Raw genomic sequence first — 72,089 nt, 5'->3', positions numbered from 1 at the left:
GATACAGGCGTGATTATATAAGTATGTATGTATGGTATGTTATATAACATTTATGACAGCTAGTGTGGGAACACCATAAATGTAGGAAAACGATATGGTGATATTGGTGCGCAAAATGGGGGCAGAAGGTGATAACTTCAATGAGTGAAACAATCCATACAGAATAATATTTATCAATGCGTGTGAAAAAAAATGTAATGTTCTTCAAAAAATTAATGTAATGAATTCACATTTTATTAAATACACAAATTGATGAAATTGTAAATTTTAATTTTAGTATTAGTATTAATTAATGTTTTGCTCGCTTATGGCTTACTTGTAATTTATGTAATTACTTAAATGTTGTTTATTTCTCGCTTAAGTGATTTGTAATCTTAGAGAAATAAATATATTTGATCTGAACTGAACATTTCTCAGGGGGGAGGCCAAGTACAGCACTGGGACACCTTACAGGCTATATTAGAAAAAAACTCATAAAGGGCTTAATCAGTTAAAAGTGCAGTGATCTTTTCTACCTATACATCAAAGGAAATGATTCTCGTTCAGTGAACAACAAGTGCATCTATCAGAGACCTTACTTCGTACTAAGAGTTACGAAGCAATTCGATCCAAAAAATGTATTAAAATTCAAAATTACAAGTTAGGTGGATAGGTACTGGTACCTATATCTCATAATTTATATTTATTACCTAACGTTTAGGAAATAATAAAGTATAGGAAACTACTTTATAATTTCATATTCTTTATTTTTAGTAAGTAATGCTTTAAGGTATAATTATTTATTTTTATTGGTATTCAGGATAACAACAGCCGTAAATATAACTAAGACATACTACTGCTTACGTATAAGAAGGCCAATAACAGTCATCCATTAAATTACATTTTGTAAAAATTAAATTGACTAAATGTTATATAAATAATCAAAATGTGCAATATACACAAATGCTCCAACGGCTAAAGTACAATGGTACTACGTATAGTCAACCAATTGGAACCCTAGGCCACTCTACATTCTCTACAACCATGTCAAAATGACAAGCAGTAAGAGATTTCTTACAATATGATTTATAACGTCACTATGACATAGTTCTACAGTGGCCTAGGGTTCCAATTGGTTGACTGTACGCAAAATTACACGTAATACTATATAATTATGCTTACAATTCTTATTTATTTATACTCTTTAAGCGTCAATCATATTAATAAAAACTAACAATTACACATAATTCCACCAACTAAATAAATTAAAAATTACAAATAATACTAGGAATAACCTAACCTACTTACTAACTAAATCCACTCCGAGTCCCTCCCGACGCAAAGGAGCCCAACACGCTCGCCGCGTTGCCACGTTGAACCGCGATGGACAACCTTTGCAACAGGAACGACCCGGAGCGAGGGTCGTGACCACGCTCGCACAGCCTCCCGCCCAATTCCCCAATAAAAGCTTTGGCCTCTGCGCACCAGCAGCCAGTGGTCTCCACGGCAAGAGGAACAAACACATAGTTTGAGAGGACCGCGTACTTTTCCCGCTTTCGAGCCGCCGCCGCTTCAGCCGCCGCCCCCGCCGAACGTACGGTGCGGCTAATGTGGGAAGCAGCAAAAGTGCTGACGCACGTAGCGTCCCACAACAGGCACCTGCCCCTCTCCCACGGGACCAAAGTCAACCCGTCGGGCCTTTTCCCGTCCGATCGGCTAAGACCCGGTGGCTCCAGGTATATTCGCCGAGACCAGCGCCCTACGCACGATATCGTTAAGCGCGTGGTGACGAGGGTGTCTCCCTGCACACCGACAGCAACTCAACGCGTGATGGCCGTCTCTCTCCACCCTAGAACCGCAGATGCATACATGGGGTTCACACACATCGCAGCCCAGGCGGAGAGCCACGGCCACCCGCATCGAATTATTGTCAAGCAGGGTACCCACGTAAGGAGATGGGAGAGCCTGAAGCCACGCACCGGATTCAGGTTTTGAAATCGCGCTGAGCCTTGCCCTGTCCACCCCAACAGCATTCTCCAGCAAACCGTCAAACACGCGCCTCACCCCTACATCGTCCCAAGAGCGCTGGCGTTGACGAACCAGCAACTCCGGCATCGGCGCACCCGGGTTGAGAGCCGACCACGCCGCCAAAGCGTCCGCAGCATAAGGTATGGCTACCTCGTCACCATTCGAGGATAATATTTGAGTGACGAGGCCGCCAACTCCCGCTGCCGACGCCAAGAAGGCCGGCAGGCTCACATCCCGCGCGCGCCGGACACCTAGACCCCCGGACCGAATGGGGAGCGAGGCCAAACCCCACTGACACTGATCAAGGGAAACGTTCAATAGAAGCTCCAATGACTCCTTCAACACCATATCAAAGGAATCCAGCTCTTCGGGGAAAAGCCAAGTAGGTACGGTGCGCAAAAAGTAGGTCAACTTGGGAACCGCAAAACACACCCGCAACAACACAAGAGATACGTGTGCAGAAAGTTGCTTAAGCCTATATAATTATTGTATGTTATTCATTTGAAATCAACAATATCCATATATTAGCCGAGCCGTAAGCTTGTTTCCCGCCGTGCAAATCTACATTTCAGTTGACTGAACGAACAGAACCGGTATTTTTATCAGCAAATTAATTACCGGTCGCACATCGGTTACCGGTTACGGTATCTATATCATTAGCTCACATTGGTGTCGCCTTTTCATTCCGCTGGCCTTTATCTTATCTAAAGAGGACGTGCGGGCTGTGTATAGGGTGCTTTATTGTTTGCAACTGTAACGTAAATGCTACAAGGTATATTCGACTTTATTAGTAAGCTGTTAAAATTTATTCAGACAAATGACGAGCGATAACTTTTTTAACTGTTTTCTTTTGTTTCACATTCGATTTTCAAACGTAAAGTGGAAACGTTAAGGTGGTTTTAGGCGGTTATGTGCAGGTTTTTCCGGTAGTTTTTCTACTTGAACGGTGTGAAACGACAATGGGACACTTGTTCGTTGATAGGTATGTAAATAAGTAGATGGATGACTGGTCACCGAACGTTTTGTTAGCGAAGATAATGAAAATGTGGCGTTTTTACTTTTTAGCCGCCGCTACTACTCCGTCAATTACTTTAGTTTGACATTGTTGATATTAGGGATTTATTTACCTTTTTTTTCACTCAAGAAATATTTTTATAGATGTTATTTTACATCGGCGAGTATCAAGAGTTTTTTAATTATTTAAAGCATATTGCGATGTGTATCTTTTAAATTTTGTTTACGATATTATCATTGAAACTTATTGTTTGGCCACAGAATATATAATAGTACAAGTACAGAAAGCCCACTACTTTGATGTTCACGAAATGCCGCCTTTTTAAATGCCTACAAAATTCTTACAAAGAAACGAGCCGCACGTGCGCAGCGTCGGACGCTAGGGTTGCCTATGGATTAAAAATAATTAATACTCAGACAAAATGTTATGCTATTATATTCAAGTCTTGGGTACTTTCTAGGTATATACAGTATTTATATATTTTTGTTTAAGTCACAAGCCTTATTGAACTTTTCCGTGGGACATAAATAACAGAATTAATAGTTAGATCGATAAGATTGTTCTATTTTATTCATGATGTTTATTTAACTAAGCATTATTAGCCATTCCACACGCGGATATCGCATATGAACCTATGAAAACTAGCGACGCATAGTAACAATAGAAAGTGCTAACGTGCGTTTTGTGAGAATGCGCGCCACCCCTGATGAGGCCGCGAACTCGCGGCCGCCAGTATGTACTTGTAGCGCGGCGATGGAATCGCAGAGTGAGCCGCCCCTGGTTTGGCTTAAACTATATTTATTAATCATGTTGACCGAAATTTAACCGAACTGAAAACAGACCAAGTAAATAAAATAATTTGGAAAATTCAGGTCAATCCAAAGTGTCAAAATGAATTGAGTGATTGCATTAAGAGTTAACCAAATCCAAAATAAATTGATTCACGGCCGAAGTCAAAAACTTCGAAGTGTGATGGACAGTCCTTGTTTAACCCCCAAAATTTCAGTTTTTGTTGTCACTATGGACGTATATTATAATTATTTACGTTTCAAATATAAGCTTATATTCCATCATTATAAAACGCATTTTCTGTAAACGGCAGATTTTGACATTAGATCTTTTACCTCTGAAGCGAAGAATTATGCGTATTCTGATTCAATTGAATAAGTTTATTTGTTGAAGGGAATCGACTTTCCAATATTTCTTAGGGATTGCGTTAGTAGTAATTATGTTATACCTAATGTTACTCATATAGAAAACAGCTCTCTTCTGAGGTCTAAAAAAAGTAACTTCTGCATCAAACAAACGTTTTTAGAATTAACTTATTTTGACACAAGTCGTAGCGTAAGTGGGGATAAATCACTCTAGTTTTGCAGTCATAACTACAGAAAAAAAAACTAGGTCTTAGGAGGTTACATTTTGTGTGATTGAAGAACTAGTTTAATAGTACTAATATATTGCCAGCTATGTTTAGTGCAATTAAAATAACTGACTTTTATATTAATCTTACAGTTTATACAATTGTTCCAAGTGTTCTAACTTTCAACAAGAATTACCAAAATAAAACGCCGATCGTATCGCCGCTCCGTCCGTCGCTAAGCGATGTTGCCGATCACAAATAAACAGCCAGGGTGTTTTTTTTTTTTGACAGAAGCGCATTGAGTGAGTCTGTTCGGATTTTTTCTAGGTTATCCCAATAAATAAAACTTCCCGTTTGTAAGTGTTTGGTACTGGTTTATTTATCAATTTTAACACAGAGTACATAAATAATTACACCGACTGATAGGCGGTAGGGTATTCGTGATGGGGGACGAGGCGGATAAGCCGCCCGACCCGGGTGGTGGCACTGGCAATGGTGGCAATTCCACAGCCTTGGCGAACGTTACAGAAATGATGGATATAGACATTCAGTCCCGGAAAAGAGACGCTGCCAAGGCTTTGGAAAAGTCACGACAAATTCTCGAACCCAGAGAGAAGCGTCAGATGCAAGGTGAAGTCAACAACGCCTCTGTTTCAACCGTGTATAAACACCCAGACCTCGACAACAATACATCCCGGAAATATGACGTCGCTGACAGTGGTCCGTTTGTGGTACACGTATCTCGAGAAGCAGCACCCAATGCAGGAACCTCTTTACAACCTATCAGAGTAGGCCAATTGTTTGCTAGAGACAGTGTCCCTGGTATCAAAAGGGACGGTATTAAAGCCCTAGGACGTAATCGCGTTGCCGTCGAATGTAAATCACCAGCCGACGCCAATAACCTCATCTCAAACCAATGTTTGACTCGCAACAAACTAATAGGAGTAATCCCATCCTATCATGTCTCTCGTATGGGTCTGGTCCGCGGTGTTCCTGTGGATTGGTCGATGGACGAATTTGTATCCGCTACAGAATTGAAAGAGGGCACAGGAAAAATCCTGAAAGCCCGCCGCCTGCAACGTAAAGTTACCAAGGACGACGGCTCCCCATCTTGGATCCCTACTCAGTCCGTAGTCGTTACATTTGAAGGTCAAACCCTTCCATCAAAACTATACGCCTGCTACACGTCACTAAATGTAGAAGTGTATGTTCTCCCTACTATCCAGTGCAGAAAATGCCTGCGCTTTGGCCACATTCAGACACAATGCAGATCTGATGCTCGATGCTATAAATGGGGATACCCCCATTTGCCAGAATTTCATTTGCCATAATTTTATTTGCCATCCTATTCAACAATCATAATATTGTTTCTCATAACATCTTATGCCATAATCATTGTTTACTATATTAATCTAGTGCCAGAAACTTTGTTTCCCATAAAGTCAGTTTCCATAATGTCATTTGTCAGAATCATCGAAATCCGTAATTACCACATTCCATACCATCATTTGTCATACAAATTAGCGTCCAGAAAAGTCAATTTCCATAATGTGCTTTGGCAGAATCGAAAACTACTATAATAGGTATTAGAAGGACTAGAGAATGAAACTGCTATCAGAAAGTAGGTTAGGTTAGGTTAGAACTGTGACCCCTGGAAAATGAAACTGCTATCAGAAAGTAGGTTAGGTTAGGTTAGAACTGTGAACCTCTGGAAAAGGAAACTGCTTGAAAGGTAGGTTAGGTTAGGTTAGAACTGTGACCCCCGGAAAATGAAAATACTATCAGACAGTAGGTTAGGTTAGGTTAGAGCTGCGACCCCTGGAAAATGAAACTGCTATCAGAAAGTAGGTTAGGTTAGGTTAGAACTGTGACCCCCTGGAGAATGAAACTGCTGGAAAAGTAGGTTAGGTTAGAACTGTGACCCCTGGAAAATGAAACTGCTATCAGAAAGTAGGTTAGGTTAGGTAATAATATGGGCAACAATTAATATGGCAATAATTGCTTATGGCGTTTGAATATTCTATGAAACCATATTATTGCACTTAATAATATGGCTAACAAATAGTATGGCATTGTATGATTATGGAAGGTAATATTCGGATAAACAACGAGTATGTCATATGATTTTTATGGTAAACAAATCATTCGGGCAAATGAAATTCAGGCAAGTTAGATTCGGGCAAATGAATATTATGTTAAATGACTGTCGGGCAAACAATAGACAACCGCTATAAATGTGCCCAAAAACACCCTGGAGAAACCTGCAACGTGGCACCGGAACATATTTGCTGCCTGTTCTGTACAGGCCGCCACTTGGCTACTGACAAAAATTGCCCAGAATTTGGTAGACAAAAGTCAATTAAGCTACTTATGTCAGAACACAACATCTCCTACCAGGAGGCTGCAGCTCGTACTCCTGCTGTGCGTAAGACTTTTGCCGAAATTGCTAACACAATGTTCAGTACCCCACCACCAGCGTCCCCACGCAGACCTTCCACTACTGAGCCTCCCTGTACATCAACGTCATACCGCAAGACAATATACCGTCCAGTTAGACCAAGGACCCCCCTTTCTCCCGGATACGACCGTCGAGCTCTCCAGAACATTACTTCTACTCCCCAATCTCAGATGCCAAACGGACACGCTCTTAACCACCATCCCTACAATGATGATGTTCCCCCTACTGACAACTTTATACAGTCCGGTGTTGCCTTCCTTGAGGGCATGATCACCAGGTTAAGAGACTTAGTACCGCCCAACGTTGCCCAAGACATGAACTCTCTAAAACAATCTCTATCAAGTTTAACCTTTGACAATGGCTACTATGGCCTCATTCCTTCAGTGGAATAGCCGTAGCATTAATTTAAGAAAGCCAGATCTAATTAATCTAATAAACTCGCACTCCGTAACTGTTGCGGCCATCTCGGAGACATGGTTACGACCGGGTTCCCGGTTCCGGGTCTCGGGATTCTCATGCCTCCGAGATGACCGTGATGACGGACATGCAGGTAGTGCCTTATTAATAAATAGAAATTTCCCTTTTTCCCAAATTCAACTTCCTCCTCACACCCATGAAATTAACGCAGTTGCAGCTAATGTCATAGGAATAAATATCATTTCAATATATATCCCCCACCCTAATTTAAATTTAATTCCAGATCTTTCCACTATTTTATTCTCTGTTCCACACCCCCTTTTAATACTGGGTGATTTCAACTGCCATAACACGGCCTGGGGCTCATCGCACAATGATACTTTCTCCTCTTTCCTCATTGATTTATTTGATGATATTAATGTCTCAGTAATCAATGATGGCACACCCACTCACCGGGTGTACCCTGGCCAGAACCCCAACTCTGTTTTAGACCTAACTGCATGTTCTCCTAGCCTTTCTTGTCTTCTCTCATATCAGGTTCTGAGCCAATCTTATGGAAGCGATCACTTTCCCATTGTTATGACAAAACCATCGTCAGTGTCCCCTGTATCTACTCATGAGCCTCTCCTTAAGCACAGAATCGATGGAGCCGACTGGCCCAACTATTCTTCACACGTCGAGGAAAAACTAAAAGAAATCAACAAAAACTTATTAAACCCTTGCGACAAATATAATCTCTTTAAATCTTTCGTTCTTGAAGCGGCCGATAAGTTCATCCCAAGGAAAAAAACACTTAATTCAAAAATCCCATCTCCCCCCTGGTGGAACGCAGACTGCACAAAAGCTGTCAAGGAGCGAGACATGGCAGAACGTAAATACAATAGATCAGGCCTAACTTCAGATTTCACCCTTTTCAAAAAAATATCTGCTCAAACTAAACGCTGCCTTAACAAATCAAAAAAAGCAGGATGGAAGGGCTTCTGCGAAAGTCTAAACCCTAAAACCCCTCCATCTTTGGTATGGAGAAACATTAAGAAATTCAGAGGCTCCTTCAAATCAGACCCTACATCATCATGTGACCCTTCAACCTGGCTAGGTGAATTTGCCAACAAACTAGCTCCTCCATTTGTGCCTGAGGAATGTTATACATATCAAGACACTCACCCAACATATCATCATTTTGACAGCCCTTTTACAACCTCAGAACTGGATATAGCTTTAAGAGGACTACGTAACAGCTCACCCGGGGAGGACGGCATCCCATACTGCTTTATCCAAAAACTAAGTCCCCCTTGCATTGAATTCCTCCTACAAATATACAACTCGTTCTTCATGTCGGGGGAGGTCCCAGAGGATTGGAAGTCACAGATTGTAATCCCAATCTTGAAGCCAGGCAAGGACCCGCAGCAATCCACTTCTTATCGCCCCATAGCTCTATCTGCCACTATGGGTAAAATCTTCGAACACCTGGTGAAGAACAGATTGGAATGGTTAGTGGAAAACAAAAAAATACTAGCAAACACCCAATTCGGTTTTCGAAAAGGAAGGAGTACTATGGATAGCTTAAGTATACTAACCTCTGATATCAGATTGGCACTCTCTAAAAAACAGCAACTAGTTGGATGCTTTCTTGACATCTCCGCTGCATACGATAATGTCCAACTACCTCTGCTCAGAGCAAAACTGCGTCAGCTGAGCATCCCATCGAGAATAGTCGACATTATTTTTAAGCTATTCATGGGCAGAACGATTAAAATTCGGTTTGGGAATGCTATGTACTCTCCACTTACTGTATGGCGAGGCCTTCCTCAAGGATCTGTCCTTAGTCCCATTCTTTATAACCTATATACCTATGATATAGAGCAATCTGTCTCCCCTTTCTGCAGCATCCTCCAGTATGCAGATGACTTGGTCATTTACTCCACAGCTCATCATACCGACGAAGCAGCTGACAGACTCAATGAGGCTCTAGCATATCTGAATGACTGGTTAGATGATCATGGTCTATCTCTTTCCCCTTCTAAAAGCTGTACAGTGACCTTCACACGTCGGCAAACTATTCCTGCCGTCAACCTTCAATATGAGGACCAAATTATTCCTAGCTGCAACTTTGTGAAGTTTCTTGGTGTATTTTTGGACTCCAAAATGTCTGGTATTCATCACCTTAACTATGTAGTTGGTAAATGCGAGAGAGGTATCAATGTTCTCCGCGCCCTTTCTGGAGTCTGGTGGGGTGCACACCCCTACTGCCAAAAGCTGCTATACAATGCACTGATTCGTAGCCAAATTGATTATGCCTCATTTATTCTCGAACCCTGCAACAAACAGGCACTCAGTAAATTGGACAGTATTCAAGCCAAATGTCTGCGAATCATTATTGGAGCCATGCGTTCCTCACCCAAGAATGCTTTACAGGTTGAGTGCGTGGATCCGCCCCTCTTCATTCGAAGGCAACTTTTGTCAGACCGATACGTATTTAAGGCCTGTTCCTTATCGGATCACCCGCTCACTTCAAGATTACAGGCCCTGTCTGATGAGGCATCTGTAAATGCATATTGGACACATAAAATACCACCCAGAATTATTATTAGTTACAGAAAACTTTTGAACCTTCCCTTCCCACTAAACAAAACAAATATCAACCCCCTATTTGAAACTGATTTTAATAGCTTAATACATTCCCCTAACATAATTCTACACTTCAATATTGACAAAAATGACCCTGCTGCAGATATCACTTTTAATAAAGAATTAAATAAATGGCAAGACTTCTTACCCATTTTTACTGACGCCTCAAAATTGGGACCTGGAAGCTATGTGGGAGCCGCGGTATGGATCCCTAGGTATCGTATCCTCCTACCATATAAATGTCCACCTCAGGCTTCTGTCTTCACTGGCGAATCCATTGCTCTTATGGAAGCCTTGGCATATGCTGAATCGCACAAAATCCCCAAGGCCATAATCTTCTCAGACGCTAAAAGCTGTCTGCAGGCAGTAGTAGGCAACCACCTGAAAATGAAATTAGTCTCCCCTTATATCCTAAAAATAAAACAATTGCTCTATAAATGTCACGAAATAGGTTTACAGATTGTCCTTGCCTGGATCCCGGGACACTGTGGCATTGCTGGCAATGAGGCAGCTGATATGTGGGCTAAACAGGCCACTCTTAACGGGTTGGAAACGCATAGTACAGTACAATCTGCTGACTTAATGATGAAAGCCCGCAGTGATGCGAGGAATGACTGGCAGGAATTATGGAACTCTTCTAGATTACAAAAGGGCAAACATTATGGTAACATCCAACCAATCATTCCCTATAAGCCGTGGTTTTCTCGCTTTAAGTCTACCCACAAATGGATCACGTCTACTATTTGCCGCCTACGTTTGGGACACGTATGCACCCCGGTGTTTCTTTGCAAAATTAGGGTACGGGATAACTCCCTGTGTGAGTGCGGGCTCGATGAAGGTACCACGGACCACATATTTTTTAACTGCGTCAGGCTCAATCACTCATTATACGACGTCCTACCAGACAGTATTCCACGACCTATCAATTTCCAATCTCTTCTATCTTTTATGGACCCTCCCTTCACTAGTATACTTATAAAACATATCAAAGAAAATAACATAAAACTATAATATCTCTAAAACTGACTCTACCTTTTTTACTTTGCCTCCATCTTGCATCTTACGTTTCGTTTCTACCGCGTACACTCTTGCTTTCTTGTTGTCTATGGTATAATTATATATTGCTCTATAGTTGCTTTAAAAATAAAATATTAATAAATTTTAAATCCTTTTCTATCTCCCTTTCATGTCAATAACTTTCGAATCTATCTTCTTCCAATGCCCTTCATAATTAAGTGTTGTTTTGTCTGTGACGTCTAAATAACAATTATTCTTCCATGTCCATGTCAGGTCCCCAATCCTTCCCAAAATCAAAATTCTCAGTTCACCGAACATTCTTTACGTGCGTTGTATGTTGAGAAACGTCGTCATTGGCAAAATACACCTCGGAAAAAAGACCGAGGAGTGAAAGCCAACTTAAAAAAAAAAAAAAAAAAAAAAAAAACAGCCAGGGTAGATACCGTGGGGCCCGGTGCCATGCGCTGACCGTCGTGTGCCCTAGCGACCTTTCACCCTGGGACGAGACCGTGGAGTCGACTTGCTTTTCTTGTGCCAATTTTATTTTATCAATTATCATACAACGGTACTTCTGTGATATCAAGCTTCTTCTTAAGTAATGCTGCGATTATTATGGACACATTCGTAAGCGTAGTAGCCGATCACAAATAAACAGTTAGGGTGGATGCCGTGGGGCCCGGTACCATGCGCTGACCGTCCTGTGCCCTAGCGACCTTTCACCCTGGGACAAGACCGTGGAGTCGAATGCTTCTGTTGTGCTAATTTTATTTAGTAGTACAAATTACAGTATATTTCAAAAACAAAAATAAAACACAATTTGTTTACCATTGTAAACTTAGTTTTTGAACAATTGAGAGAATTCATGTAGAAATAAAGAGGTAATATTTGAATTTAAAAAATTTAGGTAGGTACACCATTTAACGAAAGGTAACGTCAAAAACTCGCGTAGTAAAATGATGTTGTCAAATCTCAAATATTAAGTGGGTAATTTAAATGAAAAATAATAATGATCAGATACAGCTTTGAAAATACAGACAATCACATAGGTCATTACTAATAAAATACAATGTTGCTGATATTGGCATCACGGTAAAAAGGGAAATCAATTTCTTACATCAAAAGAACTCAAATTAAAAATCATTTGGCTGATAATAATCAAAAAGACGAAAAGATCCACTCCACAGCTTTCCTGACAACAATCGCCGTTCAATATGAACTGTCGCAGATTACCATTGATAGATGGTTCCAGGAGCAAAAAATCATGAATAATAATTACTCAGTTTTATGGCAAAATCACGGTTGACTGCTAATGGTGCAACTCGGTCTTTACACAGAAGGGCGTATGTACCTAGTGATACTTTAGTAAAAAGGGGCATTTCATGCAAAAAGAGCAGTAACTGACCGTGGGGGGTTTTATTGCATTTTTTCGATAGACGATTAACGTCCTGGCCTACGATTTCCGACAGACAAAGGGACACATAAATTATGTTTGATAAATACAATTTTTCCGCTGCCCGTGCCGAATTAATGTTTATATTGTTTTGGGAATGTTTTTCTGGTGTACGGGCCAATATCGAGCATGGCTAATCGTAGAGTAATGTGATACTATCGTAATAATATAATTCTTCTTACAAATCTAGTAGCAAAGAGCTTAAAATATACATCATCTTTAAGATATTGTTGTTAAACTCAATTTTCTGTTTTTTTTTTTAATATAAATAAATGTCTAGACATTACATTTATGTATTATATCAGTGCAAGAAAAATAATACTTCAGACATAGGTACCTATCTATACCTATGCGGTGTGCAAAATAATAACAGTCAATAAGAAAATGAAAACTAAGGCAAAACCACAATTTTAAAGCAATTAATTTGGAATTACCTTTATTGTTTGACTTAAGTACTTAACATTGATTCTAAATTAGATTCAAAATTTTATTTAATTAATATTGCATTTTTAAAACGATTCTAGATAGGGGGTAAAAATACAGCTTTTCACGACCTTTTTTTAGTTACAATAATCTTTAAGTAAAGTTTAAATCTAACTTATTGACGACCGGTCTGGCGCAGTCGGTAGTGACCCTGCCTGCTATGCCGCGGTCCCGGGTTTGAATCCCGGTAAGGGCATTTTATTAGTGTGATGTTCCTGAGTCATGGATGTTTTCTATGTATATATAAGTATTTATATATTATGTATATCGTTGCCTGAGTACCCACAACACAAGCCTTCTTGAGCTTACCGTGGGCCTCAGTCAATCTGTGTAAGAATGTCCTATAATATTTTTTATTTTTTATTTATTTTTTTAACTTTTAATCAATGTTAAGTACTTAAGTAAAACAATAAAATAAATTCCAAATTAATTGATTTTAAATTACTGTTTTCCCTGTTTTCAATTTCTTATTCACTGCTATTATTTTGCACAGAGCTGTAGATACCTACCTATTTCTAAAGTTACCAATGTATTGTCAGAGGTTTAATAGTTAGATCGATAAGATTGTCCTATTTTATTCATGATGTTTATTTAACTAAGCATTATTAGCCATTCCACACGCGGATATCGCATATGAACCTATGAAAACTAGCGACGCATAGTAACAATAGAAAGTGCTAACGTGCGTTTTGTGAGAATGCGCGCCACCCCTGATTAGGCCGCGAACTCGCGGCCGCCAGTATGTACTTGTAGCGCGGCGATGGAATCGCAGAGTGAGCCGCCCCTGGTTTGGCTTAAACTATAATATTTGGCTTAATCAATGTTAAGTACTTAAGTAAAACAATAAAATAAATTCCAAATTAATTGATTTTAAATTACTGTTTTCCCTGTTTTCAATTTCTTATTCACTGCTATTATTTTGCACACAGCTGTTGATACCTACCTATTTCTAAAGTTACCAATGTATTGTCAGAGGTACATAATTATAGGTGAAATTATAAATAAAGCTATAACTAAACTAAAACTACCTATAAAATAAAACCCTACAAATAAAAAATTGTTTCTAAATCTGAGCCGACCGGTAGGGCCCAGAAGGCTGGCAGCACTGCCGCGCTGAATGGCACCGCAGATGCACTGGGCAAGGTACAGGTTGTATGCCCCAGCCTTTCGGTCACTTCCATAGTTAAGTTTTTTTAATGCCCTGTTAATTTAGTTTATTTTCACTTATAATGATGTGTTTGTTTTGTTTATGCAATATTATTAAATAAATTATAAGTAAGTTTAATGTTGAACAAATCTCATTACATCATAATTTAACTTATTTTATGTGACGAATAGGTACACATTAGTAAACATAGTCACATTAAGATCATTTCAATGAGAAACGTTAAATCGTACACACATTGCGCAATCAAAGTTTATTACTACAAAAGACTTGACAATCTCAAAAATGTTATTCAAAAGAGACGTAAGTGCTTTTTTAAAATTATGATTTTTCACACATGAATGGGACTCATGATGTTTGTGTACATATAAAACGTTTTAGCATAGTTTTAAAATGATTGTCGCTTAGGATGTTGCGATTTTGTGTAGTGGAAATGAACGTAAAGGCAGTAAATGCTGTGATATGGTGACAAACACGAGGATGGCTCAAGATAAATACGTTATCTGTCCTGTAATCAGAACGGACACAGGTCTTCGGGCTTATACTGTATTTGAATAAACATAATTAATGTTAGTCGGTGAAAAGGTATAAGTTGGAATTTTCACTTTTGAGGAAAAAAATTTTTTTTTCATTATTGATAAACTTAATTTTGAAAACATTATACTTATTTTCATTGTCAAAAAGTTGTGATAGGGAAAATATATACGTACATACGTTAGAACGACAGGTATACCTACCACTCTATAGGTATATGATATAGGCATAGGGATGACATCCTACGGGAGACATTACATCTTCTTCGTCGAAACCTCATGACTGAGGGTCGTGACCACCATGTCGCTGTACGTTGCAGTGCTCTCAACTCAGGCCGATTTTTTGCCTTTCTAAAGGATCCCTGAAGCCCAACGCGTGAGACCTTCATGATTTTTCTGAACCAGACATTACATAGTAGACCTTAAAAATGCTAAAAAACTCAAGGCTATTTATTATAATATAGGGTGGGTACGTAGCCAAATGCACAAACGCTCACATTATACTCGTATCTGTTTCGCAACTATCTACCTCTATCCCTCTTGATTAGGTATTGGCGCGACAGAGCAAGACTGCAATTCTGTCGGCGTCTGGCGTCGACGATTGGCTTTCGACTACGCCGCGCCGGCAGCTACTGTCAAACTTTTTGCTCCAAGATATTTACATCAAAACTTCATAATTTGTCCTTATTACCTTTCCCCCGAAACTTTCTAATGCCCAAGCAAACTGTAACGTTTACCTGCCTGATAACAGTGACAATCGTCGACTGTCTCATCTCGCGAGATAACGAATAAGGCTCCATTAACATGGTCAAAGGAAGCGCCGGTGTTGACTGTCTGTGTTTGATTTATCCTGTTTCCTGTGTTTTATTTAATTATTTTTTTGCATGTTTATTAGGGGTTGGGGAGACTTAGCCGAAAATTGTGTCATTCACGAAGAACGCCTTGACTAGCAACGTTTCTCTCTCTCTCCCTTATCTCGCATGATGGATGAAACGAACAACGAGTATAAGTTGCTTTTATGATATTATGAGTACCTAGTTATCATTCCAAATCTAAAGCATAGTCGTACTGAGGATACACATTCACCCTAAAGAAAGCCACGAAAAATACTACATAGATTGCATTGGGGTAATTTTGAAGCACATAAATGCTTGGGTAATTTCGAAAGGGGAATCTTTATATGGTGAAAATAATGGTGATTTTTATGTGACTGTCGAAATTACCCCAATGCACACTAGGTACTAGATTCTACTCAGTATTTTGTGCCCCGTACCTTACTTAAATTTCCAGAGCTCAATGATGGAGCTGTGTGTTTAGGCTCAAAATATTTTTTGAACTAAAAAGAAACGTCTTTAACCGGACCTCACTGCGACATACATTATATGTGACCTTCAATGTCCACTATATATAACCCCTTAGCGTGTTTTCAGCGTATATTGGTATTGTAATTATTGTGAATTATTAAGAGTAATATTCAACGTGTAAAAATGTATAAACCATTTAAGACGTTCAAATCATCCTTTTGCGATCGGTTTGTTGTAAGGATTATGAACAATACAGGCTTGTTTCATGAGAAATTTTAACATAAAAAAAAAACCGGCCAAGAGCGTGTCGGGCCACGCTCAGTGTAGGGTTCCGTAGTTTTCCGTATTTTTCTCAAAAACTACTGAACCTATCAAGTTCAAAACAATTTTCCTAGAAAGTCTTTATAAAGTTCTACTTTTGTGATTTTTTTCATATTTTTTAAACGTATAGTTCAAAAGTTAGAGGGGGGGACACACTTTTTTTCCTTTAGGAGCGATTATTTCCGAAAATATTAATATTATCAAAAAACGATCTTAGTAAACCCTTATTCATTTTTAAATACCTATCCAACAATATATCACACGTTGGGGTTGGAATGAAAAAAAAAATCAGCCCCCACTTTACATGTATGGGGGGTAGCCTAAAAAATCATTTTTTTCCATTTTTTATTTTTGCACTTTGTTGGTGTGATTAATATACATATTGGTACCAAATTTCAGCTTTCTAGTGCTAACGGTTACTGAGATTATCCGCGGACGGACGGACGGACGGACGGACAGACAGACATGGCGAAACTATAAGGGTTCCTAGTTGACTACGGAACCCTAAAAAGAAATGTATTTTCCATCTCGCAAGATTGAAATAAAACTGAGATCTTTAACCTATTAACTACCGTAACAATAAGAAAATTACGCGGAAGTGTTGGACATAGTGCACCGTAAGCTTGTCATGTGCCACGGAGCAGCGGGGCATTGGTCTCGTAATTTGAGGGGCAGCAAAGCGTTAAGATCATTACACATGATGATTGTCATTTGGACGCGTGTCAACTTTATCGGTCATCTTGGGATAATGTTGCAGAACAAGGTGGAGACTTTTTACTCTTTATAGCAGCTCAAATAATCGTTGTTTCCTTTAATTAATTAGGTCATCTCCAGGTTTAGTTTCCATATAAACAGTTTGACCGAGCCGAGTCTGACCGCAGTCAATTTGAAAACGACCCAATTCACATTTTAACTTTTCAGATTTTCGTAGCACTTTCTAATCTGCTTTTGTGTCTTTCTAATCTGCTTTTGTGTCTTTCTAATCTGCTTTTGTGTCTTTCTAATCTGCTTTTGTGTCTTTTTAACCCCCAACGCAAAAACGACGGGGTGTTATAAGTTAGACGTGTCTGTCTGTCTGTGGCATCATAGCTCCCGAACGGATGAACCGATTTAGGTTTAGTTTTTTTTTGTTCGAAATCTGAGTTAGAGTTCTTAGCCATGTTTCATGAAAATCAGTCCACTATGACGGGGGCTTTTTCAAAATTTTGATTTTGTGGTTAGGTTATTGCTTATGTTTTCTTTTATAGTGTATGTACATTTTGGGGAGTGTGCGATGGACTTACATAATCTAATCCCCCCGTCTCCTTTTTGTCAACGCGGGACTAGGCGCGGACTTGCGTTTCACCCTTACGTCGTCTCTTTGCCAATGATTCGCACTAAACGATTTGCATCTAGCTTTATCATGCGAACGGCTAAGGAGTGGAACTCACTTCCTGCATGTCTATAATATTTCCAACCCACTATAATTTGGATCTTTTTAAATCAAGAGTGAATAGACATTTTTTGGGTAAACATGCTTCATCCTAGACTGCATCGGCACTTTCCATCAGGTGAGATTGTGGTCAAATGGTTTACCTGTTCCTCATTAAAAAAAAATGTGTTTGCGATAAATTATACTGGTTATACTATTTTATACTGGTACACCTGAGCTCGAATGTGTTTTGAGAACGCTATTTCTATGGTGTTGGTCGATGCAGATATCAACACGAAGAACAACGAGTCATCTGTGGTGGCCTGATGGGAAGGGATTGACGTGTAAATCACCTTCCGTCACATTTAGTGCAAATGTCAAAGAAAGTTTCTTTAAGTACATATCACTCACGAAAGAATAATCGTTTATTCACAATGATATAATTCTACGGCACTGCATAAACCGATGCAATATCTTGCAGTCACGACAGTTCGATGTCGTCACACATGTGAGCAGACATGTGACGAACACTCGTGATTCTCGTGATTAGCCTAGGAGTGGCCAGGAGGTCCGCCGTCGGATACTTAAATACCTTAGTACTTAAATTAGGGCACTATAGTTCATTCGCGTTAAGAAAATATAGTGACTCAGCGTTGTCACACCGTGGCCACACCTCTTGACCACATCTGGACCAATTAGATCGAAGTAAATTAGAAAGCCGTATGCACACTGACCAGATGAAGTAAGTCCTTCATACAATACGGACGTGTTCTTTGTTAACGTGAGTAAAGTTATAAACTACCATTTAATCCAAATGTTGTGGTCTGTTGTTTTTACCTAGTTTTATTTTCACTCACTATTTTTTGTAGTTTGACATGTAAAAAGTATTACTTATTGTTCAATTAAGAATATTTACTTAGGGTGCGTTTGGGTAGTTTTGAAAGTCACGTAAAACTAACATAATTTCCATCATTATCAAGATTCCTATTTCGTAATTACTAGAGCATTTCTGTGCTTCGAAATTACCCCAATGCTTACTTAACTCTAACGGAAGAACTCGTTTGATTTTTGCACGTGTTTCATTTCATTTCATAGATTTACCAAATATCATAAATCTTGGATTCTTAATGGTGGGTGATTATTATTATAGTCTATTTGTACTAAGTTACGTAGCTACCATATTATGTAACACCTCTGCAGTGTTCCCGGAGTTTATTATTTAAGTATAGGCAGTGTTTATGACAAAGTTAATTTTCTTAATAAGTTTAGTAGTCGGATGAACGGATTAAATCATTTTGTTATCCTTGCTCAACAAGGTCTTGTAATTCTATCATTTCTAACGGTCACCATGTACTATCCTACTTTATGACCGTACTCAGTGCACGGAACATGACGTAACAAATTGGTCTTGATCACATGAACCACGTACGGTACCGCAGATTATGAGCGAAAGGTAGTATTCAGCTGCCAGCCTGTCACCTTTGGCTCGTTATAACGTCAGTTTTGGTGGCCAAGTGGCCAAAAAGTTTAGTAGTGCGAAAACCTGTGACCTATTTTACAATAATGACAATTGTCGCCAAACAGTGACACTCCGCCGTTCATTGCTGGCTCAGCAAGGAAATATTGACGCTGAGTAGAATATGAACTCTTAAATAGGCACAGAATTTTCAGAGTCAAGTCACTGCGGTGAAATAGCTCACTGGTGGGACAGACACGTGATGGGTATGATGTATTAATTATGAAAAAAATGAAAATGAAATATTTATTTTTCAAGTAGGCATATTACAATGCGTATATGAACGTCAAATAAAGCTACGCCGGCTCTAACCCTACGCCTCAGCCTAGAGAAGATTTCAGTCCCCCCAGTGTATTTATACTTCTTCGTAATATTTGCATGCCGCCCTTGGCTAAATATGTGATACCGACTGCTGATTTATATTCTGTCCAACTTAATGTACCATATTTAAGCAAATAAATTCTATTCTATTCTATTCTATCCTATTCTATTCATTAGCTAAGTACATCCGAGAATAGAATAGAATCGTTTTATTTGTGTAAAAAAGGGTATACATTGATGTTACATTAATTTACCACAATACAATGCGTATAAATAACCTTAATTAACCTATTTATCTTATACCTAACATGACATTTATATCATCAACATGAAAAAATACGCTACAATTTACTCCAGGTTATGGAGTACTGTAGGAAGTGTATTTTCAAACTACGTGGGTTTGTATAAGGATATAACTAAGATAGATAAAAATAGTAATGTAATGACTAATCAGTTTTTTTATATAGATACGTCATACTTCTGGGCATAGCCCCCCTCTCTATGCGAGGAGAGTCATAGGTACGTAAAAACAATAAAAGTTAAAACTAAACAGTAGTGCGTATCGCGTGAGATTTTTGGAGATAAACATAGATACAACACAATAAATAAACGGCTCGGCCACCAGTGGGCCTTGTCGTTTTTTCTTTCGTGTATGATATCTATTTAAATTTATAAAAAAAAATTATTAATGAAGTACTATAATACATAAATAAAATCCACATTTGCACCACGCTTTCTCCTTTGTCAGATGGGCTTAATTTTCAACTTATAAAGGAACAAAAAAGGTTCGAAAAACACATCGTAAGCAGCACGTGGTTATTTTTTACCATTTACAAAGTAAAAGGGTTAAATAATAGATCGGAAGTACGGTTTACGAAAATCGGTCAATGATTGGTTACAATTTAAAATACGATGGAGTATTTTTTTGTGAAAATGTACAGTTGGTTACCAATGTTACCATTAATCTTGTGCTGTATTATAATATTACAATTCTTTTTATATGTGGTTGAGTAAAAGATAAGACAAATTTTAGATTAGAACTGGATACATATGTCTCCGATGGTCGCATATGCGCCCAACTATGGTTTATGGTTTAAGATATTTATTTCTCATAAGATTTTACAAAATCACTTACTGAGAAAAACATTATTTACTTAAATCTACTTAAAACTAGGTAAGAGAGGGTAGCATGCGGTGCCCGAACACAATATTGTCTTAAAAATTAGGGTAAGCGCATAAAAGTATGGTAAGCGGTAGCAACTAAAGAGACATTGAAATTAAAATGAATGCACAAACATGTAGGGCCAGTTAAACCAAATATTTATAACATCGCCTAACCGTCGGTTACGGGTTAGTAACTCAGTTTTACAAAATATGTCTAAAGCTTATATTACGTAAATTATTTAACTACTTTTTTATGTTCAAAGGGGAGCCATGAAAAATACTGTATTTTTTTTTTTTTTTTAGTCGAGTATGGAGAAACAAATTAAAGTTTCTATTCATTTTTAACACTTAAACATTTCTTTTTTAACAAATAATTAATATGTATTTCAGTATAATAAAGAGCACTATGGCCCAACATTGCCTTTGTCATCATGACACTGCAACTGCCACGATAAACGTTAATAGAAACTCTGATTACCCGTATTGCCGGTAATATATGAAGCAAAAATATTGCTCTTCTGGCTGCTTAAACAACGGCTAGATACTATTGCACTAATCATGTACTAGTCCTGCTGGGCTTAAAACTGTTATAACTACGTCTGTATAGATACTTACAGAGCTAGTAGTGGTGCTTATCTTAGTCTTTATGATCTCTAGCCATACGTACAGTACAGACATCAAAACTTGCCACGACAAATATCATTTTATTTATTTATTATTTATTTATTTTATTTATTTAGAACACATACAGTCATTTATACATATGAAAAGGGTGCATATAAATATACGCATGCAAACTTACTCTAAAAAAGACCTGGAGGTTCATAAAATTTAGAACAGTAAAAATACATAACACTTGCAAAGCTATGCTAAGGTAAGGTATCATTTTGATGAAAATTCAAATTAAAATGAAACAATATTCCTTTTTATAGGTCTCGGGCGTATAAAACTGTTGTACTTATGTCTGTGTATAGTGTATGTAAATACAGAGCTGGTAGTGGTGCTTATCATATACGAATTATAATATTTATATAATTATTTATTATATATTTTTTATTATTTTTATTTATTATTTATATTTTATTTTTCTTTGTAATCTTTAGCCATACAGGCATTTAAACGCCAGGACAAATGCAATTTTAATAAAGGGACAGTCTGTAGGCATCTGCGCGGCTAAAACTGCTATACCTACGTCTGTATAGGTACTTACAGAGCTAGTAGTGGTGCTCATCATATTTACCTTCACCTCTGGCGAAGGGCGGCCACAGGTCGCGCCGTCTCCGCCCTGCGCGGACCGGGGGGCGATGGGAAAAATGGAACTCGACCGCAAATGTAACACGGTAGGTACTGTTTTTAGGGTTCCGTCGTCGAAAATATTGACTGGTCAATGTATGCATCATGCATGAATGTGTTTGATAAATGGTCGGTATATAACATGTAATAGGTATTTTAAAAGGACGAGGATAAATAAATAAAATAAAAAAAATAAGCGACACATTTATGTACAGGCACGCATTTGTTACCAGGGTGAGTTATTAGGTTGTCTGGTAGAAATCGCTTTATAGCGATAAGACCGCCTGTTGTCTGTCTCTATTTATAATCTTTTATTCTGTCTCCACTGTATCTTTTGCTGAGGTGTGCCAATAAAGAGTATTCTATTTTATTCTATAAAAAAATGTATCGTTGAGGTTAATTTAGATGACTATGAAAATGTCCAGTTCTAATAATGCCAGTGAAGGTCAATTTTGGTTGTCGTTAACATTTCGTGGTAAATAAACCAAGAATGACTCAGTACTAGCCCTCATTAGCATCAAACGCTCTTCAAAAACCACAACAAAGGAGAAACTTAAAAGTCATAAGTCAGCATCGAACTGGTAGCCATCGGACTAGGGCGGGGCGGCGATGGCCGTACCAAGACGCGTGGCCCGTGGTCCCCTGCCCACGGTAAAAACCGTATAACTGAAAAGAGTGCAACGAATTAGAATAGGATTAGTAGAACATCAGAATAGCACAGTATAGAGTTGACTGTTGCCAGCCTAGGGTGGGGTAGCGTTAGCCACACCAAGACGCGTTTTATGTGTAACGTGTACAGTGGCCTTAAACACATTCTTGTGGACCAGATGCCAAATCAGTGATGCCATGCAGAAGATCAACCAGGACATGGCTAAATACTAGTACGTTACAATAAAAATTAAAAACGAGTACCTACAACTACATGGTGGTTTTTAGTGATTTGAGCGACGTTGCACTCAAAAAATATGAGTGGACATGTTTATTTATACAACCTGTTTTTATTGAATTCCGTTAACTTTAAGGGAAGGTTCTTTAAATCAAATACAATTAATTTCTTTAAGAAACTAGTGTCTTAACTCTTACGGTTATCGAGTTATTAAAAAAACCGGCCAAGAGCGTTTCGGGCCACGCTCAGTGTAGGGTTCCGTAGTTTTTCGTATTTTTCTCAAAAACTACTGAACCTATCAAGTTCAAAACAATTTTCCTAGAAAGTCTTTATAAAGTTCTACTTTTGTGATTTTTTTCATATTTTTTAAACATATGGTTCAAAAGTTAGATGGGGGGGGACGCACTTTTTTTTCCTTTAGGAGCGATTATTTCCGAAAATATTAATATTATCAAAAAACGATCTTAGTAAACCCTTATTCATTTTTAAATACCTATCCAACCATATATCACACGTTGGGGTTGGAATGAAAAAAAATATCAGCCCCCACTTTACATGTAGGGGGGGTACCCTAATAAAACATTTTTTTCCATTTTTTATTTTTGCACTTTGTTGGCGTGAATGATATACATATTGGTACCAAATTTCAGCTTTCTAGTGCTTACGGTTACTGAGATTATCCGCGGACGGACGGACGGACGGACGGACGGACGGACGGACAGACAGACATGGCGAAACTATAAGGGTTCCTAGTTGACTACGGAACCCTAAAAAAGAAAGATAATGACTGAACACGTATGTGACAACCTTTACCAATTCCTTATGTTATTTGTTTTGACATGTGCTGTCAATTACTTGACACTAACTTGAAGGTTATTCTTAAGGGTCTCTCACACTAATAAATTCATTTATAATGTATGAAACTGATGAAATCATTTTTTTTTGCGAATTTAATTAAAAGTGATATACAGAGTGGTTCCTGATAATGAACCTAGCTGCGTGTCGAATTTAACGGAAAACAAAAAACACGGTGTATTAAAAGATTTTGTTTACTGTCTGCAGAACAAAAAACAGTTAACAGTTGTTGCAGAACAAAAAAATCTATAACTTAGTGCTAATGCTCTTAGCTATCTGTTCAGGCCCCGTAGCCGAATGGCATTTCTACGACGCGAAACGAAAACGAAACGCCGCGAAAGGTAGTGTGGCTCTTTCGCGCCAATACGCAAGAGCGATAGAGATAGATATCTACGAGCGTTTTGTTTCGTGAGCGTTTGTGCATTCGGCTACGCACGCAGGGCTATTTCTCTCAAATTATACAACACATTGACAAAAAAACACGGAGAATCTCTATGTCCAACTTCTAAGTAGCAGGGCATCCTCCCACAGTGGAGCGCTCATATGTTTGTCGCACGTAGTTTAAAGACGATCGCGGCGTGTCGCACGGCACGTCCCGATAAATACAGCGGTGAAATGGCCCAGTCAGTCACGAAGGCCCGCCGCCCGGCATGCAACCGTAGCCTTTGCTACTTTTCCTTGGGCCTAATAGCTTAGTTGGCTAAAGTTTGGTGTGGGTAGATTAGCAATAGAGGCGATGAGATTTCGACCGCATTCTATTTTAATTTTGTTTTAATTCCGAAGCCAAAAATTAGGGATTATGGGAGTTAAATCACCAAAACCCGTTTATTTAACTTTTGTTGTTAGTCACTTTCACCTTGTAACCGGCTACTGATTTATAACTTTATTTTATTTTTATTAGCCCGTTATAGTGTCCCACTGCTGGGCAAAGGCCTTGATTTCCACAACTCCCTCTGGTGTGCTTTTTCCGGCCTGTCACTCATAAAGGTGTCCAAGTCGTCCCGCCATCTTCGCCTAGGCACGTCCCCGCTTCTTTGTCGGCATCCACTTGGTGGTTATATTAGCCCACCTGTCCTGCCGGCGTATTATGATTCCAATTTTATCACTTATCCACGTGGATAAAGCATCCGTCACGCTTTGGCAAGTATGTCAGTGTGAGAGTGACAGTTGTCTTATCCACGTGGAGAAGTGATAAAATTGGAAGCATGATACGCCGGCTGATGCATGCGGCAGACGTGGCCTGCCCAGTCCCACTTCAGCCTGGCGGTCTTTTCCCCTATATCCGCTATGCGAGTTTTTGAGCGAAGCGTAGTGTTTCTGATACGGTCCATCCTTGTGATTGTGACACATGCTGCGGTCCATTTGGTTTTTAACTTAAGAAATAAAAAAAGGATGGTGCTTAGGCATTTGTAACAAGATTAGCAATCTGATTGAAAACGTCTTGGACATCGCTATATATTATTGGTAATAAGTATGTATTAAAATATTTACTTTGCCTTTTTTTAGTACCTATCAGAAAAAAAGAATATTCTGAATGTAAGCATATACAATATGAAAAATGTACCATTTTTACATTTTTTATGGCTGGTTTTTTTTCTGTTAACGAAATACAGGGTAAATAAATACGGGGTAAAATAATCTTTTAACGAAATTTGATCACATTTCGTCAAATGCACCTTATACAATTTTGCAAAATTAAAACGGAAATTTGACTCCGTGTCAACACATTATAAAACTCAATATGCAACGCATAAAATTCCATTTTTGAATTTCATTGAACTGCATTCGTCTGCATTCCATTACTCAACCCCCGCACTGCATTCAACACCCATTGTGAATGCATTTAATAAAATAAACACAGAGATCCGCGTCGCGATAATTCATTCATTCATTCCGACATTTTTTTTTAATTCGCAAGGACTTCGATTGGCTCTATGTCGGCGCGCTTTTGAAAATCGAACGACAAATTCGAATAAACTTTTAAAATCTCCTATCTTCATTTATTCTTCTCTTGAAATGTCAGTTTTATTCTTTACACAAAATGGTCGTATTTGTAATAATTTTATTTCATAACATATACAATATGGTAAACTAATCAGATGAAATTCCGCACTCGATTGGGACAGATTGCATACTCTCTAAAGAAGTATGATGTATTATAAAAAACCAATATTTTGATGAAAAAATGCGTAAGTTTATCAAAAGGCAGGTGCATATAATTGCTTGACGTAATCAGAAATTGTTGAAAAAAAATCAATAATTGTCGAATTACGGTAGACAAAAAAGCTTTGTATACAAAACCGTTAAGAAGCAATCCGTTAGTCGGTTCAATCAAAAATTTCATCAGGCCTTTTGAGTCGACTAATACGCTAATTCGACATATTGTGGGGGTCTGCTTGGGGTTGAAAAAACCGGGGCCAGCACAAAGGCAAGAAAGGGTCAGGCGTCTGTGTTTTGTACAAAAAATCGTAACCAGATGGCCGTAGCGCTTAGAAAAAACGGGTGCGTGCCCAAGTTTTGTGCAAGTAGCGTTAGCAGGGTTAAATTGCGTATTTAGGGATATTACAAAACGAACGTAAATATCGTAAATATTAACGAAATGTGATCAAATTTTGTTAAAAGATTATTTTACCCCGTATTTATTTACCCTGTATTTCGTTAACAGAAATAAATAAAAAGCAGCAAAGCAGAAAAGATGTAAAAATGCTACACTTTTTCATATTGTATATACTTAAATACATTCAGATTTTTTTCCTGGTAGGTACTAAAAAAAGGTAAACTAAATATTTTAATACACACATATTACCAATAAGTACCTATATAGCGATATCCAAGTCGTTTTCAATCAAATTGCTAATTTTGTTACAAATGCCTAAGCACCATCTTTTTTCATTTCTTAAGTTAAAAATCACATTTATATCCTCATGTGTATACGTGTATTACAAAAAGAGTGTTTGGATCCTTACAATTCAATTACAATATTGGTCGCACTTAGGGAATGCAATTATCGGTCGTTTTTCAAAACCGACTTAGCGTCGCCAAAACCGGTAAACTGGTAATTTCCCGGTTTTTATTTTATTTCATGAAAAATCAATATTTTCCGTCAAAATCGATAATTAAGTAGTTTTTTTTAGTAGTGTTTGTAAAGTAAGCGTTTAAGCATGATAATTAAATAAAACTGCAATGGTTATTGTGCTTAATAGAAAGTGTAATGGCAGTCTGGCGTACGACCACAGATAATATAAATGTAGACGTTGTACAGATATAGTCTATACTTTACATCTCCCTTTCTTTATAGAATAACTAAAAACTATTAAGTATCTTATACTTTTAAACGAGCAATTCTTGTATATTTATTTATTTATTTATTTATTTATTTATATATATATTTATTTACACTGACGATCTCGGAAACCGCTCTAACGATTTTGCAGAAATTTGTTATGTGGGGGTTTTTGGGGTGAAAAATCGGTCTAACTTATCCTTAGGTCCCGGAAAACGCGAATTTTCGAGTTTTCATGCGTTTTTCTTCGCGCGCCATCTCGTGTGCAGTAGTTGTACTGTTAAGACAGAATTCTTTCGGTCGATGTAAGTACTATTTATCGCAAACACTAGATGGCGACACAGGTCAAGGCTAAAACGAATAGAAAATACACTATTAGAGTTTTTGTGGCGAAATGCGCGCCATCTCGTGTGGAGTAGTTGTGTTGTTAAGGCTGAGAATTCTTTCGCTCGATGTAGGTACTATTCATTTTTGAACTAGATGGCGACACATGTCAAGGATACGAAACAGAACCGAGCGAAGCTCGGTTGCCCAGATATTGAAATCATAATAACTTCACTACCTATTGGACTTTAAATTATATAAACTTGTTCAAATATATAATGTCGATTTCTCTAATCAATATCTGGAGTGACATTGTTATTACACTGCTACCTTAGTAATTTTAAAGATTAAGTCTATTTATTGGTTTAATAACCCTGCCGCTTCTTGATGTTCGCGGAGCTGCTGGGGACGTCACTGCTTCAATAGGTTTCAGGTTAGAATTGTCTGCCGATGGCGGGATTGATGGTGATGGTACTGTAGGCGATTTAGGGACCTCCGGTGACTGTTGCACTGTTGACTGCTCAAACTGTGGTGTGGTATTTAAGTATTTGGTTTCTGGAATTACCACTGTTTCGCTAGTTATGTCTGCTTGTGTCTTGTGCAAGTGGCTGTAATTTCTCCTGAACTTTTGGCCTTTGGTTGTTTGTATGATAACTGATCTTTTCAGCTCTTTTGGGGTCTCTATTATTTTTGCTTCCTCCCAGCGTCGATGGCCAACCTTGTGTCTGACTTTATCATTAATGTCAAGTTTGCCAGGACTTTTTGTGTGTCTATTGCTGTATTTGACTTGTTTTTGTCTCAATAGCTGCAGTTCAGCAGAGACTCCTTGCACTATTTTAGGTTTTAATAGACTGTCAGTCACAGGGATTTGGGTTCTCACAACTCTGCTGAAAAGACGTTGACTTGGAGAGCCCAAAGTGTTATTTCTTGGTGTATTTCTCCAGTTCAGTAAAGCCAGTTGAATATCAGATTTGTCGATACTACATTTTCTTAGTATGTTCTTAGATGTTTGAACTGCTTTTTCTGCGAGGCCGTTGCCCTGATGATGATGTGGACTAGATGTAACATGGTTAAATCTCCACTCCTTTTGAAAGTTCTTAAATTCTCTAGACATATATTGTGTTCCATTGTCAGTTTGTAGCTCTTCAGGAACTCCGTGTACAGAAAACCATCTTTTCAGGTATTTAATTACTTCACAAGAAGACTGGTCTTTTAGGCGTTGAAAATCTAAATATCCAGAGTAACTGTCGCAGATTACCAGGTATACTTTGCCTTTAAATTCAAATAAATCTGATGCGACTATCTGCCATGGGAGTGTAGGAATCTTGTTAACAAGAACGGTATCTTTGATGTTTTCTCGTTGCGTTTGTTCACAGACAGAGCAGCCTCTGACTAGTTTTAAAATATCATCATATTGTCCTTTCCAGTAAAGAAATTGTCTAGCTCTTCTTAGACAACTTTGTATGCCTAGATGTCCTTGATGAATGATCTTAAGCATTTTGGGAATTTGTGATTTTGGCACTACTATTTTTTCACCTTTGAAAATAATTCCTCTGGAATAACTTAATTCTTCTTTAAAATTGAAATAATGTTGTAGTTCTTTAGGAAGTTCATGAACATTTTCAGGAAATCCTTTCATTATTGTTTTGAGGAGCACCTGGAGATGTGGATCGTCTTTTGTGTCTGTAATTAATTGTTCTTTGGCATCAAATGACATTGGTAGTATAGATGCAATTTTCAGATTTTCCTCAGGTTCATATTTTAGATTGGAAGCATCACAGTCTCTACTAAGGAAATCAGCCAAGGGTATTTCTGTACCTTTCTTAAAAATTACTTTTGGTGAGTATGGTGCTAGATTAAACAATATGCGTTGCAACCTTGCTGGAGCGGATTGTATGTTTTTCTTGAATATTGTCTCTAATGGTTTATGGTCCGATTCCACTATTAGTTCTTTTCCATAAACATATTCATGAAACTTTTTACAGGCAAATTGTATGGCAAGTGCTTCTTTTTCTATTTGTGGGTAGTTCTGTTCGGATTTTGACAAAGCCCTGGCTGCATAGGCTACTGGTTGTCCTTCTTGAAGAAGTGCCGCTCCAAGGTTTTTCGAACTTGCATCTACTGATAGTGTCACTGATTTATTTACATCATAGAGTCTAAGTACTGGAGGACTTTGAAGTACTTGTTTTATTTTCTTGAGAGCTTCATCATGATGTATTTCCCAGGTGAAACTTGCATCTTTGTGTAACAAGTCCCTTAGTGCATTTGTTAGTTCTGACATGTTAGGTATAAATTTATTTAAGTATGTGATCATCCCTAGTAGTCTCTGTAGCTCTGTTTTGTTTGTTGGTGTTTTCATTGCTTGTATGGCTTCTACTTTGTCCGGGTCTGCTTCTAGTCCATTTGCTGAAACAATATGACCAAGGAATTTAATTCTCTCTGCTTCCAGAATGCACTTTTGTTTATTAAGTTTGAAGCCTGTTTTTTTCAGTACTTCAATGACGTCACTGACAGTTTTACGTAAATCTTCCCTGCTTTTTGCATGTATGAATATGTCATCAATGGATACCCTCACATTTTTGAGTTTACTCAACAAGTTTGTTAATATTTCTTGAAATATTTCAGGTGCTGATGAAACCCCAAACGGAAGCCTCTTAAAGGAATATCTTCCCCATGGTGTAGCAAAAGTTAGAATTTTTTGAGTTCTTTCTGAAAGTTTGATTTGCCAGAATCCTTTTGTACAATCTAATAGTGCAAAGTACTTAGAACCTTTGATGTCAGCGGAGATCTCTTCTATAGTGGTGAGTGGAAAATGACGTCTCAGAATATTTTTGTTAACATCAGAAGGATCTATACATATTCTTATTTTGCCCTTCTGTTTAACAATTACCATAGGACTTACCGCAGGAGTTGGCTCAGTTTCTGGTTTTATGACGTCTAACTTCACCATTCTGTCCAGTTCTTGCTTTACCTCTTCTCTTATAGCATGTGGTATTCTTCTAGACGGTTTTATCTCCAACTTTGGGTTCTCTATCAGGTCTATGTCATACTCGTAGCCTTTATAACACCCTAAACCTTCAAATATGTCTTCGCTTGTTTTCAGGGACTTGATTCTAGCGACGAGTCCTAGTTGTTTGCAGGATTTACGTCCCAGAATTGGCTGGTGTCTTTCTTCGATGACTTTGAACAAGATTTTTACCCACTCGTCTCTCAGCTTGCACATCAATTCTACTTCTCCTAGGACGGTTATCTCATTTTCAGAATAGCATGTCAAGTTTCTTGTGCGGCTCTGTTTTAAAGTTGCTTTTGTTTGGTCCAATATATATTTTGGTAGGACATTACATTCCGCTCCGGTATCTAATTTCACTTTAAATTTTACACCATCAACTTCTAATTCTTCTTTCCAGCTTTTTTCTCCGTCAGCACTAATTGAACCAATATAAAACTCTTCTTCAGAATCTGAACTTTCTTCTAATGCATGTACTTTATTTTTCTTTTTGGTATTTAGACTCTTCTTAGTTCTGCACATGTGAGCAAAATGACCATTTTTATTACACTTTGTGCATGGTTTGTTGAAAGCAGGGCATTCTTTGCGGCCATGATTTGTACCACACCTTCTACAGTCGAATTTCTCGTTTTGCGCTTCTTTGGAGTTTTTACTTTTCACTGTGAAGACTTTTTCTGTTTTATTTTTGCCCTCAAATTCGTCCAACTGCTTAGAAGCTTGTTCACTTGTTTTGCATATATTGATAGCTTTTGTCAAGGTGAGTTCATCTTCTGTTAGCAATTTTTCTCTTATTTGAGTCGATTTAATTCCAAATACGATCTTGTCTTTTAACATTTCGTCAAGTAAAGAGCCGAAGTCGCATTTAATTGCTTGTGTTTTTATTCGTGTCATGAAGTCATTAAATGGTTCATCTTCGTTTTGTTCTATTTTGTAGAATATATATCTCTCGAATGATATATTTGTTTTTGGCGCAAAGTATTCGGTGAACTTTTGTTTTATGATTTTGATGTTGACTTTGTCAGTTTCGTTGAGGTTAAACCCATCATATATTTCTATGGCGTCTGGGCCTATAACAGCCATGAATGTTGCTGCTTGGACCTCAGCTGGTTTTTTGTCCAATTGTATGGCTGTGGCAAACCATTCGAACTGTTGAGACCATTTTTTCCAGTTTGTAGATATCTCGGAGTTAATTTGGAGGTTAGCTGGCGGCTTGATTCCCGACACTGCGTCATTTGTAGGCGTAGTCATATTTTTATCAGTTTTATCACTACAGTCTTTTTGTTTACACTTTCACCACTTCTAACACCATGTAAAGTAAGCGTTTAAGCATGATAATTAAATAAAACTGCAATGGTTATTGTGCTTAATAGAAAGTGTAATGGCAGTCTGGCGTACGACCACAGATAATATAAATGTAGACGTTGTACAGATATAGTCTATACTTTACAGTGTTCATTAAACTACCACTTTCAAAAGACAAATATGATTAATGAAATCTTGAAAAAAGCAGGTTTTAGGACTTTTTACAAAAAATAAATACATTTTAGATACTAAATCTTACAATTAGCACTCATCTTCGATAAAATCAACTAAGACACTAGAAATCATCACAGATTATTCATATAAGTATATCACGTATTTGTAATTGCGTAAAGGACAACTACAGGACGCTGGTTCTTATATCCCACCAGAAAAGTGCTGTGTTACACAGCAGGTTATGTCACATCCTGGACTGGTAGATCCCGCAAAAACAGGCAAGTTTCGTCAAGGGCAAAGGTGCAAACAGATCCTAAATATACGTCCATTGATAGAGATGGCTTATGAATTCAGTACTTCGATGATCGTCTGCTTCATCGACTATAGCAAAGCCTTTGACTGCATCGTTTTGTCATCAAGCATTTGGTAGCTTTCATTGAATTGAAACTACGTTGAAAAAGGAAATGGTAGAGAAACTTCGAGCCCTTTTACTTTTGTAAAAGGTGTTGATAAGATTACCCGTCACCAGCCTACGGTGAATATGTCATCAGAAGAGCCTGCGGAAGCTGAGAGGGAAGAATCATCATTGGTGCACACCAAAATAACGAATCTTCGATAGGCAGATAACACCAATTTTCTGGCCGCCAATGAAGCGGAAATGGTTGACAGCACTGGTAAAATGGAACACATCAGTCTGGAAACACATCTCAAGATTAACCACAGTAAAAAACAAGCTCATGGTGGTGGATTGTGGTAGGTAGATACAACATACAGATGCTCTTAGGCCAGGTAACATTAGATGACTTCATATACTTCGGCGAAAACATCGACAATACCGGTTCTTCTGAAAAAAAAAATCAGAATACGCATAGGAATGGCCAAAAGAGTCCCAGCTACAAGGATTATCTCCATAATTCTTGGTTCCTGAGAACCGCATGTCTCTAGAAAAACCAAAACCGGATTGGTTTATGCTCTAGTCTTCTCCATTTTTATCTACAGAGCTGAGACTTGGAGTCTGAAAAAGGCTGCAACCGCATTGACGTTTTCGAGATGTGGTGCTAGATGAAGATTTTGCAAATACCCTGAATTGCCTTCCGTAGAAATGTGTCTATCTTACGCGAATTGAAAATCAACACCAGGTTATCAACCATCTGTTTACGTAGAATTTTGGAGTTTTTGGAAGGAAAAAGGCCACAACCTTGAGCAACTAATCATTACTGGCAAGGTTGATGGCTAATGATCCAGAGGTCGCAAGATGGACAGATGAGATCCCTTCCATCCTACACCCAACTTCAGAACCGGAACAGAAAGTCAGAATAAAACTGATTCTATTGGGACTTCACGACCCTCAGCAATGAAGATACCAATGCGAGGAGGAGGGGGTCTTATCTTAAAAGCTAATCAAATATTTATATAACAATGAGTGAATTAATGGTGTTATCCTTCATTCGGGGTCTAAATTTGGAGTTTATAAAACCAACTGTGGATAGTGATTGTCCACAGTCCACACTTGTTGGTTTTATAGAAATTAGATTTTTTTATCTTGGAACCGACAATGCAGGCAACAATGCACGGACTCTAGCCGCTGCAAGAACTCATGCCTGATGATGGGTCTCCATATGACATGAAACATGTCGGCAGACATACTTAGGTACGTTTATGAAACGACAACCATTCATCCCTCTCGCGCGTATTGACTGGCGACGTATTAGTGGGTAAGATATAACAGACATGTTTTCAATACCACAATATAGCATAGCAATTACACAAAAAATAAACGTTTTCGTGGAGAAAACGAATTCTTTCTAAATAAAGTGTTTACCAGAAGTATCTACAAGTGTTTATTTACGAAGAAATTGCGACAGAAGTGCTTTTTGTAGTACTTTTTAAGTAAATTTCGGTAAAAAACCGGTTTTTGAATATTGTTACCGGTAATTTACCGATCCCAAATTTGGCAAAATTACCGGGAAACCGGTAAACCGGTTTACCGGTTTGCAATCCCTAGTCGCACTTATTTCCACAATTCATTTTATGCAGAATTTATTAATAATATAGGTGTTAATATGTGGCGTCCCATACCGAAAACATCCTTATGCTTCTAGTACAATACGTATGTCATCTAAAATCCAACAAAAAATAGTCCTTATTACCCTACAGGCAAGGAACATCATATAATATAGTCTCGTAATGCTTGAAACTGGGTCTAAAACTCAAAATTTTTTTTTTTACCACGTCGGTGGCAAACAGGTATACGGTCCGCCTGGTGGAAAACGGTTACCGTACCCAATGGACGCCTGCAACTCAAGGGGTGTCACATGCGCGTTCCGGACCCATTAGAGTGAGTGAGTGTTGGATTTTGTACCCTTTTTTGCTAACCCTCCAACATCCACGACGATTTGTCCATACACGTCTATAAATTTCTCTTTAATTAATGGCCGCGATATTCTGATATAACAGGATAAGCAACAGGTGGCCGTTTTGCCGCATCACGGCCGCTTATGGGCACAATGTCCGTCAAACATTTGGCGTGTTTTGATACCAGATGAATCATTAGACGCTTTTAACCAAAAAATCTGAATTTCGGCAGATTTTTTTATGATTTTGCACCTTTTTTAGCTTCCTAATGGGTGATTTTATTTTGATCTTTTAGTTCATTTGTTCCGTATAATAACAAATTGTATGCTAGAGAAAAAACCTCGCGCTGGGCCTCACGGCGTAGAGGAGCGTCCCCCGGTTGGTGGATGGGGGAAAGGTCGGTAGTACAGCCTAGCTACGCTATCCGGCTAAGTCCGATGGACTCGCTGACCAAAGTAGGATGTGGTCCTCCAGCATTTTGGGGGTTGTGCGGTGGGTTAACACCCCGCCTACGGAAAAACCTTATCGTTACGAGACCGACACTAGAAAATAAACGATCCGATCCTAAAAACGACTCGCGGCGTGGAAATATGGACTTAAGATTTGCCTCATGGAATGTAAGAAGTTTATACAGACCCGGTGCCATATACCAACTGAATAACGAGTTGCGCCGCTACAAAATTGACATCGCAGCATTGCAGGAAGTAAGATGGCCTTATCAAGGAGAATGTAACATTGACAACACAGCTGTTCTCTTGTACGGTGGGAGTGAAGATGGCCGCCACACTAACGGCACAGGGTTTGTTATAAGCAACAAAATTAAAAATAGTATACTTAAATTTGAAGTAGTTTCTGACCGAATTAGTATCTTGCGGGTTAAAAGTGTTTTTTGCAACATTACAATAGTGAATGCGTATGCACCAACAGAAATGGCTAATGATGACATTAAAGACCGGTTTTACGAAGAACTAGAACTGGTATACGATCTAATACCTGAATATGACGCTAAGATCGTACTAGGGGATTTCAATGCCAAAATTGGACAAGAAGAAATCTTCACACCGACTATTGGTCGGCATAGCAAGCACAAAGAGTCTAACGGGAATGGAATTCGACTGGTGAGCTTTGCTACCCTAAAGTCGCTAGTAGTGAAGAGTACAATGTTCCCCCACAAAAACATATATAAGGGGACATGGAAGTCCCCTGATGGAGTCACAGTCAATCAAATAGATCATGTGTTAGTTGACAACCGACACAAAGCTGTCATAGAAGATGTGAGGTCCTTTCGTGGTGCCGATGTCGATAGCGACCACTACATGCTCGGCATAAAAATTAAAGCTAAAATCAAAGCGATACGTAAGACCGATAGACCAGGTCAACCAGTCATGAACACAGAGAATCTGAAAGATGAAGCTGTACGGAGGACTTTTCAGCTTGAGCTGCATAATAGATTTAATGGTTTAGAGGCGCAAGACGATGTGGACGAGGCTTGGGTAGAAGTAAGGGACATCGTTAAGGAGGTTGGACTGAAGGTGATAGGAAAGAGAGGAAGTTGCAAGAAGCGGAAGTGGTGGAGCAAGGAGTGTGACATGGCAATGGAAGAAAAGCGGAGACTCAGGGCACTGTCGCTACAAGACCACAAATGGGAGATCGAATACACTGAGAAGCGCAACTTCCTAAGGAACCTGATCAGGCAGTGCAAAAGAAAACATCTAGAAGACCAACTGAGCCAAGTAGAGACGTTAATGAGATCAAATGCGAGCAGGAAATTTTACCAGGAAGTAAGGGCGGTCAAGAAAGGCTATCAACCAACAGTCCAGTTCCTTGAAGATGATGCAGGAAACCTCATCTCAGACCCATCAGAGATGCGAAATGAGTGGCGACGGTATTTTGAAGGGTTACTCAACTGCCCACCTGTTGAAACTGACATTAATGTACCAGAGGATACTTCACACAGTACACAAACTGAAATACCTACTTTTGAAGAGGTGAGAAAGGCGATAATGAGGCTTAAGAACAATAAGTGTCCGGGTGTTGATGGTATACCAGCAGAAATATGGAAATATGGGGGGGGCAGTGCAGTCTAGACTGTATGAGATAATTGTTAAGATCTGGAATGACGAAAAACAACCACAGGAGTGGAACCTGGGTGTTATATGTCCCATACACAAGAAAGGTTCGAGGAGAAGGTGTGCAAACTATAGGGGGATTGCGCTGCTTCCGACGGCATACAAAATTCTTTCGTACATACTTCTGGGTCGTCTAGAACCATATGCAGAATCAGCACTCGGAGACTACCAGTGTGGCTTTCGCCGTAACCGGAGCACTGTAGACCAGATTTTTCTCCTAAGGCAGCTTATGGAGAAAAGATGGGAGTTTGGCCGGGACATTCACTCATTGTTCGTTGACTTTACCAAAGCCTATGATAGCGTCGACAGGGAAGCTCTCTACCAAATACTCAAGACCTTAGGCATACCTGACAAGCTAGTCAGAATGACCAAAGTTGCCACTCAAGTAAGCAAAATGCGGGTTAGAGTGGGTAGCACCCTTACGGAGGAGTTTGATGTCGTTACAGGGCTCAAACAAGGCGATGCTCTTTCACCCTTGCTGTTCAACTTGATACTCGAGTACGTCATCCGAAAAGTCGTAGTGTATGACGATGACGGGGAGTTGAGTTGAACGGCCGACACAAAATAGTAGGATACGCCGACGATCTGGCCTTACTAGGTGAAACTAAAGAGCACGTTCAAAAAATGGCACAAGCTCTGGATGAGGAGGGTGGAAAAGTGGGGCTTAGAATCAGTCTGGAGAAGACGGAGTATCTACACATGCAAAGACGGAGAATGGTACGACGCCGAGACGGGATAACCATTAACGGGAACTGCTACAAGCGCGTATCATCATTCAAGTACCTCGGTTGCACGATAACTGACACCAACCAGAGAGAAGACGAAATCGACATCCGTATCCAGAATGCCCTAAGATGCTCAGCAGCCCTTCACAAAATATTAACGTCCAAGCTCATCAGCAGAAGAACCAAGATCAGGATTTACAAGACCGTGATAAGGCCGATCTTGGTATATGGATGCGAAGCTTGGACGTTGACCCTGAAGGAGGAGAATAAGCTCTTAGTGGCAGAGCGGAAGATCTTCAGAAAGATTTTAGGCCCTACGAGACGAGAGGATGGCTCTTGGAGAGTCAGGAAGAACTTGGAGGTGGAAGAGCTAGTGGGCGAGCCCAACGTCATCGGCGAGAGTAAAGCTTCTCGTCTGCGATGGCTCGGCCATGTGGAGAGGATGGGAGAGGATCGTGCGGCCAAAAGAGCTCACTTGTGGCGATCTACTGAAAAACGGCCGGTCGGAAGGCCCAGGTACCGATGGATCGACGAGGTCCAGAAAGACCTGCGTGACCTTCAAGTGACTGAGTGGCATCAGATTGCACAGGATAGGAGCGAATGGCGGAATCTAGTGTCGGAGGCCAAGATCCACTTCGGGTCGCTGAGCCATCGCAGTAAGTAAGTAAGTATGCTAGAGAAAAAAGATACAGTTCCCGGATCTTTTGTCAAGTTTTGGAAGTGAAGTGAGGTAACAATTGAACATTATGATAATTGTAATAAGCTAGACTGACGAAAAATACCAGGGGTGAAAATAGAAACATAATACGCAATTTCGTACTAACAAAAATTGCCTCACAAGCTCACTGTTAAGCTGTTTGTGGACACTAAGCGCGTTTGAAACAAGAAAGACGTTTATAGATAAAAAAATGTAGAAATGTAAGCTAAAAGCAGCCGAAGTGGACTTACAGATTTTACTTAAACAAACATTGCAAGTTAAATAACATAAAATATTTCGGTGTAACAATCGCTCCGCAATGATCAGCCCGTACTCCTATGGAGGCCCAATGACCTATATAATGCTAGTTTAAAAAAAAGTGCGTGGAGTCCCTCCTCGCGTAAGAAGTGAAACTTCTTAATGTGGAAATGAAAACAGGAAGGGGTATTTCAAAATTCGATTTGGCAACACTGAGCATTAAACGTTTAACGCTGCCAGTTGGAAGTTTACTTCAAAAACCGAACTTCCCCAAACCAACTGGTGCTTTCTATACCAACCAGCGCCGGCGCACGCAATAAATACACCACACTTTACGAGCCGACGGGACGTGCCCTACGTGACGCTGTACCGATGCAGGCAAAGAAGACGGTTTGGTTCACAGATTTAATATACACCATAGATCAAGCAAACGCATCTATAGCGAGCCCGAACTCGGACTTAACGTCAAGGTACAATCAACCAATTGAAACTCTAGAACTATGTTATAGTGACGTTATAAATCAGATTGTAAGAAATCTCTTACTGCTTTTCATTTTGAAATGGTTGTAGAGTGGCCTAGGGTTCCAATTGGTTGACTTTACCTAGTCTCTCCCTACTCACAGCTTTTGCAAGCCAATATTTATAAGTGGATGTCAAAACATAAAAACGCCTCTTATTAAAAAATATTTTTTCCCACAAGCTTTTATTTCCGACTTTAAGTACTTTTCTTTCAACAGTCATCTGACATCTCCGAGACGTTTCTAAGAACCCCTTACTTCATTTATTTACAGAGTTCCTATAACCACCTTTCTGCTCCATCATCAGATTAACCCCATGATACCATAATATTGCATTTTCACGTGATTTACATATGTGTGCAAGATTTCAGCTCAATCAGAAACCGGAAAGTGGGTTAAAATTTAACTTGTAAGATTTGATTACAGACAGGTGAAGGTAAATAGAAGCTTGTAATATAATCACACATGGACCCATATAAATCAATATCCAAATATTTGCATTAGTAACGCTATCAACAAACTTTGACCACGGAGCGCTCCGATCTTGGAACTCAGTAATTTTCTAGCGAAGTGCTCATGACAGCATTTTAAAATCAGTGTACCTATTTTATATCAATGAACCCTAAAACTACAGATCTAGTGACTGTCACGTAATCAGGTCCAAGCGGCTCCTGTCTAAGGCATGTTTGCACTGGCGCGATCAATCTCCATCACGTTATCAGTCAGTATCCGCTCAAGGAAGTTAGGTAGTGTCAGAGGTGGCTTCAAACTGTAATTTTTTTAGAAAAAGTGAAACGAAATCAAACTAAGAATTGACTTATTTTGAGTCATACCAAGCTAGCTTGGTAGAATCCAAGCTAAGTTAGCAGTGACCAAGCTAAGAAAGCATTGATGAAATTTTGATGTTTATGATGACACTTGCACAGGTGGTCAAAACCGCAGCCAATAGCTTGGTCTAACTCTAGCTTTCTAATACATAACATACATACATATTTTATTACGATCGGTCTAAATCTGATTACAATAACGTATCAAATATTGACTCTAGATACAATACAGATCTGATATACCAATGTCAAAAATTACGTGTTTGTTTCAAGATTTGCCAGTTTGCCATTTAGTCTGGAGGGTACGTTCATCTGTTCAAAATTTTTTAGTCGAGACTATTCTTCAGCTCTGTATTTTAGAGCAAGTTTTTTCTTATCACTTATTTTCTTTAAATTCGAATGGAGCGAAACTTATGTAACCAGCCGGCCTAGTCGAATTGGCAATCGTCGGTCCTAAACGTCGATCGAAACGCAGTCTGACTCTGTCGCACCAATACGAAATAGTTTTAGAGATGGCTAGCTACGATAACGATATTATCGTTAGCGTTTGTTCATTTGGCTACGTACGATATGTGACAAAGCCTTAAAGTTGCCGTCACCTCTCGTGGTTCTCTCTCCAACCGTGAGAACACAGTACAAACCAGGGTGCGTAGCCGAATGGCACAAACGCTCACGAAACGAAACTTTCGTAGATATCTATCTCTATCGCTCTTGTGTATTGGCGCGACAGAGTCAGACTACCTTTTGCGGCGTTTCGTTTTCGTTTCGCGTCGGAGAAATGCCATTTGGCTACGGCACCAGTAATGACTCTTCGAACAAACGTACGCCGCGCGGGGTGCACACAAGCGCGTCGTGTACGTACGCAACACATACAAGCGGATTTGGATAAACGTTGGATAAGAAAAATATGCATAATTATATTTTTTGTGTTTTCTGATATACTAATACTTATAGATAATAGTATTAAATAACAACATCTTACTCTGAACGAAGTCGAGTAACATTTATAGTAATTTTGTTCAGCCAGCTTTGTAACGCAGTAGGTACCTTTCGCGTCGCCGCTGCCGGAAAACCACTGAGTCGTCCTTATACTGTGACCGTGAGAACCTGCCCAATCGTCCATCATGCGCTACCACGCTTATCTGACGAAAGCCGAGACTTATTGTTTTCGGTGGCGAGACGTGTTGGAAATTATTGCACTTGAGAAATCGAGAAAAAAATGGAAAGCGGTACCGTACGAGAGACGTGATGAGAGTACTATATGGATGATATCAAATATTTATTTTTAAAAACGGTACACGGTTAAATACTTGTTTTTCTATCTGGTGTTCCGCCGTGTTGCCATGGATAATTTTGAAATTAGCTAATACCATCTGACCTTCTTACCCAGACTATAAGTACAAACTACACGATACGTAGGTACTTAAATACATCTACTACAGGGTACGTACTTACGTAGGTTAAATTACGCTATTTTCTTTACGAAAAATAGTTTCAGAATCGTACCCAATCACTACCTACACACAGTATGGAACCTCTGACGTATTTGAAATTTGTTACAATTAGAAGTTAAAATCAAATATTTCATTTCATCATCATCATATCAGCTCTTAGGCTCTCTTCTAATACGCCACTTGTCCCGGTCCTGAGCTAGTCTCATCCAGTTGTGACCCGCAATTTTCCGGATGTCGTCCACCCAACGAGCTAACGGATGCCAAGCGCTTCTTACATCTATCTGTGAGCGGCCACCATTCTGTTAAAATTTTAGTCCATCTGCCATCACTCTGCCTAGCAATATTTTATTTATGGAATAGGTACCTACAGGCCAGGATATCTTCTAATACCGTAATCGGTTTTAAGGTCAGCAGGGTACATACATATTTGCTAGATTTATACCTACAATCCACATACAGATCATTGAGGTAGAGAAAGTTCAAATGGTTATGATTTGGTGTGTAAACCACAACGTTGACCCGTAATAGTTTCGTGCGCTTATGTTTCTAGATGTGTCAATGTAACTTTTAAAGTTTCTGAGTCCTGGAAGCATTTATTTTGTTTTTTTTTTTAATTTGTAACTCAATAAATAAATTCTGCAATCATTATTTGTATATGTTTTGTTTTTTAATTAAGATCCTTTTGCAACTGAATAAAAAATCCTGTTTAAGGTTAATTGTAAGAAAAATAATAATGCCTAATACATATCTAGTTTATTAATTTTACATTTAATGAGCTTGACGCCTTAAACAGAGATTGGTAGGACACTCCAGAAGATAGGGATACGTGGAAGAATTTAAGGGACACCTGTGCTCAGTAGTGGGAGAGTACGGGCTCTTGACGACCGGTCTGGCGCAGTCGGTAGTGATTCTGCCTGCTACGCCGCGGTCCCGGGTTCGAATCCCGGTAAGGGCATTTATTTGTGTGATGAGCACAGGATACTTGTTCCTGAGTCATGGATGTTTTCTATGTATATAAGTATTTATATATTATATATATCGTTTTCTGAGTACCCACACCACAAGCCTTCTTTGAGCTTACCGTGGGACTCAGTCAATCTGTGTAAGAATGATCTATAATATTTATTTATTTATTTAATATAATATCAAGGATTATTTATATAGGAATTATATACTTCATACTAAGAATCGTACCTCGATTTTTTAGCGGCACCTATTAAAATACTATCATAAGTAGGTACACTGATGATGAATACAATTTTTTTTTTGATGATGAATACAAAATGTGTATTGACGTGATATCATGATTTTAAAATTAAGAAATATGTCATTTGTTGTTATACAAAATAAAAACATGCAAAAATATTTGGGGAACATATGATTTTGGCCACTTCCAGGCTGTGAACAGCGCCATTTAGTTTTAAGCCTAAAAGGTCCATACATTTCAGGCAGGCAATTATGGTCGCGCGATAAATGATAAAACATCTGGCCGTCCCTATCGCACTTACTAATAGTGCGACAGGGACGGCCTGATATTTTATCGTCTATCGCGCGACCATGCTACCCGTGCAGGGGTAGATACGCTTTTTTGTACGGGTTTGTCAGTCCGTTAAATCGTTCTTGATAATATGTACATTTATGTAATCCTGTCCTCATCCAGTTCCACTATATGCGAGTATCTTAAAGCTCTCATATGAATCTCCGTATTTGCCATTCAACATGCTGTCAACTATATATAGTAATAACTCTTTTTAATGCCCCATTTGATCGGAGACGTGTTCTCGACGCCTCACAAAAGGCTAACAGTACCACGAAGGCTATTCACAAGGCTATTTAGCTATGATTTATCCTTTGTTTAATTTAAATTTCGTGCTTAGAAGACTTGTGTTATGGTTTTGTTTGTTGTTTATAATTACGTAATTTTTTATACAAATGTGAGAAAACGGGGCATTTTTGTTTAAGCTAAATAGTATAAAGTTGCAGCCGTATAGAGGTGGTACATAAGTAATTTTAAGTTTTAAGTCTAGAATAAGCAGGTTGACTTTTTACTGTAATTATGCTGAATATTTTACAAGCTATCGCCATGACAACAACACTTTTCCTTACCTGTTGATCTTTTGAATAAATTAATAAAAATTTGATACAGAAATGTTTTCCCTGTGAGACCTGTGGACAGTTCTCAGAATAAATGTGCTTAAAATTAGCAGTTAGACATAATATTTACTTAATTTACCTCAAATTTATGGTCGCAACATTCAGGACCAACACAGCTTTCAAAAACAAAAGCTTCCTTTATCGGTCCGTTATGTCAAATAACGTTCCGTTTATTTTGGCACCAAGTGTTCCGTTACTGCACCTTGCGTCAACGTCAACTAACCTGCGACCTACTATCCGGGGATGAAAAAACCTAGTTTAAAAAACCACCCCACCTTTGCTGTTGGCAAACGGAATATAGCCACCATTTTGAACTTCATGCCAAGCGTATAGAGGTGTAAAGTTTTTACGTGGAAGGCAAATTGAGTGGGAACATAGTTTGCGGTGTAAACCACATGTGGGAAAGATTGTGGCGACTTTTTGTGGCCGATTGGATCCTGGGTCGCGGCGGATGTTTGAACGCTTTTTGCTATTAATTAAGATTATTTTAGTAATTCTCAAGTGGCTGGCGAAGTTTGGAAAATATGGTCACGTAAGAATATTATTTTTAAACCATTTATTGGTTTCATGCAACGTTGTTTGTGATTCACGCAGAATTGACGGCGGCGACACGACAAACTAGATAGAGCTCGTCTTGTAGAATAGAATAGAATTAATTTTATTCGTAAACACACAAAAGAGAAAAATATTACAAATGGGAACATATAAAAACGAGAAGGTGCCACGAAATGGTTTAACTTCAGCATATTGCTGGCGACTTCCAGCGCTGATCTTCCGGTTAAACCATCTGTCTTCTGTCTTCTTTGAACAAGATTTTCAATAGTATTTAGAAAATAATTACCCTCCTGGTATTCATGAACAATGACCTAATTGCCTCTAAATGTATAAATAAGGTATGCAATTGGTAACTTACTAACTACTGATTATATTTAATTTTCATACAGTTCCTAAGCCACAATCAAAATATTATTTAAAAATAAATTAATAAATATTGGGGGACACCTTACACAGATCAACCTAACCCCAAACTAAGCAAAGCTTGTGCTATGGGTGTTAGGCGACGATATACCTACTTATATAGATAAATACATACATATATACTTAGAAAACATCTATGACTCAGAAACAAATATCTGTTGTTCATCACACAAATAAATGCCCTTAGCGGGATTCGAACCCGGGACCGCGGCTTAGCAGGCAGGGTCACTACGCGCTAGGCCAGACCGGTCGTCAAATAAATAATTTTAATCTTATACCAAAATCACCTCTATATTTACGATTCCCACCAAAGCCCACTGGTGCGACATCGTCTCCCAGTGGACAAAAAAACCTTAAACCACCCCAGCGACGCAAGGCACTAAAACCGTACGAATATGGGTCGTAGATACTGCGTTCTTTCTCAGCAGGGCAGAATACCGCTAGCGCATCTGGATGTCGTTGCGCTCTCACCGTTACCCGTGACCTGGCGCAAAAAAAGAAAAAACCTACGCGTAGGCGTGCTCCAGCTTTATGTGTTAAATTAATATGCGATACTAGCTATTACGATCGCGTGTGCAAATGCTACGATCGCGGTAAGCGAACGTGTGAATTTTTCTTCTCGATGGACAGATATGTGTCGGATAAGATCTGTTACTGTAAAAATGTGTGTCATGTGTAAAAACAAAAGATGTTATTTGTAGAACTTTGTGTACGTGTCCGTATGTTACGTAGTTGTCTTGCTTGTTGAATTTATAGTACCTATGTTTTTCGAAAAATAAGTCTGAATATATAGTTTGGTTATTTATTTATGTAAGTACTAACTTTTGCCCACGGCTTCGCTCGCGTTAGATAGAGACAAAAAGTAGCCTATGACACTTTCCAACCTGTCAACTATCTCCACTTAAAAAATCACGTCAATTTGTCACTCCGTTTTGCCGTGAAAGACGGACAAACAAACAGACACACACACTTTCACATTTATAATATTAGTATGGATATAATATACAGACAGCAGGATATAATCATCATCATCACCATCACATTTTTTTCCCAAAAGAAAAAGTCTTACAGCACAAAGCTGATTTAAGATTTTAAGGCATTCTTTAAGAGTCAACCTCATTTTAAACCCTATTCATATTTTTACATATACAGATTATAATTTTTAAAACGCGATATTTATTTATTTCTACACTGTTGCAAGTTAATAACTCTGTTTTCAACACTAGTGTCAAACAACCAGACTTAATGCCAATCAACATAAGGGGCATGCAGATACTTAAGAAATATATATACAGAGTGGGGCCTGTAACAAAGGCGAAGAATTGAACTGCAGGCTATTCTCCTTATACTGATCAACATTTGTTCAGTGACTTTTAAAAATTATGATGTCTTTAAATTTTTTGTTCAATTTTTCATACAAAATAAATATTAGCTTCAATGTACGCCATTATTGTTGTCATTGACGTTGTCTGTCACACTTTAGACTTAACAGAATTCGCAATACATTACCTCTTAGAAAAAACTTTCAAGGGTGATAAAAATCAAAATACAAGTTATTTTTAAAAGTCGCCGAACAAATGTTGATCAGTATAAGGAGAATAGCCTAGAGTTCAATTTTTCGCCTTTGTTACAGGCCCCACTCTGTATAAATAGTTATATCCCCAACATAAAATTCTACGCAATTTATTCTTTTAAATTCATCCTGTAGAACGCATATTCGATAAAACAAATATCCGTTGGTTACAAGGGTCAAACCCCATATTGTGCAAGTCGTCCATGTGAGCTTCTCAGGCGATATTTTTTGTCCACCTTCGTTGCTATTTTTAACCACTGTTTGGTCGCAGGATGGAGCGACGCATTGGGTCAAATGTTAATAAACAGATTTTGACTGAAATATTTGTCATACATTGAGTTTTGTGTATAAAAACAGGAGCGTTTCCTTTAGTAATGTTTTGTAAAAGTTTTGAAACTATTTTCTCTCTCTTTTCTGATCTTAAGGGCAGTATGTGTCGAGTACATATAATCATTTATAAAGTAAATTGAAAGAAATATGTACCTCCTTAATTTACATTTTTTTCGAAAACTTACTCGTTGGATATGAGAAATTGTACTTAAAGATCAGTACGTTTTTAAAATTGTCAAACCTGTAACTTACTGTTTCATGATACAGTCAAACTCAAATGATAATTCTTGCTAATAAAACTATCAACATGTCTAAAAACTGTGGTAAGTACCTACGCTAATAATAATTTGTCCATATATCGGGCCTCTGAACGATACAAACCTAACCAACATATGTAGATACAAGTGAAATATAAATAAATTGAGATGCCCATCGGGCAGTGTTCTGGCGACCACATGTGGATCGCTGGTTCATTCTTATTCTTACTAATGAACTAGAGGAATATTCCTTTGTATATTCGTAATTAACTAATTTATAATGGATTGTAATTTTTAATAATACATTCCCGAAAGTTTTGTTTTATAAGCAAATTAAAAAGAAAGGTAAGTAATAAATTTCTTGCCAAACATTTTCTTTGGAAAAAATGTTATAGTATTTATGTGATAGGATAGGCCTCTCATTGCTTCTTATTTGTCTTACTAAACTTTAGCGAACTGTTTGTTTATTTAAGTATGTATTTGCATATTATTTAAATGTAAAGACAAAATACTCTTTGTTGTTTATTGTTATTTCCAGTAGATTGACTATTCTGAACTTAATTTAAATAAGCTAGTTTGTCCTTTTGCTTCAAGTGCCTGTGCCTTTTATATGTAATCCTTTCTTCCGTGGGTGTCGTAGAAGGCGATTGTGGGATATGGGTTAAATTGTGGCGTAGGCGAGAGGCTGGCAACCTGTCACTGCAATGTCACAGTTTCGTTTTCTTTCAACCCTTTATTTGCCAAGAGTGGCACTGAAACTTGAGTAGTTTCATGTGCTCTGCCTATCCCTTCATGGGATACAGGCGTGATTGTATGTATGTAAATAGGTAATACTAACTTTCACCTTTCAAACCATGTTTGTGCATTTCATATAGAGCAAACATAACTGCCAACAAACTGTTTTGCAGTTTGGCGGTATTTTGTAAACTGTAATATCAATGTAACTATTGTGTCTGAAGAAAATAAATAAATAATAATAATATAACAAGAATTTTCTAAAACTATTGCATAATGATCGTATTTTTTTTTGTATTACATCCAAATAAGTATGCAGTTGTGATCGTGCGTTCTTTAGTGCAGTTTTTTCTCATCATCAGCTCGATTAAAAAATCCTTTTATACAGGAACAATAAAACGAATGTCTGTCCATTTGACTAAGCTGGCGTGATGTCACGTCCCATACAAACTCACGGAACAAACAGGTTGCAACATAAATCTCCAATATTACACGTGAGAATGAAATTTTTTGTCAAAAACTGACCTACGGTTGGGACAGTGGCAAAAACTAAAGACACGATAAGAATCTGGTTAGACCCTTGACGGTGCTCGAAAGTTTTGTAAAATAACACAGACCTGTTGTTTAGAACTCTTGAAAGGTCTTGTATTTTTTAAAGTTTAATAAACATTTATGTTGTTAGTTGGGTGGATTTTATTTGATAGAAAATCTACTCGAAATAAAGCAAACCGATTTGGTCATTCACACTTTGATGCCATTCCATTTGAACCACTGTGCGATGGTGACGTACTTACTTTATTAGAAACTTTTGTCGCATGTATTAATACAATACCTATTTAATATTGAATAATTTTATTTACCAAAAAACCAAAAGCCAAAACAATTCAAAATCAGCAAATACATGCAAGCACTTAAAAACTAGATCTAACCTAATTACACACACACAAAAACATACACAGATACATAATTAAACCTAACCTAGCAAGCCCCCCCGTGAGCCTCCCGATGCAAAGGTACCCATAACGCTTGCCGCATTACCGCGTTGAACCGCGGTGGATAACCTTTGCATCAGGAAGGTCCCAGAGCGAGGATCCAGACCCCTCTCCCTCAAGCGTCTTCCCACCTCCCCGAAAAACACTTTGGCCTCCGCACACCAGCAACCGGTAGTTTCCACTGCAAGCGGGATAAACAAATAGTTCGCAAGGATCGCGTACTTCTCCCGCTTGCGAGCTGCAGCTAACTCAGCCGCCGCCCGTGCCACTCTCGCGGTACGGCCAATATGCGAAGTATGCGAAGTATAGTATTTAATATAGGTACATTACATTTCAGACTATTTCCAATCGACTTATATTGTCGGGGATATAGACCGTGATTACATACTTACACCTTTTTGATTATTGTCGAGCTCCCGATACTACGCAGCCGACGCGTGCGAAGGTGGGTAGATCGCGCTGTCTACGCAAATACTTTGACATCCACCCGCCTTCTTCAGGTTTTACGTGATCATGATGCGTGCAACTGCGTGGAAATATCGGGAGCTCGACAAAAATCATGGTCTATATCCCGGTCAATAGAAGTCTAATGTAAATAACCGAGAATCATTCAAAACTCTTGATTGCTACGTCAGATTGGTACGGTCAGCCAAGAAAGCGGTTTACCACTTTTCGACTCTACGTTAAACACATACGGTCGAAAAGTGGTAAACCACTTTTTTGGCTGACTGTACGTCATAGAAAAACATGGTCATCATTAATTAAAGTAGTTTCCAATCCATTGAAATTACAACTCTTATTAATTAATACACAACGTGATCAATAGGTAAGGATAAAAACTGATATAAATAAGTACCAAAGACATAATAAAACTCCGTACAGACCGATAAAGTCTAAGAAAAAAACGTACCTCAAAACCATACCGAAAAAGGTACGGTGAGCTAGATGGCGATACACCTTTGGGGTACGCTCGGCTAGATGGCACTAATATTATTATTTGACATTTTAACACATATCAAGCTTATAATGTGGGCCAAATACTCGATCCTCTTTGATAAGTTCATAAAAAAATCATAATTTCTACCTGTTTGTGTCAGAATACCGAAATTAAAACTGATCTCTAACTTGCATATTATTTTGTAATAGGTACATATTCAACAGAATGATTTTCCTTCCTAGATCTAATAATGGCCAACTGCGTTTACACGTTGGCGCTTCATTCAGTTGGTCGTCAGCCGTCAGAGAGGACAGTAGTGAAATATTTACGAAAATAATAAGTTTATCTATGCCAATAATAGTGTAGATTTTAGGAAATAAAATAACCTTGCAAATGTTTAATGTATTTCCTAAAAAAGATAAATGTTCTTATCAGAATTTTCGAAAAATTGTTAATATATCAAATAATTTAATTTTACTACGGGGTTATTATTTTTAATCAAATTTTGCTGACAACGAAAAAGACCTAGAATTTCCTAGCCTTTTCCATTCCACGTCCATCTTTCATGAAGAGCCAATGCCAAGTGATTGGTTCGCCAATGTGTAAACAGCGGCTCTTATCTTGGCCAAGGGGTTTCACAAAGGGTTAGTGGAACCGTTGGCCATATGTGTACAGCGGCCATAACGCTTAATATTTACTTCTTTGTAAATAAGAAATTTGCTTCTCAGTTAACGACAGATATAATAAACACAAAACAAAGAAGAAAATTAAACTGCTGATGCAGAATGAACACAAAACCAATTTGTAATATTTCATACAAGAATCAAGATAACCAGAGACACAAATTCGGCGGTCAGCGTCACGGGTATTTTTTGCGATGGTCTATAAACTTTGTTTTTAATCGTCTATGCTCTTTGGCCGATGGTATCGCGACACATGTTGGGCACACTAATGATTTTTAAGGTTTCGGCGTGACAAAAAGTTTCGACTATTTCTCGTTGGTATGTGTAGTGTTCTTGTATTTTGATAATAACCGTGCCAGTTTGAAGTTCAAATAATTAAAATTCTATTTTTCGAATAAATAAGCAATAATTTAAATTTAAAGAAAAAGAATCTGTCATACTATTTAAGCGAATTATTTTTCTGCAAATAACCTATTCATTAAATATATTCCACAACTATTTAAGAAACAAAAATCAATTTGTTATAAAATCATTGTAATACTCCGCTGGGACCCGCGAAACACCATAGTCGGGGCAGGCCGGGGTGCAGGCAGACCAAAAATGAGATGGCGGGACGACCTGGACGCATTCTACCCAAAATGGCGGGAGAATGCTGACAACAGGGTCGAGTGGAGAAAGCGAGGGGAGGTCTTTGCCCAGCAGTGGGACGCAAAAGAGTCTAATTAATTAAAAAAATACTCCGCTACATAGTTAATTACACTTTCAATATTTATACACATAATTCAACAATCTATAAGGTGCTAAATAATTGGAGTGGCAGACATCCTTTCATAATATGATCAAATTGATCAAGGATCGCAGGATACTTAATGGTGTTGTTACTTTTTGATTTCGCTAAAATACACAGGTATTGATTTGGTCAACTGAAATGATTAAAATTTCATACAGAGCAACTACTAAGCTAAAATCATGAAAAAGAATAGGCCGTTTCATACATTTTGGCCGGTTTGGAGAATAAATATATTCACAATGGCAACCCCATACCTGAAAATAAGCATTTTCTGACTTAAAATAAACCACATACGTGCTACAAAATATAAACGTTATCTCACAAAAACCGTTTCCGAAAAGGGACCAATAAGTCTGCAGCAAGATGATTTATGCAAAACGCGACGGTGTCCTAACGGTAAAGGTTTTTTCTTAAAACTGTGGTTTTGTGACAAACTTAAATAATGCAATCGGTTAAATCTAAAATACAGTGCATTCTGTATAGACTGACGCTGTTTTTAAACTGCATTTTTAAATTGGTAGAAAGTTTTCAGTGTCGTATGCGTGACACTTATCGGGTCGTAAGGGTAGAGTTGCGTTGTTTTTTTTGGATGCGATTCCGGAGAAATCATTTTGCAGGTATCTTTGGTGACATATAAGTTGCAAGTTTTTAATGACAGAAATATTACCAGGTTTGTCTAACATAGTCGTTTTTTTTTGTCCTTTAGGTCGCCATTACGAATCATGCAAAGGGTACTTTATTAGTTTTCATATTTCTAGTTTGATTACTAAAATAAATAAAAAATCTTGTTACCTATTAAAGATAGAGATAAAAATGTATAAAATCTTCTTAAAATCAAGACATTGATCAAAATTGCGTTTCGTTAAAAATAGCCATAGATTACCAATCGAATCCAAAATCCATCCATCAACTCTTTCCCAGCCTTAAATTGAATGTTCCTTACGTGCCTCAAAAACTAGTGGACAATAGGGGTCCATCGAGCTAAGGAGGTCTATCAAAAGGAGATTAGATCGATAGAGGCCAACAATGCCGGAGGCGTAGGAATAGACCGTAAAAAAAACTCAAAGAAACATGAAACGAGGAATCATTCGCATCGTTTCCTTTGAGATCTTATAAAAAACCGTTTTTTCCTTGCAAAAAAGCATAAAAGGTGAAAAAAGTTTGGACAAAGGCCGCACAATGAGGTTTTTTAATGAGTTTTTATGGACGGACCTACACACATGGCCGCTACCTGTGCAATCCCGCGTCCTGTGAGATTTGAACTCCATCACTTTCCGTACTATTTATTAGAAAAAACTATGTGCATACGAAGACACAAAATCAAGTAGATCATCTTACCGTGCAAGTAGACTACAAGTATATAGGTATCCATTTGGTTTTTGGTTTGTATTGCTAATTTTATTTACCAAAAAAAAAACAAATGTACAATAAGAATATCACATCAGCTATTCGTGTTTTGGAGCGCAGTGTAGTGTTCCGGATGCGATCCATCCTAGTAACACCTAAAATACTGCGCTCCATAAATTCCCGTTGGCAAACCTTCAATTTGGACTTCTGACCACAAATTACATACATACACCATGACTGACCACGTTTGGGCATCGTAGGTGAGGACAGGCAGAATACACATGTCAACGAATTTGCGCTTCAGTGACATTGGAAGGTCGCCCTTCATTAGCTCTTTCATGGACCAGCTCTTCCAGGCATTTTGAACTCGGCGCTCAACTTCCATAGTAGAATCAGGGGCGGCTCACTCCGCGATTCTATCGCCGCGCTACAAGTACATGCTGGCGGCCGCGAATTCGCGGCCTAATCAGGGGTGGGGCGCGTTCTCACGGAACGCACGTTCGCACTTTCTGTTGTTACTTTATGTCGCGAGTTTTTTCTAAGGTTCATATGCGATGTCCGCGTGTGGAATGGCTAATAATGTTTAGTTAAATAGACATCATGAATAAAATAAAAGAATCTTAAACAGATCTACTATTGATTTAGTCCCACGGAAAGTTCAAGAAGGCTTGGACTTCAGCAAAAATATTTAAATATTGTGTATATACTTGAATATAGTATATAACATTTTATCTGAGTAATCTGAGTATTAATTCGTTTTAATCCATAGGCAACCCTATCATCCGACGCTGCGCACGTGCGGCTCGTTTCTTTGTTAGAATTTTGTAGGCATTTATAAGGCGGCATTTCGTGAACATCAAAGCAGTGGGCCTTCTGTACTTGTACTATTATATATTCTGTGGTAGAATTTAAATAGTTAATGCCAAAAAAAACACATAAAGCTCAAATCTTAGTCCAAATAAAACACAATGACCATTCGGTCTCCGGATGTACAACAAAACTAAATCAGAATCAAATCTTGTCTATGACTTAAACATGAATAAGGTCCATGAATGACCCATTGAATATTTGGGGGCAGGGTGTGGCCGCAGAAGTGAACAGTCATCAACGCGTAGTGTTGCTAGATCATACTATGTCGTATGATTTTCGTAACTTTATTTAGACATTTAAATAACCTAACCACGCGAATTAATCGACGGATAAATTATCTTTTTTTTCCTCTATGTAATTTTGCAGCTCACTGTACCTAACCCGACGACGAAAATATGGACCAAGCGTATTTTTGGATAGTTTTGTACAAAGATTGTATCACTTGGTCCGAACTCCGAAGAGTACATAAGTATTACTATCGTATGTATTAATTGATTATGGATGTTAAAATGGTATGAAAAATAAGTATAAAACAACGAAAAAAATAATTAAAATAATATGTAATACGATTAAAATGTACTTAGGTATCAATAAAATTATTCATACTAATTTGACTACTGATTGAAATTTGTTATAATGTCTTTTTTACCGTATATATTTGGGTTTTAGTGTATACTGAAGCAATCAATATACTGATTACTCTGGCAGTGCGGCTTTGCCAATATACAAATCAGGTACTTAGACTTAAAAAAGTAGGCGCGAATTAGATTTAATTCCCATGGAGAATTAGGTTTTCGTGGCATCTCCTGACGCGGCATACACCCTCCCGTGAAATTCAATATAGGTTCTAGTTTTGTCTATTATCAATTGCAAAAAGTAATTATTGTAAGGATTTATTATCTATGTTTTTGTTTCATAATAAAAAGCCGTATTTTGGATCATGATTTTAGCTCTCAGTGATCTGGCAACACATCAACGCAATGTTATGACATTTTCATGTCCCTATTAGCATACTGGCCAGGACGGACCTTATGCTAATGTTACTCTGTATGCAACCTTTCACTGCATGTGTTTTGTTTTAAAATGACGATGTGATTTGCGTTGTGGAGATTGAGAAATTCGCAACGGGCTTAGTTGAATTTAATGTTGGAAAGATGACCTCTATTTTAAGGTTCGATATGAAAGTTTTCATTTATAGTATTTTATGCAACTGGCGTTTAAGTGAAGTCAAAAAAGACGAGTGGCGTCAGTAACAATTTGAGGCGAAGCCGAATATTGTTAATAAAGACGCCACGAGTATTTTTTGCCTCAGTTAAACACCGTTGCATACAATACTTTTTCTACGACCATGCACTTACTTTTTAATAGTTTTCTAGAATAACTTTCGTGAAATTCGCACTATTTCCTGTATTTTGACGCCTCGGCCTCCCCATTGTTCCTGCACTCACCCTGTCGCTCGCACTCCCCCCGCCGCCGCCAGCCCCCGGCGCCCCGCGCACCCCCGCTATATCCCTTAAAGGCTTCCTAACAATGCTTTAAGAGCTATATCGTATGCGTGGGTGCGCGGGGCGCCGGGCGGGGGCGGGCATCTTTATGTAGGGTTTTAACGATCTATGCACGACACTGTAAATGACGAATAACAACACGGGAGTAGAATTTTTTTTTAAACATTGTAAACGTGTATACTTACTTATACCTACTAAAGACACCCAACTGATGGTTAAAGCTGAACGAAACTTTTATTCCTGATTATGAGAGTATAACATACAAGTGTTATTATAAATAAAAACCGGCCAAGAGCGTGTCGGGCCACGCTCAGTGTAGGGTTCCGTAGTTTTCCGTATTTTTCTCAAAAACTACTGAACCTATCAAGTTCAAAACAATTTTCCTAGAAAGTCTTTATAAAGTTCTACTTTTGTGATTTTTTTTTATTTTTTAAACATATGGTTCTAAAGTTAGAGGGGGGGGGGGGGGGGACGCACTTTTTTTACCTTTAGGAGCGATTATTTCCGAAAATATTAATATTATCAAAAAACGATCATTCATTTTTAAATTCCCTTATTCATTTTTAAATACCTATCCAACAATATATCACACGTTGGGGTTGGGATGAAAAAAAATATCAGCCCCACTTATTTACATGTGGGGGGGGGGTACCCTAATAAAACATTTTTTCCATTTTTTAATTTTGCACTTTGTTGGCGTGATTGATATTCATATTGGTACCAAATTTCAGCTTTCTAGTGCTAACGGTTACTGAGATTATCCGCGGATGGACGGATAGACAGACATGGCGAAACTATAAGGGTTCCTATCCTAGTTGACTACGGAACCCTAAAAATGAAGATGCCTCATCGACTGACCAACATACTTAATTATTTTATAAACTAGGAATTAAGAAGCACTGTCTAGAGTGTCTAGATTTTGTAGAAATGCTCGTAGCTTGTAGACAGTTGACATAACTAGTAACCGAAGAGCTTGCAGAACATATCAGCAATGCACAACAAGAAAATGTTTAAAATTGCAAACGAGACTTAATCGCGTATTATTATGCCGCCCTTGAAACGTCGGAGGTCAGTGTTAAAACATAAGAAAATGTTGTCCTTCACAATTCCTCAAAGGTCTATTCTTTAAGTTAGTAACTTCTATGTTTACCTTGTCTATAGCTGTCAGACGTTCACATCCTATAAGTTATTTTGCACTTTTTATTTATTATTTTGACATGCCAATATAGTTCGGTAAAGTCATTGACTGCGGGCCCATTACGTTTTATCATTTCCCATAATAGTGCTCCTTACTTCTTACAGTTTAAACAGAACTTTTCTCATATAAATATCGACAATAATCGTTTAATTACTGGTCTATAAGACAGTAAAAAGTGTTCAAATAGCTGTGATACGAAAGCGGGCATCGCAACCGGCACGATGAAACAAACCTGCCCACTCACGAACGATAACGGCCAACTGGCCAAGCGTGAGACGGATAAGACAGTTCGTTCAGTCAGTCAGAGCGTTCAGTCTTAATATAAAGACGCTTTTCTTCAACATATTTTTAATAAACCACAAAAATATTAATAGTGAAATAATTCAACATGCACCGTTACTGACTTCATTAGAAGTTACGATAATGCTTGTCATAGAATAAGAGTAGCACAAAAATATTGTGTAGGTACTGCTTTACGAGTAGACAATAATCCGGCACGCAGAAATAACTATAGAGTTTGGATACATTACATTCTTTCATATCTTTACAATTACCTACTTCTTTAATTGTGACATTAATCAGCAAATTTGCAGCCCAGCCGCCTAGTGGTCAACGATGTTACTTTATGATAGAATTTTCTTTTGTGTACCTCACAAGGGCGAATCCAGCTTCATACTCAAGGAGATGAATGATTACATGATCAATGTGTGTGTCCATCAGCACAGGCTTCAGAGAGGAGGGGGGGGGGGGTCACGTGGCCATGACTCTCTTAAACCGTAAGGTTCGAACATCGGCTCGTACCAATGAGTTTTTCGGAACTTATGACCGAAATGTCATTTGATATTTTCCAGTCCATTTTCAGTTCGGTAAAGGAAAACATCGTGAGGAAACCGAACTAATCCCAATAAGGGCTAGTTACCCTTCGGATTGGAAGGTCAGACGGCAGTCACTTTCGTAAAAACTAGTGCCTACGCCAAATCTTGGGATTAGTTGTCAAAAGCGGACCTCAGGCTCCCATGAGCCGTGGCAAATGCCAGTATAACGCAAGGAGGATGGGATACCAAAATATGGTTCCTGTATAACGGTTACGGTACCCTAAAGTCAGCATGAATGGCGCGATAGGTGTGATCTGAGCGCGTGCGTGGGTCGGCCTGTCATCAGTGACCGCAGAGCTGCGCACTGACAGAGGCGGAGGTTAAATGTGTGTAGGGTCAGAAGTTATCTGTGTTAAATAATAGTTTGTTTAAACTGTTGACCTTTATGTAAGGCCTGCCGGTGTATAATGCTTCCAATTCGTCACTACTTTTAAAAAATCTCGTATCTCACGCTGTTCCTCAAAGTTAAAACGCAGTAAGTCTATATGCATTCCATACATACTTACTACAATTTTCTTTTCATTGAGAGACGAAGATACAAGTTTTTTTTTAAAAGTAGTGACGAATTATATCACTTATCCACGTGGATAATACATCTGTCACTTTCACACTGACATACGTGCCAAAGCGTGACGGATACTTTATCCACATAGATAAGTGATAAAATTGGAAGCATGATACGCCGGCTGAATGCACGCTCATATTGGGCGTGCGGCGTGCGTGTCAAACAATTGAAACTCATACAACGGTTCTGAGTGGACGCTGCATAGATTGTATGCACGCTCGCCCGCCCCGCTACACGCCCCGCTTAACGGCCCAGCCACGACATTGGTCTAAGCGCGGCAGCGGTGAGCAGCAGCCATACGTGCGAATGAAAAGTCCCATCGCTGTGTCTCGCTCCAATGTATGGCCGCCGCTCACCGCTGCCGCGCTTTGACCATTGTCGTGGCAGAGCCGTAACGCTACGCACCGAGCGTCTACTCAGGTACAGTATAAGGACGACTCAGTAGTTACTCTCCGGCAGCGGCGACGCGAAAGGTACCTACTGCGTTAGAAAGCACGTGGCTGAACAAAGTTACTATAAATGTTACTCGACTTCGTCCAAAGTAATATGTTGTTATTAAATACTATTAACTATAAGTATAAATTTTATCAGTCAGAAAACACAAAAAATATCATTATGCATATTATTCTTATCCACGTTTATCCAAACCCGCTTGCATGTATTGCGTACGTACACGACGCGCTTGTGTGCACCCCGCGCGGCGTACTTTTGTTAGAAGAGTTATATACTGTGACTCAGGTCAAATGATTTACACGATCAAATAGTTTGTGTATCAATTTGTTGTATAGAAGTAGTAAGAAAAATGTTGTCATAGCTGTTAGCAAATTGAACATTTTAAAAAACAGATTCATACTTATAAGATTAAAAGATCTGTGAAAAAAGTTACCACTACAAATAATTCGTGTATTTTCTTTCACAGGATAAAAATATCTAGACTGGTAGGTATATTTGTAGGTTAGCGTATTATAGATACCGATCACAAAAGTAATTTAAAATAATATGCAGGCAGTTACTGTTTTGTCAAAAACAAATATGACCTTGAATGTTTATAGTAGAACATTCCAAAAATGAGAAAAAACTTTTTTGAGGTTTTGTCCCTTGACTGTCTTGTGATATGATTGTGCAATAGATTAAATATCAAGAATATTACAAAATCCCTTGCAACATGCCATGTCTGCGCCGTCCGTATACCGTCTGTATTTGCATTGAATGGTCGCGAGTGGACAAGCGGCCCGCGGCCTGTCATTACCGGACGCACAATCTGTCGCCCCTCCCCCGACACAAATTATTGTGTTCCACGCGCCGCGCCGTATGAATCTTGAACATGTTCGGTGATGCGTGAGCGGCTTTTGTTTTTGTCCGCGTAAACAGTAAACAAACTATTATTTGTTCATTTGTCATCAAACATTTTAAACTTAAAAACACATTTTACAAAAAAAACGTAGGTAACCTTTGTGTGCCACCGTCATCGGCAGCGGGGCAGGGCCCAAGCTGAAACCGTCGGATTATCCGCTCGCACCTTCTGAATCTTACCCTTCATTTGATCGAACAACCTGGCGAGTCTTTAAACATGTTGGTCGAGTCTCTTCGTTATGAAACCGTTCGCTGAAAAGAGAGACTATCGAGACAATTATTGTTACGGTAAATAATACATATATATATAATATGTATTATAATAATACATGCAATGTCGGCTGTATTCTTACCCATCGATTGTCCTAAAAGAAACTAAATAAATACGTACCTGATAACTTAATAAAAGTAATAATTGAATGTCTCTATTTTCGCGTACAATGGATAGTGGTCACAACAAATTATTTCAACAGCAAAATAAAACCCAATAATGACATGATTACCTGTGGTTTGTATGTCAAACAATGGCCACTTTCGCGGTTCCGCCAAATGTTGCCAGCTCCGTGAGCAAGCCTGGTGGTGACGTTTGAAAGTTTTTTTATGGACACATGGTTTACAATCTGGTTAGCTGTAGGCTGTAGGTAAAATCTACTTTTATATTGAAAATTTGCACTTTGGTGACATTGAACTGCGAAATTGAATAAGTACTTACTCGCGACAACCCAAAATGAGTTATGGCCTCCAACACAAGAGCATGCCACTTTGCTCGATCTTGAGCGGGATCGCGCCAACTTTCGCCGACGCAAAGTTCACGGAGGTTTACCTACACTCTATTCGCACAATTATATTTTGAGTGACCAACAGGACGGCGTCTCCCCAAGTTTTTTCAAGATGACCTAGCCGATAACGGAGACACGACGGCGAAATTGAATGGACATAATTAAATAATCTATGAGCCATGTTGTTTGAATTAAACTGAATTGATTAGCGCCATCCAGCTCTTTCCAGGAGAGTAAAGTTGAGCCAGCCTGCTCCTGACCTTTTACCGCTATGTAACATAGACCCTGTTTGACCTGCTGGTCGTCCGGTCTATGGAACATCCGTGTCTGATCCAACGCTATTTTCTTGAAATGATTTCTCATCCTTTCATTACCATAGTTCGGAAAGGTTGTGCTATTTGCCTTATAATATGACGTCAGGCATATACCCCAAAAATATCCCCTAAAGAAAATATGTCACCCTGCTTACCACTGTTCATAGTAAGCCTTTATGATAAGAGTTTTGAATGATTCACGGTTATTTTCATTAGACATATTGACCGGGATATAGACCGTGATTACATTTTGATTTTTGTCGAGCTCCCGATATTTCGACGCTGTTGCATATTGGTAATCATACTGGTAATAAGCCACTTCATTTCCACAATTCCTTTTATTCCCCGTGCTATGTACTATCAGCTGTAAAAGTGCATGGCGAATTTATCAATGAATTCATTCATAATTTCTCCATGCACTTTTGCTGCTGATAGTACCTCTACAATAAAGAGTTTAATGACACAGACCTCTTTAACACAACTCTTCGAGGCTTAAAAAACAGAGTTAAAAATAAGTTCACAGGTGTCGACTGTTAGTTTTATTTTTTTATTTGTACCAGTAACACGCTTAGCTTAGTTTAAATAGTTTAATCATTATGTATTTCCAGCATGGAGGTAAACGTCTTAGTGCTTGACATACCTACATAAAATGATAAAAAAGGTCAGCGTTAGGACGTCCTTCCTCTCTTTCCTTTATCCGTAATATCCGTATACATTAAGTTAGATAAGTTACCAACTCAGGTCCGTTGCAACAAAAGTATGTATTTATAATTCTACAACGATTTCGGCACTGTTTTGTCTATTTTCATATGTAATACAACTCAATGTAACTCTTCTGTAATGACTGTTTGTGCCAAAATAAAGAGAAAAAAAAAAAAAAAAAAAAAACATTTCGCATTCCGTTGTTTTTAATTTGAAACGATACCATAGAATGAGTCTTATATGCAAATTACGCTGTGTTGGGCTTTACGTTTCGTATTGACAATACAGTGATTACGTATGTCCTTGTACTGGCAGCCGGCCAACGTTTGCCAGCTTGTTCGATTTTGACAGCGTCTGCCTTCTTGTCTCGTCAAAGTGTCAGGTTGTGATTGTGGTATTCACCATATGTCCGTCTCTTATATTATTTTATAAAATGGAGACATTCACATTGTTACAAACCTGGTTATCTACTTAAGCTACCAGTAGAAAAAAAGGAAAAAAAAACAGTATTCAACTTCATTTGTTTTTCATCTTATGATTCTTTTTTTTTCCTACATCTCTTAGGACGATTTGCACCAATGAAAATGGAGGGTTAACCCGAGGATTAACCCACCATTTTATATGGAATTTGACAGATGACAGCCCACTAACCCTGAGTTGTGGGCTGTGGTTGGTGCAAGTGGGCCTTAAAATTTTGTTTTATAGTTGTGTCCAACAGTGCGTAAAGTTTTGGGATTGACCCGAGCTACATAGATATCAAAATAAGTTACTCACCAATAATTTCAGAGTTGTGTCTTATCGCCATGACAATATTAGAGGTGTGTTCATATATTTGTGAACACCTTGTCCGTTCTGATATATCTGATGGCGACTGTATCACAGGATACCAAATAATCTATACATGTAGACTAATTTAGAATATTGACAGGTACAAAGGCCGCTTTCCGTTTCCCCTAACTCGAATAAGTCATTACACATGACCACCAACGTCTTTGGTTTGGCTTACGCTCCATCGGCCATATGTGACGCCTTTGCCCTTCCAATAAAAACGACGTAAGTCTTCTCCATCAGTAAGGCGTTTATGCCCTTTTTAAGTTAAGATGAGGGTAGTCGCGTGCGCTTTGCGGTGTTTCGTACTCAAAACTGATGTTTAGAGGTAAAGGATTATGTTGTTTGAATGGACAACAGTTGTTTGGACAAGTTGTGACGGTTGTTTTGACCAATTATTTACAGGTTTTGGAGGTTTTTGCAGATTTTATAAAATATGATGAGTTACTAACTGATATTTAATCAATATACCTACGGTTGTATGTAACTACTCGCGTTATTGTATCGCAAACTGTTGCGACATATTTTGGATCATTTAGGAGATCCGTCCTCAGGCATATAGGAGTGCTAGCGGCAGCTAGACCCCGTGCAACATGAGTCCAACCGTATATTTATTAAATACTAGCTTTTGCTCACGGCTTTGTTCGCGCTAAATTCGAAAATTGCGGAGTGCTCCATACAAACTTCCACCTTATATTTTAGGGAAGTAGGGAGTTAAAAAAGCCAAAAATAGCCTATGTCACTCTCCATCCCTTCAACTATCTCCAGTTAAAAAAATCACGTCAGTTCGTCGTTCCGTTTTGCCGAGAAAGACGGACAAACAAACAGACACACACACTTTCCCATTTATAATATTAGTATGGGTTTTAATATTTCTCACGAAAGTTTAACGTCTGCAGTCATCAACTGGCAGGCAATTATGGTCGCGCGATAAATGATAAAACATCTGGCCGTCCCTATCGCACTTACTAATAGTGCGATAGGGACGGCCTGATATTTTATCGTCTATCGCGCGACCATGCTACCCGTGCTGTGCTGTTTTATAAAGGGGTCGTTTAAATAGTTGGTCATTTCGGCACTTAGTTTTGCCTTCAGCCCAAACAGAAGAGGCGAACCAAGGTAAAGTTGACTCAATTTCATCGCCAAAGATTATGAATTATAAGTACTTCATTCTCATTTTCGATTGTTTACTATTTTTACATTTGTTTATTTACCTACACTTTTGAACTCGATGTAACGTCGAAAAGATATTCCCTCGGGACACATATTAACATCCAAAAATTCCTCTAATTTGTGGTTAGGAACAAAGATTTTATAAGCGTTAGACATCTTCTCAGCTTTTACATAAACCTGTTCTGCAGTGACTTTTATTCGTGTTTTCTTATGCACATAATCTTCGATGTGATGTGTGTGGTGATCTTCGATTATGGTGCTTTTGGGTTTGTGGAATACGATGTCCAGGATAATAGTTAAGTGGGAGGAGAAGAGCAGAAAAGTCGATCTCGTCACAGTACGCTAAAAATGCTAGGAGGATGGTAATGAATAGTCGCGGTTATTTCGGATAGGTAGGTTACATTTTCTCATGGCACGGAGAGAAATCTAGAGAGGTGCATTAGAATAATTCCGAAAGTCGTCTAATTTCGAAAGTCGCACAAAAATCACCATTATTTTCATGATATCAAGATTCCCCTTTTGGAATTACCACAACACTTCAGTCATTCGGAATTACCTAATGCACCTTATACCAAAGTTTCTAGGATTATTATTTAGGATGGCAGCAGTTTCAATAGAGAGTAAAGAAAATTTGAAGAGTTACATTTTTATCAATACTATGACGTCTTAACCACACTTGCTATCAAAATCTCCGGCAATTTGGCTAAAAGCTTGGAAAATACGACAAGGCCTCACTGGTGCCGAGCTGGGAATCGAACCCGTGTCTTCTGCTTACGCGGCTAGCGTCATTACCACTAGACCACCCGCCAGCCGTGGTACACGACGAAATTCTTTCGTGTATGATATCTATTTCAGTTAATAAATAATTTATATAATTTAATTATTTGAATAGATCACTTGTCCATAACATGTGATAGTAGTGTGACTACTTAAAAACTTTTAAATATCAGTAAAAAGAACTAGGGAACAAATAAAAATAAATTGTGATAGTAGTGTGACTACTTGAAAAAGAACAAATAGAAAAATATTTTTTTTATTTTTATTTGTTCCCTAGTCGTAACTTTTAAATACTGAAATAAAGCAACGTTACATTATAAATTATAACTCATAAATTGCATCACTGCTAAACAGTTCTAAGTGCGCATCATCAGAACAAAAAAGTGACATAAATCATATTGTGTTCGAGAGTTGTGAAACTGTATAATTGGTTTTGTCTATTTATAATGAGCGGTAAGTGAGCGTAATTAATGTGAGCCTATGATTTTTGTAAGGGAAAAGTTACAGTAGGCTATACATATTTTTGAAAAACGAATGGTATTCAACGATTCATTCTAAGGGGATGGTATGCAATGAGAGAGACATTTAATTACCTTATTTCTATCCTCATTTAAGCAGGTAAACAAGGTTTAAAAGGTAAACATATAGTAATTGTTTATCTTTTAAATGTAGGTATTAAATTGGAATATTAACTAAATATATTACGCAAATAATATGATACAAAGTAGTTACTTGAAAGATCGGTGTCTATTCAATTTACTATTAGGATTGTGTGCAGTTTTTATGGAAAGTTTTTGGTGTTTAAAAAATATATATTGATAATTTTTTTGTTAATTTTATCATTTTTTTTCCTTTCTTGACTCACAATTATTGCGCTGATTTTAGAATGCGCCAATATTTTGTTCAAAATATAATGTATAATTATGAGTTATATTATGGGTATCAGGGTGCTGAATATAGGCTAAATTAATTTGCCTACTCCAAATCATAATTTGATAATAAATTAAATCATTATATGAGCTAATAAGATCTATATTTACGTATATTCAATATCAGTAAAAATTTGGCCTACTGTATTGTCTCCACTGTGGCGATGAAGAGAGATTACGCGTTGCTAAACGGACTGCCCACTGGCGGGCCTATTGTTGTCCAGCTACAGTCCGTTCGAGAAACGAAACAATAGGGTTTCAATTTAAATGCTGGCCGTAATACTTTGTTTTTAATTAGAAGCAGATAGGAAAAAAATAAAGATTAAACACTTAATGTTTTTGAAAAACATAGTATTTAAAATTTTAATGTAGGCTGTAAAAAACGAACGATACTTATTTATACATGATTTCTACGATGCTCTACGTGTCTCGCCTGCATTACTCCGCCGTGGCCGACGAAGTGGTGGAGTACGTTTGCCAGAAGACTGGCTTCACGCTGAGGGTGCAACAGCTGCAGTCGCGTCACTATGTGCACTTCAGCTCGTTTGTTGTGCGCGTGCCGCGGCCGCTGCAGGACATCATCGCGAGTGCAGACTTCTGGCCGAAGGGTGTAGTCTTTCGACGGTTCCGGGGCAACCTGCCGAATTCTACGCCCGGACAGACGACGCAACGAAGCAACGTAACGTCGAGGCTTCGTTGCGAGGTCACCTAAATCTAGATAATTTGTGATGTGTTCATTTTTTCTCACTTTGATGTGTTTATTTGTTATGCTTTTATGTATTTTAGTTACTCAGTGCTTTGGTTTTTAACCGACTTCAAAAAAGGAGGAGGTTCTCAATTCGACTGAATGTTTTTTTTTTTTTGTATGTATGTTACTCACTTTGAAACAGGAAATAGCAAGGCGACGAACAGGTCTGGTTTATTTAATTATTTGTTTATTTTGGATGTATTTTATTAATCCGATAAGAAATCTTTGGTTTATTTTTTTACTCCGTCATTTTTTTGACGGTTTTATTTTTTGTTAAAAAGTTAATTTTTACTGTTAAATAAAAAAAAAAAAATAAAAATAAAATAATAATGATTATACGTGATCATAAATGAAACAAAAATCGACCAAGTCCACTACTAGTGGCCGAGCCAGGAATCGAACCCGGGTCTTCAGCTTACGCAACTAACGTCGTTACTTCTAGACCACCCGGCCGTTGAGGTACCCGAAAAACCCGATGTCAATTCTCTAAGTTATCTCTAAAAAGCTAGGTGCCTCTGACCTTGGACAATTTTTTTCAGAAAAACTATATATTTGGTTAGTAGATCGAACTAATAGGGAGTAACATTTACACTGTATGGTTTAAATAGGCTTATATTTTACAACGTATATTAGGCGTATATTATGACGACCGGTCTGGCTCAGTCGGCAGTGACTCTTCCTGCTAAGCCGCTGTCCTGGGTTCGAATCCGGGTAAGGGCATTTATTTGTCTGATGACGACAGATATTTGTTCCTGAGTCATGGATATTTTCTATGTATAAAAGTATGTATTTATCTCTATTTAAAGTATGTATATCGTCGCTTAGCACCCATAGTACTTAGTTTGAGGCTAAGTTGATCTGTGTAAGGTGTCTCCAATATTTATTTTTATATTTATTTATTATATTTGTTCAACGACCTATTTTAGAAACATTTTTTCTCGACTGTACCTACAATAATCCATCGCCCACATTAAGCTCTCCGTGCGATATGCTTACAAATTTCCCTTCACATCCATCGCAACTAAATGTAAACCTTAATAATACGTATTTAGACTCAATGTTCATACATTAGTAAAGTTGTAGACCGTTAAGAATTAAAACAAATGAATGAATAGGTAGCAAGACCAGGGATCGGATACCGGTATTTTTTTCGGAACGGTTCCGTACGTTGACCCGAGAACTTTACTTTAGCGTTTCTGGTTCCATTAACCGGTATTCTTTTTCGTTCAGTGAACGAACGTTTATGAGTGAGAACTGTTCCGAAGAACAGAATTAAATGATACGTTCTTTAAAGAACAGTTCGCGGGAACGGAATTAAATGATACGTTCTTTAAAGAACAGTTCGCAGGAACGAAATTATTTCGGTTTTTCTATTTCCAAGAATTTGAACGAACAGTGCAAGCGGTGTCGGCCACGGCCATCACTTTAGTAACTTTAGTTTGATTTGAGACTAGCGGTGAGTAAACGTGGCGTCGAACGAAACAAATACGTCGAAAACATTCTGCACCACAACCACAATGAAGTAAGTTTTTTTCTTTTAACTTAGTGCTTTCAATTTTACCGATTTTAAAATTTAAGTAATGTCACGACGCTTAAGTATTTATTTACAGGCAATCGTACAGTCCAAGGTCAAATAAGGACGGGACGCCGCTATTAGCAAGAGCGAGCGTCCTTATTTGACCTTGGTACGGTCATCTCAGGTGTGTGTGTGTGTGTGTGTGTGTGTGTGCGTGTGTGTGTGTGTGTGTGTGTGTGTGTGTGTGTGTGTGTGTGTGTGTGTGTGTGTGTGTGTGTGTGTGTGTGTGTGTGTGTGCGCGTGTGCGTGTGCGTGTGTGTGTGTGCGCGTGCGCGTGTGCGTGTGCGTGTGCGTGTGCGTGTGTACAATATACACTACTTTCCCATTAATTGTGTCGTTAGTACTGTAGATAGTCAATTACCATAGAAATTACATCAGCTACTATCAACAATGGACCTTTAGGGTCAGTTGCACCAAACCGTCTGTCACCGTTAAAGCATTCGTTAAATTTTATTGTATGGACAGTTCCATAGGCGTCTGCTGCGTGACGATGATGTGTGTGTCAAATGTGGTTGATGCAACGGGCCCTTAGTCTAAAAACGTCACAATGAAAGATGTGAAATGTGCAATTAGTCACAAAAATAAATTGTTTTTAGTATTCAACACTCCCGTGTCCCAGAACTCGAAGAATCCCAATTCATCCAATGTTCTTATACTGCTGCGAGTGAAAGGGGCACTAATGATGATATTTATGACTTGATCGATGCACAGAATGAGCCACTGAGTAAGTACTTACCTATACTAAACCTTCATAAACCTAAATACTGAAACTCTGCCCGGTGGTTCGGTGTTAGGGCTTGCAATTATCCGTCCAATTCGAAATCCGGATGATTCGACTCGATATTTGAAAATCCGGATATTCGGATAAAATGGATATTTCGAATATTTTTTATTTTATTTAATAAATCTCATAATTAGTAACATAATTATGTACTACGATACGAAAAACACGTCGTAGGAAATTGTTATTTTATAATCAGGCTTGAGCTGTTGTTCGTAACCTTAATGTTAGGTTAGGTTACTTAGTTATTTCATTCTTGCCTTTTTTAGGGTTCCGTAGTCAACTAGGAACCCTTATAGCTTCGCCATGTCTGTCTGTCCGTCCGTCCGTCCGTCCGTCCGTCCGTCCGTCCGTCCGTCCGTCCGTCCGTCCGTCCGTCCGCGGATAATCTCAGTAACCGTAAGCACTAGAAAGCTGAAATTTGGTAGCAATATGTATATCAATCACGCCAACAAAGTGCAAAAATAAAAAATGGAAAAAAATGTTTTATTAGGGTACCACTAGGGTTTGCTCCCGGGAAATACCGGTACCGAAAGTACCGGGAATTCCCGGGATTTTTGGCCAAGCAAAGAACCGGGAAATCAACTTGAAAAATCCCGGTACTTTCGGTACTTTCGGGAAATATTTTTTAGTGACATTTTTTGCTACAAAATTTATTTATTTCTGTTTATATTATTTAAACAGTTAAAAAATAGGCGTAGGTACAGTAACACGCGCTTAATCACTATTTAATAGCGTGTGGCAGTGGCAGCCTGGCAGCCGTAGCCACCGCGATACCCTAGCTAGCCCCACTAGCCAGTTCAGTTTTGTATTTTTGGTGAAGGTTTGTTATATTAAGTTGTGTATTTATTATTTATGTTTTCGCTCTCAATTCATTTGACTCATTTCTCTGCATGTTATAAAACCGTGTTCGCGAATTTTGCGATAGACTCAAAAACTACCAAACGGATATTTATGCGTTTTTCACCTATGTATGAATAGAGTGATTCTTGAGGAATGTTTAAGGTTTTCTTATTATAAATTAATTATTAAAACATGACATATGTGCTAAAAGTCGGTGAAAATCACGCTGCTAAGGGCTTCAATCGAAAACCCTGCCCGTACGTACCGATCGACTTATAACAAAATAATGTATGGTGGAACTGTCGCTCTGATACATAAATGTAGGTCTAGAAAAAAATTCGGCAATGGCTTATGTCTAACTTTTAATGATAACTGCTATAAACATGCTTAACTTTTAAAAAGATGTTTAGATATATTGTGATATTACGGTATTCCATAGAAATTTTCTCGAGAACGATCCCTCTGACTAGCAAAAAAATAGTGCACCATCTCAAATGTTTTGTTTCCTGTTTGATTCAAATAACATGTTTGGGGAATTTTGTGAGGTTTTACTGCCGGTCGATTATAAATTATTATATTTCTTTAATAGTATTTGTCTTATTTCTTTTACTAAGCGATTAAACATCTCCCAGTAATGGCAAATCGCTTAATCGGAGCAATGTATTGCAACGGTAACCATTTGTGGCTATGGTAGCCAGATAGTAGTAGGTTGCAGAATTCTTCACGATTTTTTGTTGTTGTTGCACGGTATAATCTCACTATGAAAATGACTATGAAATAAAAAAAGGCGGATAAAACAATACACCGAGCGAAGCCGGTGCGGTTCGGTTATGGTAATATATCAATAAAAGATGAAAAATGCCAAAAATATGTTGATATATTTAAAAAAGCGAAAAAATTATACCAGTCCCGAAAGTACCGAAAATCCCGGGAAATCCCGGTTCCATATTGATTCGGTACCGAAAATCCCGGTTCTTTAAAACAGTACCGGTACTGCAATCCCTAGGTACCACCCCTACATGTAAAGTGGGGGCAGATTTTTTTTTTTCATTCCAACCCCAACGTGTGATACATCGTTGGATAAGTATTTAAAAATGAATAAGGGTTTACTTAGATCGTTTTTTGATAATATTAATATTTTATATTAATATTTTCGGTTTTTCTTAAAGGAAAAAAAAGTGCGTCCCCCCCCCTCTAACTTTTGAACCATATATTTAAAAAATATGAAAAAAATCACAAAAGTAGAACTTTATAAAGACTTTCTAGGAAAATTGTTTTGAACTTGATAGGTTCAGTAGTTTTTGAGAAAAATACGGAAAACTACGGAACCCTACACTGAGCGTGGCCCGACACGCTCTTGGCCGGTTTTTATGAAATGACTTCAGTTGCCCATAAGATATATGATTTTATTTTTATGTAATTTTGACTAATATTTGATATTAATGAATTTTAATGCTAGAGACATAATCTGATTGCCATATGAGGCAAAACGTCATGTTGTGATCGTTTAGATCGAATATTACCTAAAAAAGGTATTACCTACCTACTCCTTGTTTAAATATCAGATTGCATTTACGAGGTTTTCATTGCCGATTTATTCAAATGCAAAAAGAACTATGACATATTACAAACACCATTTAGCTTTGTTAAATAACAAGGCTGAATGATCTTTCTCTCTAATAATTTTCACCTCTTATCTTTGATGACTTCGTGACTCCATTCCAGTTACACTTGGGACTCTCGGGTAGACGTTCTTAGCCAGAGGGCCTTACGTTACGTATACAGCGAAAAAGTTTTGGTGTTGCAACACTTGCAACCTATTTTGAAAGGATAAAATGTAAAAGCGTATCTGCTTAACTACTTCATCTTGTTCTGCAGTTCAATACTAAACAGGTCTTCCGCCGCGGGATACATAGAAGACTTCTTTTTGTCAGAAAATTTGAACAGTTTTAGTTCTGTTTGCAATTTATTTATTTATTTATAATGTATTCGGATGCTAACAATAATGAAAGTGCAGCGTTTGATACGGTACTCAGTGTCACTTGATTGATTGAGTTAAATTGATATACATTTACATGAGATTATCCACAAATATTCATGAAAAAAACCCTGCCTGCTAAGCCGCGGTCCCGGCGGATTCGAATCCCGGTAAGGGCATTTATTTGTGTGATGAGCATAGATATTTGTTCCTGAGTCCTGGATGTTTTCTGTGTATATAAGTATGTATTTATCTATATAAGTATGTATTCGTATCGTCGCCTAGCACCCATAGTACAAGCTTTGCTTAGTTTGGGGCTAGGTTGATCTATGTAAGATGTCCCCCAATATTTTTGTTTATTATCTATATAATATAAAGCTACAACCCGACTGACATTTTTCAAAAAATAGGCAGAGGGGGTTTTTGCGGGTGGCAGTGTTTGGTGTGGTCGTATAGAGTTTGGTCCTGCGACCCCGGATAGATCAGACCGTCGGTCTACCGGTTCCGGGTAAAAAAATGTTGGACGGCCTGGCCAAACGGCTGGAGTTAGCCGGGGAGTGTTCGACCAAATGTCATAGAGGACCTTGGGCAGTTTTTGACGCCGCCATTTTTTTTTTCAAAATGGCCGACTTTTTTTTTTGCTGATTTTTCAAGTTTGTCGTAGAGAGCTCAAATTTTGGTCATAGAATCTCCAGGTAGCCTTGATTCGAATGAAATAAAAAAAAATTGAAAAATGCTACAAGTGTGGGAAAACTGGCCACTTTTATTTTGTATGGCAACTTTTAAACCGTAAGAGATAGCCGGGGTGCTCGACCAAATGTCATACAGGTATCCGAGTAGAAAAAAGTTGCATTAAAAAAAATTCAAAATGGCCGACTTTTTTTTTTGAAAAATTTCAAAATGGGTCTAGCGCGCTGAGATTTGGCACACGGCTGGAAGGTCGCCCCAAGATTTATATTCAAAAAGAAAATTTTGAAAAATTCAAAATGGCGGCCTTTGAGGGCCAATTGAAATTTGAATGGAGGTTTTTCTTTTAATTACCATAGCTCCGTAACGGTACAAAGAAGTGAAAAGTGCTCAAGCAAATGTTATACAGTCACCCGAGGTCCATCGAATGGCATTAAAAAAAAATCAAAATGGCCGACTTTTTTTTTTGAAAAATTTCAAAATGGTCCGAGCGCGCTGAAATTTTGCACACGGGTAGACAGCCACCCCAAGATTAGTATACAAAAAGAAAATTTTGAAAAATTCAAAATGGCGCCCTTTGACGGCCAATTGAAATTTGTATGGAGGTCCTTTTTTTAAATCCCCATAGCTCCGTAACGGTAGAGAAAAGGTTAATATTGCTTGAACTAATGTTGTAGAGTTATCTGAGGTCCATCGAATGGCATTTACAAAATTTCAAAATGGCCGACTTTGAAATTTTTTTTTTATTTTCGGTCCGAGCGCGTTCAAATTTGGCACGTGGTAAGAACGGGGCTAAAAATAGAAATGAGAAAAAAAATTTGGAAAAGTCAAAAACGGTGGCGAGAGGGGACAAAGTCAAATTTCCCTACCAGTTTGTATGGAGGGTTTTTTTTTAAATCCCCATAGCTCCGTAACGGTAGGAAAAAGGTTAATAGTGCTTAAACTAATGTTGTACAGTTATCTGAGGTCCATCGAATGGCATTTACAAAATTTCAAAATGGCCGACTTTGAAATTTTTTTTTTTTATTTTCGGTCCGAGCGCGTTCAAATTTGGCACGTGGTAAGAGCGGGGGCCAAAAATAGAAATGAGAAATAAAAATTTTTGGAAAAGTCAAAAACGGCGGCGAGAGGGGACAAAGTCAAATTTCCCTACCAGCCTGAGGGAGCGTTCTACAGCCCGACGGTCATTGCTCCGGTCCAAGTTCCGAGCTGCGTACAGACAGTGCTCCCAAGCAAGAAAATATAAGTAAAAGTGTCTAAAAAGCGACGCGGCGGGCCGGAGGTCCAACTTCCCTACAAATCCTACAATCCCCACAGTAACTACGCGGAGGGCCGAAGGCCCGGAGCGTGTCTGACAGGCTCCCAAGTACGCGAAGGCCGCAGGCCGAGCTGCGGGCAGAGTGCTCCCAAGCACGCGAAGGCCGCAGGCCGAGCTGCGTGCAGACTGTGCTCCCAAGAAAACAATAACAAAAAGTATCTAAATAAGCGAAGCGGCGGGCCAAAGGCCCGACGCGGAGCTTCGAAACCCAGCGAAGGCCGAAGGCCGAGCTCCGCGTAGGGCCGAAGGCCCGGAGCGTCCCTGATCGGCTCGCCGGCGGACCGGGAAGTTGGAGTTTAAACACGACCCAATAGTAAAAGTGTCTTAGAGAAGCGAAACGACGGGCCGGAGGCCGCAGGCCGCAGGCCCGTCGTGAGCTTCTCAAGACACTTTTAATATTGGGTCGTGTTTAAGCTCCAACTTACCTACAACTCTCACAGTAACTACGCGGAGGGCCGAAGGCCCGGAGCGTGCCTGAGAGGGTTCCAAGCACGCGAAGGCCGCAGGCCGAGCTGCGGGCAGAGTGTTCCCAAGCACGCGAAGGCCGCAGGCCGAGCTGCGTACAGACTGTGCTCCCAAGCAGAACGATAATCAAGGTGTCTAAAAAGCGACGCGGCGGGTCGAAGGCCCGACGCGGAGCTTCGAAACGAAACCCAGCGAAGGCCGAAGGCCGAGCTCCGCGTAGGGCCGAAGGCCCGGAGCGTCCCTGATCGGCTCTCTGGCGGACCGGGAAGTTGGAGCTTAAACACGACCCAATAGTAAAAGTGTCTTAGAGAAGCGAAACGACGGGTCGGAGGCCGCAGGCCGCAGGCCCGTCGTGAGCTTCTCAAGACACTTTTACTATTGGGTCGTGTTTA

The 72,089-nt window shown here is 38.6% G+C and overlaps 2 protein-coding genes across 2 annotated transcripts; both read left to right on the top strand.

Moving 5' to 3' along the window:
- The first annotated feature begins 4,897 nt into the window (after positions 1–4,897).
- On the top strand, positions 4,898–7,364 carry LOC125235501. Its single transcript, XM_048142072.1, has 2 exons — positions 4,898–5,673; positions 6,617–7,364. The coding sequence occupies exons 1-2, from the start codon at positions 4,913–4,915 to the stop codon at positions 7,230–7,232; spliced, it is 1,377 nt and encodes a 458-aa protein (XP_047998029.1). The 5' UTR covers positions 4,898–4,912; the 3' UTR covers positions 7,233–7,364.
- A 27,614-nt stretch (positions 7,365–34,978) lies between these two features.
- LOC125235599 lies at positions 34,979–36,136 on the top strand. Its single transcript, XM_048142197.1, has one exon. The coding sequence runs from the start codon at positions 34,979–34,981 to the stop codon at positions 36,134–36,136; it is 1,158 nt and encodes a 385-aa protein (XP_047998154.1).
- Positions 36,137–72,089: the final 35,953 nt, after the last annotated feature.

This window comes from Leguminivora glycinivorella, chromosome 17 (assembly GCF_023078275.1).
Source record: "Leguminivora glycinivorella isolate SPB_JAAS2020 chromosome 17, LegGlyc_1.1, whole genome shotgun sequence".
Classification (NCBI taxonomy): domain Eukaryota; kingdom Metazoa; phylum Arthropoda; class Insecta; order Lepidoptera; family Tortricidae; genus Leguminivora; species Leguminivora glycinivorella.
The sequence above is the reverse complement of the archived record's forward strand: the minus strand, read 5'-3'. Positions and strand labels throughout refer to the sequence as shown.

Bases quoted from the DNA above. Each gene is read 5' to 3' on its own strand.
- LOC125235501 (XM_048142072.1), top strand. From the start codon at position 4,913: ATGATGGATATAGACATTCAGTCCCGGAAAAGAGACGCTGCCAAGGCT. The intron at 5,674-6,616 runs ATGGGGATACCC...CAACCGCTATAA, and splicing joins TCTGATGCTCGATGCTATAA to ATGTGCCCAAAAACACCCTG.
- LOC125235599 (XM_048142197.1), top strand. From the start codon at position 34,979: ATGGCTAATGATGACATTAAAGACCGGTTTTACGAAGAACTAGAACTG.